Source organism: Papio anubis, chromosome 7, assembly GCF_008728515.1.
Source record: "Papio anubis isolate 15944 chromosome 7, Panubis1.0, whole genome shotgun sequence".
Taxonomy (NCBI): domain Eukaryota; kingdom Metazoa; phylum Chordata; class Mammalia; order Primates; family Cercopithecidae; genus Papio; species Papio anubis.
This window is the reverse complement of record NC_044982.1, coordinates 80092069-80164157: the sequence shown is the minus strand read 5'-3', so window position 1 is coordinate 80164157 and position 72089 is coordinate 80092069. Positions and strand designations below refer to the sequence as shown.

General features: G+C 37.5%; 1 long non-coding RNA gene across 1 annotated transcript; it reads right to left on the bottom strand.

The window, feature by feature from the left end:
• Window positions 1-28928: 28928 nt before the first annotated feature.
• LOC103886156 lies at window positions 28929-63533 on the bottom strand. The gene is made up of 5 exons (XR_002523277.2): window positions 63357-63533; window positions 54661-59625; window positions 34661-34918; window positions 31436-31521; window positions 28929-28962 (listed from the first exon to the last, which is right to left on the bottom strand). It is a non-coding gene; the product is annotated as an uncharacterized LOC103886156 (long non-coding RNA).
• Between the last annotated feature and the right edge of the window lie 8556 nt (window positions 63534-72089).

The window sequence follows — 72089 nt, the reverse complement described above, 5'->3', positions numbered from 1 at the left end:
GTTTCTCAACACAACACCTGTGATGTGTTCTTAAAACAAGGTGCAGTAGGTCCTGTAATAACGTTGTTTCATTATAACGTTGTTGAAAAAATATATATATACACAAAATATATATATAAAACATATATTAATATATATTTTATATATATATATATATGAGTGAGTATGGGGAGTGTTAGAGTGCACCCAATGGCAGAGTAGTGTCCGGTGCCAGGTGGGTTCCCGCCTTGAGCCCTGAGCTGCTGGGATATAACAGGTAACTCAGAACTTCTTATTGCTCTGTTTCCAACACCCCAGTAGATTTCCACATCTTCTAGAGTACTAGCATCAGTCCTTCACAGTGATTCACAAGGCTCTTCATCATCATGGAACTCTCCCCTCCCCAGCACAAACTGCTTAACTTCATATCCAGCTGATCTCACTCTTGCACACTCTGCTGCAGCCACTCTGGCCTTCTCACTGCTCCTTGAAAACATCAGGCATGTGCCTAACTCAGAGTGTGTATCCTGGCTGTTCCCTCTGCCAGGTTCCCTAAAATACGCTCCCCCAAAACCTGTACATGGTTAACTCTCATACGATCTTCAGGCCATTGCTTAAGTGGAATTTTTTCCATAAGATCTACACCAATCACTCTGTTTAAATTTCAGTCTCCCACCCCCAGGCCTGCCAATACCCCTTTATTATCTTTTTTTATTTTTTCCTCATTATTTGGCAACTACCAAATTACTTTCTTATTTATTATATTGTTTCATCTCTTCCTTCTACTGTCAAGGGCTCCACAATGACAGAGATTACTGTCTTTTTTTGCTTATATGTTTATAGCAAGACTTCTGGAATCTTGATCGGGATTACGCTGAATGTATGAATTAATTCTGGAGGAATCTTAACAGTATCATGTCTTCCAGTTTGTGATTATGGGCTGTCTCTCCATTTATTTATAACTCCTTTACTTTCTCTCAGGAACGTTGTGGATATTATGAACTATTGGCTATGTTCATCAGTACTTCCATATTGCTGTAGTTAATAGACCCACTACTAGATCTTATTATTTAATGCATTAATAAACATATGTATTACTACATCATATATTTATTCTTTATATTTTAACAACTTAAATATAGTTGGCTTATTTAAGTAAAAGCAGAGTAGATGTACAATCCCATACAAAGAAAGCTGTATTTACATTACTTATGTTCATGGTTCTAAAGTTGAAAAGAAAATTGAGATTATTTTGTGGTATCTACTGCAGGTGCTAATCATCAGATTTGCTTTCTTCTTGTGGGAAAACTTTCTACTAGGGGATCCCTGGTGATTAACTATACATACATAGCATATATCTACACATATGTACCTGTCACCAGCATTTCTTACCATAAATGAGTTTCCTATCATTCTGAAATATCCAAAGATGCCTGAAACGTTCTTCAAAAATTTTCGTAAATTGAGTAAGAGTAGGAGCTATTTTCTGTGTGAATTTTTTTTTTCTTAAACCTTTCATAGTCCTGGTTTGTTTATCCACAGAACTTTACTTTACTCTTCTCCACACTCCTCTTTAAGTTCTAATTGTAGACTTTTGCAGCTTTTTTGCTTATGAATTGCTCAAGTCGGCTGTCAGGTAAAACTTCTCAATTTAAATTCTACTTTTAAACATACATTTTCCACGTCTGATTTTTTTTTCGCTACATTTCTTAAGCAGCATTTAGCAGGATGTGTATTGATGTGTGTGCAGTGTAAATATGTGCTTTAAATGACTAATGTTCCTGGATGATCCAGAACGTATAGAGAGATTAGATACCACAGCTTAGAAGATCATTTCTCATAATTTCTTGGAACTATAGTGTGTGGGCAGGAAGACTGGAGCTTTTTATCTTCCACCATGTCATACAGCCATTTAAAACCTTCAGTGTTTTTCAGTTGCTTTGATTTTACACTGGGTCCAAGCCACACATAGATGTGCCATATATTAAATGGGACAAATTACATGGAAAATGTAAATCGAGGATATGGCCACACCTATGGCGAAGATGATCAAAGTTTTTATTCTAACATTTTACGTTCAGAGAATGTCAAAATCTGTAAAAAGCTCTCATTTGAAGAAAGATGTTCCTTGTCCTTCCTCAGCTAAAGATGATGACATTTTGAGAAATTTGATTAAAAAAATTAATTCAGTAAGTATTATCACTACAGAGAAGGAAAAGCCATCTTCTGATGGTAAACTTGAGAGCCAGTCAAATGTCAACCGATCCAAATGGCTGAAAATAAAATGTGAGGATGAAAAAACCTTGTTGAACACATTTTACTTTAAATAGCTGCCAAGAACAGGATTTTTTTAGGGGTGACTATACCCACTCTATGGACAGGAACTGCACTCCAGACATAAGAGACCTATATATGCATTTCTCCTTCTGCTAAGGGAGGCTTAAAGGCTAAATACCTCTGGGCCCCGTGACTTGCTCTTCAAGACAGATCACTTCCAGGGTCCATCAATACTGCAACCTTTCTGTCATCAAGGGTGTGTGCTGCAGGATCAGAACATCTGGGCATGGCTACTCCAGCACAAAACACACACACATACACACAACCAGCACCACACACACACACACACACACAGTGTTCTTATTACTAGCTAGATGCAACCAGTTAACTTGTCCCTTCACTAGTCATGCACTACATAATGACACTTAGGTCAATGACTGACCACACATATAACAATGGTTCCATAAAATTATAATACTTTATATTTACTGTACTTTTTCTATGTTTTGATGCACAAATACTTGCCATTGAGTTACAATTTCCAATAGTATTCGGTACAGTAATGTGCTGTACAGGTTTGTAACCTAGGAGCAATAGCCTATACCAGATAGCTTAGGTGTGTAGTAGGCTACGCCATTTGGGTTTGTGTAAGTACACTCTGATGTTTGCACAACAATGAAATTGCCTAAAGATGTGATTTAAACAATGCATGGCTCTATTGCATTTATTTTTCTTCTGGAGAGCTAGTATCTTTTGCTCTTGTTCAAATTCAGTCTTTCCTCACTGGCCCCCAAACTTATCTGTTAATTCCAAGTTGAACAGCTCTGTCTCTCTCTCTGCAGGACCCAACCTTGACTGGGTGCTTCCACTTCTCAATCCTTGATTCCCCTCAAACCAATTTTAATCAAGTTTCCCTACTCTAATTTTTTAAAATGATACTTCAAATATCAACACTCTGCTGCAAATCTCACAGAATAATCTAGTTTCTCCTATGATGATTGTTTGCTCGTCATATTTTTACCTTTAAAGAAAAAAAAAAAACCTCACACTAAAAATCAATTGGTTCTGAAAATGATAATAATCTCTTTCTTCTAGAGCCTGTCACATTTTAACTTTCTCTATTTCTCTATTTCTTATTCTACGTTATAAATTTCTCGTTAAAAAATGCCAAATATAGACTTCTCACCTTCATTGTCTTTAAAACCCAATTAAATTACTATTATTTTTCTCATATCTAAACAGTGTTATATTAAATCTACCTAGGAGTAGGCCAAGGTGTTCGCCAGGTCATGCTACCTGTCTTCAGAAGTTGAAAATGTATTTCTGGTTTTGAAAACTAGTCATTCTTTAAAATACTGTTAAAGTGCAGTGTACTTAAAAGAATCTCAGAAAAACCTTTTTGTAATTTGAATTTTACCATCTAATTATCTTCCTTGTGAATTCTAATCTTAATAAATTGAGTCGTTGTAAAGCAGGTACCACCTATACTTAATCTTCATGTCCTCAGGAAAATATTTTGGAGCACTGGAGACAAAGGCTTTATGTTCTTTAGCTGCTGTGTTCTGCTCGCCCTGTAGACCAGAGATCTCAAATGTTTTGGTCTCATGATTCCTTAACATTCTTGAAAAGTATGGAGGATTCCAAAGAGCCTTTTTATGTTGGTTATATCTATTAATATTTACCATATTACAAATTTAAAACTCAGAAATTATAAGGATATTTATTAATAGCTTAAAATAACAATAAACCCATGTTATGTTAACACAAATATGTATTAATAAACAACCATATTTTCCAAATGACAAAAAATTAGTTAGATGGATTTGGTTCCACATTTTTGCAAATTTCACTAAAGTCTGGCTAACAGCTGGATGTTCACACGTGCATCTGCATTCAGTCTGTTGTGATATCACACTTCATGTTTCATCTGCAAAACTCAACTGCACACTTCTTAGAGACTAGGAGTGGAAAGACAAGTAATATTACAAAAAAATAGTTTTGACTTTAAGAACCCCCTGAAGGTGTCTTAAGAACCCCTCAAGAGTCCTTAGATGACACTTTGAGAACTGCTGCTACAGAGTCATAGTATTTGTTCTAATTAAGAAGTAAAAGTTAAGTAGAGTGCGGAACAATGGTGAAGATGGTAAATGCAGAAGAGCGTAATGTGTCTAACTGAGAAAGGACTAGGTTATGTCAGGATGGAGCAAACCTGCTGACCATTAACTGGCAGAATCATAATGAGATTTTTATCTTAGGATAAGTTACAAACAGGGTTGGAGGATTTATTTGGCATAAGGGCAAGATGTGTGGTAGGTGATGGTAATCTAGAAAATTTAAGTGTGTCCTTTCTTCTTTCTCTGCAATTCTGTGGGGAATGAGCATCACCTTTTCCAGCAAAACCTATCTAGTCTTAAATACCACCGTTTTACTACATTATTATACATAGTCTTAAGGACACGTCTCTCAGCTCCAAGCATCATTCTGCTCCCTTAGTCCCAATCATATAAGGAAGAGACACTTGTGTTGCATAGTAAACACAAAAATCAAGAACAGCAACAAGAAGTAAGCAAACAAACAAGCAAAATATTGACACAAAGGTCATGTTTATAACCTTGTTTGTGGAGAAGAAAACTCAGGGGTATCATTTTTATTAAATTTCTGTTCAACAAATTTCTTCTTAACATCATAGTTTTTTATCACCTTACTTATTCAATTGCTGTTTCAGTCATTACTGTGAAAACAGAAAACACCTAAACAGATTTATCTCCAATGGAAATCAGATGTTTTCATGGGAAGGTGTGCCTTTTCTTCACCCTTTGATCACCCTCTTTGAGGGCCTCTGATTTCAGGCCCATACTGTTGAGGAAGAGAGTACTTCCAGGTTTGGAGATGGAGGCAGGGGCTCCAGTAATGAAGCAGGTCCTGCTTTCAGTAAGTGGGTGCCACTTTCTTCCCATAGCTACTTAAAAGCTGTAGGGAATATAGCGTGTTTCCTACTAAGTCCACTTGCCAGTCCTGCTTTTTTAATTATATCTTTAGAAATGAGTTTCTCCACTGAAACAATGGTCACTTGGAGCATTTTTTTTCTATTGTCTTCATAGAATGATTACTTAAAAAAAAAATAATTATTATTAGAGTTCTTTGTGTGCACGAGAAATAAAGACTGAGACAGAGTGAGAGAGGAAAGGAAGGGCAATTTTGTTGTCAGGATTAAGAATCTGTATAATGGCTCAAGCCTGTAATCCCAGCACTTTGGGAGGCCGAGACGGGCGGATCATGAGGTCAGGAGATCGAGACCATCCTGGCTAACACGGTGAAACCCCGTCTCTACTAAAAAATAGAAAAAACTAGCCGGGCGAGGTGGCGGGCGCCTGTTGTCCCAGCTACTCAGGAGGCTGAGGCAGGAGAATGGCATAAACCCGGGAGGCGGAGCTTGAAGTGAGCTGAGATCTGGCCACTGCACCCCAGCCTGGGTTACAGAGCGAGACTCCGTCTCAAAAAAAAAAAAAAAAAAAGAATCTGTATAAAAAAGGTCTACTAAACCAACTTACCAAGGCCATATTCTGGTTTGAGCTAAGAGAGGCCAATCTTTTGTTGAACAGCCTAATGTAATAAATTGCATTTGAAGGGCTTCAGATTTCTGTACAAAGTTTTCAACCAGATCTAATCAGAAGTGCTACTCACATAGCCAGGAGCATTCTAGAAAACAGAGCAGTGAATTAACACTATTTTTTAAAGTCAAGAAGTCTCTTCTCCTTTCAAAGGAGAGTTTTTCATAAATTAGCTTCAACTGCCAAACATTATACAGAAAGTCCTTTTATAGAGACTTTCTCCCTTGACTTTCTAGTCTTTCCCCCTCTTTCCACACTATCTCCACTCCCCTTTCCTTCTCTCTCCATTCTCTGCCAGTTCTTCACTGCACTCCCAACCATCAGCTGTGCAGGAAGCAAGAATTGTATCATAAGTGACCTATTAATCAGCAGTTTCCTGGATATTTTTGCGGAAGAAAGCAGAGTTTTGAAAGATCTAGGCTGGTTTCCCATCAAATATGAAAATGTTCAAGATGTATCTGAAGCTTGTGTTAAATTAGATTGAGGTAATGATTATGTTATATCTGACTGCAAAAAAAAAAAATCTTTCAAATGTCTTTTTTCCTAAGCTATGGAGTTTTTTACTTAATAACACTGGATTTACCAATGTATCTGCTTAATCTTAGCAACTGGCAGTGTAGATATACCCATATTCCAAATGACCCTCTTAGGCAGAGTCATTTAAATGGGGGATAGTAAACTAATCTTTCTTTTTATCCTCCCTCATTCCCACCCTGCACTACATCCTCCTCGAATACTGGAGCAGTTCCAACAGGTGTCTTATGAATATAAGAGCCAGGGGTAAGACGTCAGCAGTTTAAGTTAGCAAAATAATGTTTGAAAATGGGAAGTAATACATAAAAATGAGAGATTGTCTCACAGAATTTTGTATTTTCCCTTCACAATATTTGCATTGTGTGCACAGGGTTTGCAAAATAGAAACCAGAATATTTTGATTAATCACACAAAATATAAGAGATGGCAGACTTTGCCAGAGGAAAACTGAATATATGAAACATTCAAAATGTGTGACAAAACCCCCAAATATTGATGTATCCTCAATATTCTCAGCACGTCTAGATTTTGAATGAACATTTTATTTTCTTGTCAGTGATTCAGAATTTCCATCGCTCCTGTTGAGCAACGAGGGAAAATCATGCCAACTGGGAGAAAGCTTTATTTTAAGGTTGAAGGCATGAAATAAGCACTAAGAAGACAATTGTACACCTGTTTTCAAGAGTAAAAAGGCATCTCGAATCTGCTTTGCTTTTGAAAATTTGGCCAAGGAGTGTATTTCAAAGGCCCAATAGCCCATAACATTATTCCCAGGGCTCTGTGCTCTCTGCCTAATTGGGCTTCCACACATTTGCATAAGCATGATACTTCATGATTAATGCATAAGACCCAGCATGGAGCCCTATATCAATTCGTCTGTGGAGGCTTTCCCCCCACTGAAAACAATCATTGTGCCTAAAATATAATCCATCATATTTGTAGGTATGACTGCGTTGCAGAATATCAGACTACATAAATGCCATCACAACACCTTTACAGAATTGTAAACCTCTTCTGTGTAAGAAAGTTTCATTTTAAGATGCCCACAGCACTGCTGCCTTGGGATCATTATTGATGCCAGAAAAGGTTTATTTACAACATGAAGTGTCAAGGCAGTAGATTCTTCCTGTTTGGCACAGGCACTGAATAAAAAGGGTAGATTATGAAAATAACCACCTTATGATTATTTGTGAATTACAAAATAAACTATAGCTCTCCCCCTTGGCACCTTCAAACACCAAACATTGGCAAGGATGACTTCCAGAATAAGGGCTGCACAAAGGTGAGGGAATGCTTAGTAAAAAATGCTGCGAAGTGTTGAACTTCAAAAATGAAATCAGTTCTAGCTGAGATGGGTTGTCACATAATTAAGGAGTGCAACTCTCGGTGAGAGTCCAGGTGTTCCAAATAGTGTCGCTTGTACCTTCCCTGCTGGCTGAGATGCTTAATTAGGCAGGAGTCCATTCCCCACAGGGGGAGATGAGAACTTGGAGTTCACCAACAGATCTCAATGTGGACATAGATACAGGAGACCCTTTAAGAGATCTCTTTCTGAAAGGATCTAAAATGATTTTTAAATGATTAAATAAGTCATACATAACTATGGGAAAAAATTAAACCGTCCGTAATTTTTTGAAGTCAGGATGAACAATCATCCTCCTCTCCCATACCACTTCCCAGACGTGACCTCTTGAGTGAGGTATATATTCTTCCAGATATTTTGTTATTTTGTAGGTGTATGAGTATGTGTGCGTAATCTTTATAAGTTTGAAAAAAGCCTATGTAAATTTCTCTGACTTGTTTTTCTATGTCACGTAGTTCATAAACGTTTCCCACAATAGTACATTTATGCTTCTCTTATTCTCTTTAATAATTGCATGATATAATGTTGTATGTATTACTAACACACAAAGATTCTCCTACCACTCGAGGTTTTCTGTTTGTTTGATTTTTAATCATTATGAGCAACACTACATTTTAGATTGTACTGTAAGGGCAGAGACTTTGTCTTGGTCACTGCTATATCCCTGTTATTTAACATAGAAAAGGTCACGTAATAAGTGTTCATTAATATTTGTTAAATACATAAATGAGGCCGGGTGTGGTGGCTCATGTCTGTAATCCCAGCACTTTGGGATGTTGAGGCAGGTGGATCATGAGGTCAGGAGTTCAAGACTAGTCTTGCCAAGATGGTGAAACCTCGACTCTACTAAAAATACAAAAAACTTAGCTGGGCATGGTGGCATGCGCCTGTAATCCCAGCTACTCAGGAGGCTGAAGCAGAGAATTTCTTAAGCCCGGGAAGCGGAGGTTGCAGTGAGCTGAGATTGCGCCACTGCACTCCAGCCTGGGTGACGGAGCGAGACTCTGTCTCAAAAATAAATAAATACATACATACATGCATACATACATATATACATGAATGAACTCTGCAGGGAAAATCCCAGCTGTGGTATTTCTTTATGTGATATCTGTATAGAACTTGCCTCTTTACCTCCAAAAAGTTTGTGCTGTTTCATACTCTCGTAAAGTGTAACAGGATTCTAGATTTATTTAATTTTTCCCATTGTGATGCATGGGAAAGTATGTTCCATTATTTTAAATTGAATGTCATTAATTTTGAAGAATGTTGGGAATATTCCTAGACTATTAGACATTTGTATTTCTTTCCTTTTGACTATTGTTCATATATTTTGCACATTTTCCTGTTGAATGGTTAGTCTTTATCACATTAATTTCAATGTACTTTTCTGAATATTTAAGGACTCAATCCTTTTCCTTGGCATGTGCTTTACAAGTATTTTTTGCTTGGTGTAATATTTATATTTTGACTTTATTTATTTAACGATCTGTCTATCCATCCATCCATGCATCCATCCATCTTGCCTAACAGAAAATTTTAAATATGTTATTACATCAGTTATTTTCTTTTAACGTTTCTGGGTTTTATGTTTATTCTTAGAAAAGCTTTCTTCACTCAAAGAATACCAACTAGTTCACCCACGTGCACTTCTAATATTTATAATTTTTATTTGTCTTTTTATTTTTTTACAAACTTGGAGTTTGTTTTGATATGAGAGAGAAGTGTCTGGCATATTTAAACTTACATCATATGAGTAGCTAATTATCCTATTACTGTATATTAAGAAGTGCATATTTTCAAATATTTGAAATATCAGCTGTATCCTATATTAAATTCTCATGGGCACTTGAGTCTATTTTGAAATTTCTGCTCTGTTTCATTGTCAGCAAGTCTATTCTTGCATCATTGCCATACTGTTTTAATTACTATAACATTTATGGTACATTTTATATTTGGATACAGCTAGTCCACCCACATTACTTTTCTTTTTTCTCTTAGTACTTCTCAAATTTATATTCTAGAATTGTTTTGTCAGAGTCTAAAAACAAAAAATAAAATAAAAACACGCTGGTATTTTGATGGGAAATTATGTTTTTTGTAGATTAAGTGACAAAGAATTCATATCTATGCAATGTTGAACCTTCTAACCAACAAAACAAGATATGTCTTTTCATATCTTCAGTTATTTTTCATGCCCATTGCCAGGGTTCTCAAGTTTCCTTTATGTAAATTCTGTACATTTTCAAAAGTTTATTTCCAACTTTACTTTTCTCTTTGCTTTTGTTATTGAGATGTTTCCCTTCATACTAATTATTGTTTTTAAACTAAAAGCTAATTATTTTATTAATTAATTTTGAAACCACTCACCTTACTAAATATTCATATTGTTTTAAACAGCTCTTCAGCTGATTCTTTGGTGCTATAAAAGCACATTATCATAAAAAATAAACTTGTCTCCCCCTTTGAAAAATTTACACCTGCTATTTCATTCTCTTGTAGTCCTTTGACATATTCATATGATAAATGATTTTGGGATGAGCCCTAGTTACCCATGATTTATTACTTTGAAAATTATCCATTAAATTCTGTTTTTATTTTAATACTTTATATTGCATTTCACTTTAGGTTTGGCATTGACATTCATTAATAAAACCGGCTTTCGGTTTTATTTTTACACTGCCTTTGTCAGATTATATGATCAATTTTAGTGGGCTTTATAAAAATAACTCAAAAGATTACCTTCTGTATCTGTCAGACTCCAATAAGAAGAACAAAAACCACTCAGGGTATTACAAGCAAAGAAAGACTTAAAATAGAAAATTGGGTTTCAAAATATTTGGAAGGGATAGCAGGACAAAAGAGAGAAGTTAGTTTCATCGTGAGTTTAAGATCGACGGGAAGCAGCTGCAGTACGTGAAGGGGAGACCTCTGTGCACTTGTGGCCGTCAGGGCCTCTGCAGCCCACATCCCTGCCACTCATGAGCCCTCTCACACCAGATTTGGAGCAGCCACCACTGCCAGAGGCAAAACGTGGCTTCTTCACTCCTTTTCCTTCCTAATCTTGCCCTAGCACCTCCAATAGGCAAAAATCACCAGGACCCGGCTAACAAAAGCCCTCTTCCCAGACCCTCAATATATAGAGAATGCAAGTGATCAGATAAGGAGCTGGATACCAATAAACAACAGCTGGCACACCCTTTCTTACTTTTCTGGGATCATGTAGATAATATTGAAAGTATCTATTGCTTCAAGATTTGAAAAAAATAACTGGGAAAACATTTGGACTGGTGCTTTTGTGGGAAATTTCATATTCTTTATTCTTTTCCATGGATAGATTTTTTTCTGGCTTTTTGCATCTAATATTTAGCGAATTATATTTTTTAGAAAATCATCCACTTCAGTAGGTTTTCACATTTATTTGCACAAAGTTGTACTTTATCATTTATTTTCTATTTTTCTGCATTAGTGGATATTTCTCTTTTCTAATTCTTTTATGATAGGTAAAATAATACCTTCCTCACCCCCAAACACACACTCCCAAGATACCCAGGTCCTAATCTACAGAATGTGTGAATATGTTATGTTACACGACAAAGGGACTTGGCAGATGTGATTAAGGCCATAGACCTTGAGAAGGAGAGATTTTCCTGGATCATCTTGGTAGACCCAATCATAATACATGAGCTCTTAAAAGCAGATAATTTTCTCCAGCTGGAATCATAAGGATGTAGCAGGAGGAATGTGGCAGAAGTGAAAGTGAGAGAGACTGAAAGAAGGCAAATGATGTGACACATTGCTGCTGGTTTGAAGAGGGAGGTGGAAGGTTGACAAAGAATGCAGGAAACCTTAAAGAGCTGAAGAAGCTGGACTGACAGCCAGCAGGGAAACAGTGACCTTAGCCCTACAACCAAAAGGAACTCAATTCTGCCAACAGAGCTTGAAAGCAGATTCCTCAGAGCTTCCAGATGAGAGCAGGTTGGCAGTCACCTTGATTTCATCCTCACGAGACCTGGAGCAGACCAACCAGCTGACCACCTGAACCCCCATACTTCCGACCTGCAGAATTGTGAGATAATACATTTGTGTTGTTTTAAACCATTTTGTGGTAATTTGTTATAGCAGCAATAAAAAACTAATACATTTTAATTGTATACACGCTTGTGTTCTTTCTACTCTCTTTCTTGATTACTTTCGATAGTTTTATCTAGTTTATGGTTTGGTTTTGATTTTTCAAATCTCCAACTCATATTTGTTCATTGATTCTGTCACAATTTTTTCTACTTTAATAATTATTGAGAAACCATCTTTATACAAATATTATAATATCCTACATATCCTGCTATGATTTGCTTACCCCCCCTCCTGTATTACTTTTCCTAAGATTTATCCAGTTCTTGCAGTAGATGTAGTTAATTCCTTTACACACGTTTCTAGGATTCAGTAGACTATCTACAACACAAGGCATCCATCCATTCTGTTCCTGAATGATACTTGGGTTATTTCCAATGTGTTTGTCTGTTTGTTTTGCTTTTGCAAAATGTACTGCTACAAACATGATTATATGAGTCCCGATACTCATGTGCATCATTTTCTCTAGAGTGTATTAGAGAAATGGGGTAGCTTTGCATTTATGAGGTAATGCAAGCTGTTTTCCAATATGACTATACTGATTTACATTCCCACCAGAAATGTCTAAGAGTTCTGATTGCTTCAAACCTTTGCCAACACTTTCTTTAAGATGTCTTTTGATAAACAGAAGTCCCTGGTTTTATTTGAGCCAAATATGTCTATGGTCTGCCTTTTGGTTCTGCCCTTTTTGTGTCATAGGATCTTTTTCTTCACCTAAGATATTAAAATTATTTGTGTTTTCTTTTCAAATTTTATAATTTTGTCACTTTATATTTATGTTTTTAATCCACTTGAGATTTGTTTCTGCATAAGTAAAAGGCTGGAGTCCAATTTCTTTTTTGTATGTTTAACCAATTATTCAAATACTATGCACTGAAAAGTTCATTCATCATGACTGCATGTGCAGTCCACCCTGTCATAAGTAGAGTTTAGTTATAATAGATTGATATGTTCAGGGATTATCATATGCCAATATTACATGGTCAATATCATATGGTCATAATCACTATAGCTCTGGTAAGGCAAATAATTATTCATCCTTTGTTCCTCTGTGTAATTAAAAAAAAAAAAATAAGGCTGGAGTGCAGTGACACAATCATGGCTTACTGTAACCTCAAACTCCTGGGCTCAAGTGATCCTCTCACCTCAGCCTCCAAAGTAGCTGAGACTATAGGTACACACTACCACACTCAGCTAATTTATTTATTCATTTATTTTTAGTTTTTATAGAGACAGAGTCTTGCTATGTTGCCCAGGCTGGTCTCAAACTCCTGACCTCAAGCCATCCTCCCACCTAGGCCTCCCAAAGTGTTGTGATTACAGGCGTGAGCCACCGCTCCAGGATGTTGATGTAAATTTTTAAACTATCTTGTACATTTTCACATATACAGGAGTATGCACATATCTGAACACATACACATTCACAAAAACTTGAGGTTTGTTGTGGAATAACATTAAATATTGAATCTACAATTCAGATCGCTTTTTATCCTTTAAAAAGATTTTCTAAATTTAAAATCAATGTGTTTGTTTGTTTGTTTGTTTGTTTTTTGGTGATGAGGGTTGGGGGAGGGGGCTATTCTTAACATTTAGTAATCTCCCAAGAATGATTTATGCTCTCTGTCAATAGCTTTCCTTGGTATAGAGGAAGACTTTTTGATCCACAGGAGTGAATTTTCTTTCACTTTATGGGAGTTTTCTATTACATCTTTGGAAGGATTCTATTTTAATTATGTTAGTCTACACTTTAGAGAATACCATGTATTGATGGATTTAATCTCCAGTTTCTGGCCTCCATACATATTATAGCCTCTTTATACTTCTTTTTTTTTTTTTTTTTTTTTTTTTTGCTCTATTTGCTATTTTCCTGGGAACTTCCTCCCTGTTACTGATTTGATTTCTACCCTCCTTGTTTTTGTACTGCCCTATTTCTAATTTTTAAATAAATTCAGTAATGGTGCTATTTTTGCTCCATTGTTTTTAAATTTACTTACAGACATCTATGTTTAATTTGTACTATCTTCCAAGTTGCTTATCTTTTTAACTTTTTCTTCCAGTTATTCAATACTCATGTTAAATTTGATAGTTCCTAGCGTTTGCTTTGGAATTTTTTTTTCTGTTTCCTGTAGCACACTGTATTAGTCTGTTCTCATGCTGCTAATAAAGACATACCTGAGACTGGGTAATTTATAAAGAAAAGAGGTTTAATGGACTCACAGTTCCTCATGGCTAGGGAATCCTCACAATCATGGCAGAAGGTGAAGGAGGAGCAAAGTCACATCTTACATGGCAACAGGCAAGACAGCTGTGTAGGGGAACTCCCCTTTTAAAAAAAAAGTATCAGATCTGATGAGACTTATTTATTATCATGAGAACAGCATGGGAAAAACCCGCCCTCATAATTCAATCACCTCCCACTGGGTACCTCCCACAACATGTGGGAATTATGAGAGCTACAATTCAAGATGAGATTTGGGTGGGGACACAGCCAAACCATGTCACACAGGTTCTTCTAGGATAGTCACTTGACCTGCAGTCTTTGCCATCTCTTTCCTTTATAGCTGTAGGTTTTCTCTTTCATCACATTTTGCATATGTTTTATTCAGAACTTCTATAGTGCCTATTGATTATCCTTCTCTAACACCTTTTTCTTTGCTTTTGAAATACATAGTGTTCTGCTCCAGGAGTGGGTTGTTATTCTTTTTAACCAATCAGAGCATTTCCATTTCATTTTTCAGTTACTGATCAAAGGGTTTGTTCCATTTAACTCAATTTATAACAATTAATTTTGGAAAAATGTTTCCTGGAGATTCCAAATGTAGAATATTTCTTGGAATTCTGAGAAGTCTACAACAGCCCTCTCTTTTATTGTGGAGAGAGTTGTGCACATGTGAATTCTGGAATTCTTATAGCCACTTTGCTACCATCACGGAAGACTTACAGATGACACTGTACAGAGCAGAATTGAGTTTTTGATGACAAAGTTGAACCCCAGAACAAATCCATCCAAAAACCCAGCACATCCCTAGAATTTTCAGTTAATGAAGCAATGAATTCTCCATTGTTTTAGTCTGTTAGAGTAGGATTTCTGTTATTTACAACACAGAGAGTCCGACTGATTTAACTGTTTTTAGGAACTGTAGGTAAATGATTCTTACAATTCTCCCCACCTTTTTCTTGGTCCTATCTATACCCTCCCATTATCGGTTAAACTGAAGGACTCTGGATGATAATAGTTCATGTCTCTCTCTTTCCTTTTATTTATTTATTTATTTATTTATTTTTTTTTTTTGAGACAGAGTCTCTCTCTGTTGCCCAGGCTGGAGTACAATGGCGCAAACTCAGCTCACTGCAACCTCCACCTCCCAGGTTCAAGCGATTCTCCTGCCTCAGACTCCTGAGTAGCTGGGATACAGGTGCGCACTGCCACACCTGGCTAATTTTTTAGTAGAGATGAGGTTTCACCATGTTGGCCAGGCTGGTCTCAAACGCCTGACTTCGTGTTCCACCCACCTGGGCCTCCCAAAGTGCTGGGATTACAGTCATGAGACACTGCACCCAGTCATGGTTTGTGCCTTAACATTGCTTTCTACTGCCTATTGTTAAAAAATTTCAGACTCTGTGTGTGTGTGTATGTGCACATGCATCTTTTTAAATATTATACATCATGTTTGAAAATTTGGATAGTCTCCAGACAATATTTTTTGTTATCTGTCCCATTCAGCTAGAGTAAAAACAGAATGTCTCCGTCTAATCCAGGACCGAGATTACTTGAGGCTGGATTTCAGACTTGGTAAACCTCAGTATGCCTCTGTTTCACCTGCCGCACACCATCACCAAGGGAATGGCACTAAGACACCATGATCCTACACCTCACACTAGGCCCGACTTCCAACATTGGGGAGCACATTTCAACATGAGGTTTGGAGAGCACACACATCCAAAGATGTGGACAAATGTCCACAGACAACTATTTCTCTAGGGATCCTAAATAAAAGTCTGAGATATTTACTAGGTTCCTCCTCTTTGACATATCCTGAACTTTATTTTTTCTCTTCATCAGATCATGAGACTGCCAATAATCCCACCTTGTTTCCCAGCATGTTTTTGTCTAAGCTCTAACCCTAAGCAGTTTAAAAATTTATCATGTGGAAAAGCAGAGGGTCAAGCTTACTTTCTAGTGCTTCTCTTCACTATAGTAATTAGACTCTCAAATCCTGGTTGGTTTGACAGTCCTGAAATCCAAGTTTTGTTTTTTCAGCACCAGATTGTTGCCAAAGTTCTACAGGGTCCTTTGCCTTTTAGAAGGATCTCCCCCTCAGTTGTCAACTGCACACCTAGCACCAAGAGTCACCTAAATTTCAGAACGCACAAGCAAAGCATAGGATGTTTGTTAACTTCTGATATGGTTTGGATATTTGTCCCCTCAGAATCTCATGTTGAAATTGTGATCCCAACTATTGGAGGTGAGGTCTAGTGTGAGCTATTGGATCATGGTAGTGGTTCCCTCATGAATGGCATAGTGCCATCCCCTTGGTGACAAGCGAGTTCTTGCTCTATTAGTTCACAAAAAGTAGGTTGTTTAAAAGGAGCCTAGCACCTCCTGTCTTGCTCCCTCTTTCGCCATGCAATGCACCTGCTCCCCTCTTGCCTTCTGCCAAGATTGAAAGCTTCCTGAAGCCTCACCAGAAGCAGATGTCAGTGCCATGCTTCCTGTATAACCTGTAGAACCATATGCCATAACCTATTTTCTTTGTAAATTTAGCCAGTCTCAGATATTCCTTTATAGCAATGCAAATGAACTAACACATCTTCTTGGTGTGATTATGGCTTTTCAAGTACTAGCTGCCTCCCTCAAATGCCTTCAAACAGTTGTTTATACTATTTTTTTCTGATGTTCTAATTGCTCTCAGTGCAAATTTTTGTTTGATTCCAGATACTTTTTCACAGTTACATATGCAAGTCCCAAGTCTGAATTTCTCAGAACTTCCACCTTCTTACATCATTTATTTTTCCAGTTTTATCTCCCACTACTTCTAATATCATATGTGAAAAATTTAGAACACATTCGTCATGCAATTTTAGTACTAAAAGAGCATATCCTCTGACACAAGTGTCTTTTTCTCCAGATGAAGAAACAGATACTCGAAAAGACTTTTCTCAGACCACGTAGCAGAGTTGATACCAGAGCCCAAGTTCACTTCCTCCTGCATAGAAGTGAGCAGAACAAGGCAAAGAGCAAAGCGGAAGAACCCGGAATAGCAAACTTATCTTCATGTTTCATATAAAGAAAGATTCCAACTCCTTTTCCCAGTGAATAAGACTTATTGCTTTCTAACATACACGTCTTCCTGACACCACACTTCTCTCCGAGCATAAACTATGACATTTTCCCCAAATTATTCATTATAACTGTCATTTCTGAGCCCAGAGCCAGAGATGATCATCCTGCTGAAAACCAAGCTGGTTCTTATACTAAACATGAAGAAATGTGGGAAAACATCTATAAACCACCCTCCAACCTATTTTAGTCAAAAAGAAACCTGTGTATCTCAAATTTGAAAGCCAAGCTTATAGGATTACAAGCAGAAACATCATCTCATTTATTGTCTAAGGACATCTTTTGAGAGCGATAGAAAATGCTATTTATAATTACTCTACAACAAGAACCATAAACCATTACTAGTCTGGGCACCCTAGCTATCAGATAATTTATTTCTGAATCACAAAAACAGTCCTTCTCTAATATTTTCTTTAAAATCCAATCACTTTCATATGTGAAAAAATTCATTGCTAGAGAATGCATTTTTAAAGAATTAACAGACTTTAACTTTTAGAATAATTTTAGGTTTATAGAAAAAAATAGCACAAAGTACCGGCTTCCTATATGCCCCCTGATTCACCCCTCCCCATTTTTCCTTATTATTCACACCTTGCACTGGTGTAGTACATCTGTTATTATTGGTGAGCCAGTATTGATACATTATTATTAACTAAAATCCATAGTTTACATTAGGATTCATTGTGTGTTGTACATTCTATAGGTTTTAACAAATGTATAATGACATGTATCCATTGTTACAGTATCATACAGAAGAATGTCACTGCCCTAAATATTCTCTGTGCTCTGGCTATTGGTCCCTCCCTCCTGCCAAACCACTGGCAGTCACTGATATCTTTACTGTCTCTGTAGTTTTGCAAAGAATGATATATGGTTGAAATCATACAGTATGTATGTAGCCTTTTCATACTGGCTTTTTTCCAGGCATTTGTTTTTTAAATTTCAAATCCTTGGTGTTAAATAAGAACACATTATTATGAACTGAGAAGTGATTATTTTAAATCATACCATACCATTTAAAGATTCCTGCACAAGACCCGGGCGCAGAGGCTCATGCCTGTAATCCCAGCACTTTGGGAGGCTGAGGCAGGTGGATCACGAGTTCAGGAGTTCGAGACCAGCCTGGTCAACATGGTGAAACCTTATCTCTACTAAAAGTACAAAAATTAGCCAGGTGTGGTGGTGGGTGCCTGTAATCCCAGCTACTTAGGAGGCAGAGGCAGGAGAATCATTTGAAACCTGAAGGCGGAGGTTGCAGTGAGCCAAAAAGATCACGCCACTGCACTCCAGCCTGGTCAACAAGAGCGAAACACTGTCAAAAAAAAAAAAAAAAAAAAGATCCTGTTCAAGAATTTAGGGAGAAAGGAGAGGTTTCTTAGAAAGTATACAAACCAAGGCTCCTAGAGGGAAAAATTGATAAATATTTTTACTTTTAAATTAGAAACATTTATAAGACAAAGTAAAAAGACCAGCCACAAAGTAGAAAATATTTTTAAAACTTATATGTAAAAGAAGACTGTAATCCAGAATATGAAAATGCTTTTATATTTTTTAAAAGACAACCCATTAAAAAAAATATGGCAAAAGTATAAAGAAACAGAAAAAACACCTGACTTGTCAATAAAGCATTAAAAGTGCTCAACCTCACAATAATCAAGCAAATAAAAATTAAACAGTGAAATATCACTCCATATCCATTAGTTTTGCAGAAATAAAAAGACTGTTAATATTGTGAAAATAAGGGCATTGGAATATGAATGAGAATGTAAATTGATACCACCATTTGGTGAGCTTTTGAAATTCTCTTATAGGGAAAAAGAGTAAATACCGAAGTTACCCTCAATTAGGCAATGCAGTGTAGCTTACTCATACAATGGAATACTACATAGAACCATAAATAAATTAAATCTTTCCACCATGATATTGAGTTGAAAATTGCCAATTAAAATATATTATATAATATAATGCTACACACACACACATTTTTTAAATACCTAAATAATAGTATTTGTTATACAAGGTTAATAAGCAAGGTGTAAAAACATGGGAACAATATATTACAAGTTCAGGATAATTATGGGGTGAAAGGAGAGTAAAGGAATGAGACAGAGAGACTTAAGTAAAAATATCAGACAGTATTAATTTATATATTTAAAGATAAAGATGTGAAATTCATTTTGTGAAATATCAATAGCTGTTTAAAGTAATGGTTGACAATAACTGTCCATCATAATATTTTTTGTGGTTTTTTGTTAGTGTGGTATTTCCCATATCTAAACACTTAAAAGGTTTTGAAACATATAACCTCTTTTTCTCTTAAATTCCCTGCAAGATCTACTAATTATAGGAAAAGCTCATTGCACAATATGATATGCAAAGAGAACAGAGGGTATTATTTGGGAAAAAAAAATAAGTCATAAGATCTCAATTCCTAGCTCTTGCACTTACTGAACATGAAGCCTTTAAGCAAATCACTTCACCTTGATAAGTCTTAATTTTCTCATGTATAAAATGAGGCCACACTATTCATAATAATGCTAATATCTACCACAGAATTTTGGAAGCATCAAATAAAAAAATACATCTGAAAACATTAGGTAAACTGAAAGTCAAAAATAAACACTAATTTCCATTATTGCTATTGTAGCATTTGACAAAAATACAATTACATTGGTAAGTTGTATCTTTTTATTTATTCTACCTGGGTTCTGGCTGAGATGTTTATGATGAAAGAAATGAAAAAAATAAACAACAAGAATAATAAAAATTAAATATAAAAGGCATATAATTTACAAATTGTAAATATAACATTAAAATAAATTATACATATGTATAATGTAGTGTATGTAACAATATACGCATATGTAAGATAAGATAAATAAAAATTATCTGGAGCTTATTGTAATTTTAAAATCAGAATGTTTTAAAAATAATTTCAACTTTTATTTTAGATTCAAGGGGTACATTCACAAGTTTGTTACATGGGTATATTGCATGATGCTGAGGTTTGGGATAGAAATCACCCAGACAGTGGGTATTAACCAGCAGTTAGTTTTTAACCTTTTTCCCTCTCCCACCATCCCACCTCTAGTAGTCCCCGGTGTCTATTGTTGCCATCTTTATGTACATTAGTACTCATATTTAGCTCCCATTTGTAATTGAGAACATGCAGTATTTTGTTTTCGGTTCCTGTATTAATTTACTTAGGACAATGGCCTCCAGCTGCATCCATGTTGCTGTAAAGGACATGAATTCTTTTTTATGGCTATACAGTATTCCATGGTATATATGTGCCACATTTACTTTATGCAATCCACCATTGATGGGCATCTAGATTGATTCCATGTCTTTGCTATTGTGAATAGTGTTGTGATGAACATATGAATACATGTGTTTTTTAATAGAATGATTTGTTTTCTTTAGGATACACAAAGTAGAAGAATTTCTGGGTCAAATGGTATTTCCGTTTTAAGTTCTTTGAGAAATTTCCACACTGCTTCCCATAGTGACTGAAATACACTTGCAACAACAGTGCATAAGCATTCCCTTTTCTCTGTATCCTCACCAGTATCTGTTGTTTTTTACTTTTTAGCAATCATTCTGACTGGTGTGAGATGGTATCCCATTGTAGTGTTGATTTGCATTTCTCTGATAATTAATGATGTTGAGCATTTTTTGATGTTTGCTGGCCACTTGTACATCTCCTTTTGAGAAGTGTCTGTTCATGATTTTTGCCCATTTCTTAATGGGGTTATTTGCTTTTTGCTTGTTGAATTGCTTAAGTTACTTATAGATTCTGGATTTTGGACTTTTGTAAGATGCAGAGTTTGTGGATATTTTCTCCCATTCTGTAGGTTGTCTGTTTATTCTGTTGACAGTTTATTTTTACTATGCAGAAGCTCTGCAGTTTAATTAGGTTCCATTTGTCAATTTTTGTTTTTGTTGCAATTGCTTTTGAGAACTTGGTCATAATTTTTTTCCCAAGGCCCATGTCTAGAATGGTGTTTCCGGGTTTTTCTCTAGGATTCTTATAATATGAGATTCTTATAGTATGAGATCTTCTATAGTATGAGATATTTAATCCATTTTGAGTTAATTTTTGTATATGGTGAATGGCAGGGATCTAGTTTCATTCTTTTTTTCTTTTTTTTGGAGACAGATAATTTAGACTCTTCTAATTAGTTGCAAAGCAAACTCAAAAGTTTTAAACATATATTTCCTGTGTTTAATTAGATTCTTTATATTTTAATGTAAAATAGTGCTACAAAAGTTAGTTTCTGACTTTCTGTCAGATATAAATGGATTTTCATTGTTTATGTATCATAATGCATGTCATGTATAATGTTTTGGATATGTAAGTAAACACAAATAAGAATATTAAGATAACCTGAAATGACAGTTATACTCTGCAGTACTTCAGATTTAATGTGTGGATCAAAATGAAAGTTATAATAAGATAAATTTTTAAGAAGAAAAATTAATTGATTCAACAGGAATCATTAAAAGAATATATTTTTTGGCATGACATCCAGTTGATTCTACCTTTTACATTTTTCTTCACCACTCCCATTCTACTGCTTGGTTCTGGTATCCTCTGGGGCAATGACCTCAAAACTAGGTGTGTGAACTCCAGGAGTTTCTATGATGAATCCCCGGGGTGTGGGAAGAAAGCACTGCATTGTCGATTTATAGTTATTTTTACCTTAAAGTTAGAAAACAATTGAGCTATACATTTATGTAATATACAAATTTATCTTCTACCCTTTCTTAGTCTGCACATCAGATGTTCAAATATCATGTCAGGTTGTCTAAGGAATCTTTCAGAAAGAGTGCGAGTTCTACAATATGGAGGACTGCTGTTATACCACATCTTTATTTACTTTGAATTTTTCCTAAGCATCACAGTACTTAGCGAGTAGATTTCCACATTAAATTATTTCATTTTAACAAAATCAGCTCTCACTGGGTGACTCAGGTCTTGAAAGGATTACTGCAAAAAAAAAAAAAAAAAAGGCAAAAAACATAAACTCATAAACTAAGGGTAATCCTGAAAATGCAAGCACAAGCAAACCTAAGCAAATGGAAGCACAAATCATCCCCCTATGTATAGAGCAAGTTTGTTGTTAGCTGCATTATGAAGTATAAACAATGAAAATCTAATCATATCTGACAAAGCTTCAGAAAGTTTTGAAATCATAAAGACCCTTTGAAATAAAGATTTATACCCATATCTTCCCAAAGTGTGTATTATGCCTTGAAATTCTAGCTAATTATAGTAAAAAGTAGCATAATAGAAAAATATTTTTTTTCAAATTCATGGCATTCTTTTCTAATTTTTATTTTTATGAGTTTTATGGTATATATAGTATATTAGTACAATACATGTTCATAATTCATAACAAGCAAACATGTTTTGGGCTATGTTGCATCAAGAGTTTTATTCTGATGTTGTATGATCAAAAGTTTTTCAAGGTGATTATACTTAATTGCTTCTCCTGCCTTACACTGTTTCAACCAATCTCCTACAGTGCAAGGAGGGTGCTTTCTCAAATCAAAATTTAACCATGTTAACTTGTTCCAAAACCTCTCAATGCTACTTTGCCATCTTCTAGGCAACACATGGATCTTAGGCTTAAAGAGCCCTTCATAATCCGACTGCTTTCATTCTTCCTGCTCCTCTCACCAAGCATTCTTGGCCTTCCCCTATTCAATTCCTGGCCTCTTCTAAATCACTCCACATTCCCTCACACTACTAAGGCATTAGACATGAATGTTCTCTCTCTTTAAATGCCTAAGAATATATCCTGTAAAACACCAGTTCAAATATCTCCCTGTAAAGCCTCCCTAAGGCAGAATGAGACCTCTCTCCCCTAAGCTTCCCCTGTACCCATGCGTGCCTCTATTGGAGCATCATCACAACATCCACGTTCACCATCATTTGTGGGGCACCGTCTAAGGACAAGCAAACATTGTGCTAGATTATAAAATCTGTTCTCTTATCAAAAATAAAACAAAGAATTAACAAACTCAAGGTTACCCAGGTAATAAATGATAGAAAAGTATTTAAACTCTGATTTCTATGACCCCGAAATTCCATGCACTCCACTGTTTCTTAGCAACATGATTCCTAATATACTCTTTTATGTTCTCACATGTGATACTCTGAAGGTATTCATATTTGCATCATCAGTGTTTAGCACAGTATCTGGTATATGATGGGCACTAGACAGTTATTCCATTGATAAATAATTGAATGGAGGAATGAATGACTAGGGCAGTGAGAGAGTATGAGAAGTGAAAAGGGAAAAGACTTTTGAAGACTTAACAATTTGCCTATCATTTGTAACTTCTAATGAGTGGAAGTGAGTCTCAATTACGTGGGCATAGGGAAAAATAAATAAATGTTTATTTTTAATTCATATTTTTTATTTTATTTTTAATTGATAAGAATTCTATAAATTTGTGGGTACAATGTAGTGTTTTGATATATGTATACATTGTGGAATGATTACATCAAGCTAACAACACATCCACACCTCACATACTTATTATTTTTGTAGTGAGAACACTTAAAGTCTACTCTTAACAATTTTTAAATACACATTTTTAATTAAAACTTTTTTATTGTGGTTTGATTCACATAGTATATTGAACAAGTATTCAGTGTACCACTGAATGAATTTTTTACATATATACACTCACACATATTCACACTCACTCAGACACCCACATTTGAGATGAATATAATAGAACATTTCTGATAGCTCAAAAGGCTTATTCCTGCTCCCAGCCAATATCCCCAAAGGTCACATCTGCTCAATTTTGTTGCCACTGAATTGTTTCACCTGTTCTTGAGCTTAGTACAAATGGAATCATACAGTATGTACCATTTTGTGTCTGGCTTCTTTCATTCAACATTATGTCTGTTAAATTCATCTACACTCTTGCATGTATCAATTGTTTGCTCTTTTTCAGCTCCCAATCACCCCATTTCCCCAGCTCTAGGAAACCACTAATCTACTTAGTCCCTATAGATTTGTCTATTCTTAGCATTTGATGTAAATGAAATCACACAATACGTCATGCTTATGATTGGCTTCTTTTACTTAGTGTGTTTGCAAGATTCATTCATGCTTTTACTTAGTGTGTTTGCAAGATTCATTCATGCTTTTACTTAGTGTGTTTGCAAGATTCATTCATGCTGTAGCATTTATCAGTGTATTTCTTTTTACTGTTGAAAAATAATTCATTGTTTAAATATACCACATTATATTTATCCATTCATCAGGTAATGGGCATTTGGGTTGTTTTCACCTTTTGGCCATTGCAAATAATGTTGCAATAGAGATTCATGTAAAACCTTCTATTTGGAGAGTAGACATATGTTTTCGTTTCTTGTGGGTGTATACCTAGGAATAAAATTGCTGGATCATACGGTAAACTTTATGTTTAACTGTTGGAGAAATTGCCAAACTGTCTTCCAAAGTACCTGTACTATTTTATATTCCCACCAGTGGAGTGAGAATTCCAGATTTTCTACATTTTCACCAATGCTTGCTTTCTGTCTTTTTTATTCTAGCCATCTCAGTATGTGTGACATGATATCTCACTGTGTTTTTATTTACATTTTTAAGAAGGCTAATGATATTGAACATCTTTTCATGTGCTGGATGGTCATTTTGTATCTTCTTTGGAGAAATATCTATTTAGATTACTTGCCTACTTTAAAAAAATGGGTCATCTATAGTCACTATAGCCTAGCTATGGAAGCAATCTAAGCGTCCATCAACAATAGATAAATGGATTGAGAAAATGTGGTATAAATGCCCACCATGGAATACTATTCAGACTTTTAAAAAGAAGGAAATTCTGTCATTTGCAACAACATGGATAAATCTAAAGAACAATATGCTAAGTAAAATAAGTTAGGCACAGAAAGACAAACACTGCGTTATCTCACTTATATGTGGAATCTACAAAAGTCAAATTCATAGATGTATAGAGTAGAATGGTGGTTGCCAGAGGGTGCTGGGGTAGGAGAAAGTGGGAGACAGGAGAGATGTTGGTGTCAAAGTGTACAGTTTGAGTTAGACAGAGGATATAGGTTTTAGTGATCTATTGCAGGACACGGTGACTATATTTTAATATATTTTAAATTAAGGCATCATATATATTAAAATTGTTGATTTGAGATGGGAATAGAAATCAATTAAGCAGACAATAAGCCTTTCTTGGATGCCTGTTGTACAGAAGTAGATCCAAAGCATGAGAGAAGTAATGGTTTAAAATATAGGTTTAAAATAATTTCCTGTACTTTTCTCCCCATGTCCTTCTATTCTTTTTGTATGTGTATATTCTCTAAACAAAATGTTTGGTCAGAATTTTATAACATTAACGTAGTACTTTCCACTTACCTAGTAATTCACTATTGTTTCTCCTGTTTGTGCCTGCCAGTTCCTTTCTTATTTATTCAATTGTGGTTTAATAAAAAGGAAAACAATATCTCTGCTGTTACTGAGCTTAAAATCTAGTGGTTTAGTTGGTAGTAATTAAAGACAATAAAATTAAAGCCTAGTATTCTAACTGTCTTGGTCACAAAAAGAAATCCTCTTTGAGTATTCAGAACTATGTCAATGGAACCTTTTGCAACTGTACATTTCTTCCTTTAATCTGATGTTCACTTAACCATTCATTCAACAAATGTTGACTAAGTACTTATTGTGTATATAAACTACTCAGACACTAAAGAGACAACAGTGACAAAGCCAAGCTTTGCCTTCATAGACTGTATGTTTTGGTGGAAGATAGACAAAGTTTTGTCAGAGAGTCAAAATTGGGAAGTGAGCACTTTTGCCATTATTGTAAGTTTATTTTCTCCTTTTTTAAAAGTTGATTTATTTCTAACCACATTCTATTTTATGTTATTCCCATTTTCTGCTAATTACCTATTAGAAGTTTAGGTGGTAACAGTTCTATCTTTAGTATACATTTGATTTTTAATAAAGGCTCTTATGAAATGAAAGCTACAAAAATTAGAAATGTATGCACTAATCTCTGGTCCTAGTGGATACTTCAATGTATGTGGCTTGTGATTCTGTAGCTCAGATCTAAATGAGGGCTCTGCTGATAATTGTTGCAATGTGAAAGTTGGGAAGTCCCAAAGCAGAGAGGAAAATGGAGCAGAGAGGAAAATACGAAGACTAAGGGGAAGCATTTAATTTCTCTTCTCCCCAATCCTCCCAGAATAACAATAATAAAATAAATGTTTTGGGATACTTGGAAGTAGGGAACTCAGGAGAACAGGCCATAACTCCCCACATTTTGGGCTATGTATGTTCTTGCCAAGAGTCCAAAATAAGAATTGACAGTGACCTAAGCCAGAGTGGAGTCAGTACATGGAGTGAGAAGGTGAGTGGAAAGGATTCCAGGTTCCCTCAAGGGAGAGAGGGTGTCAAGAAAAGACTCAGGCCTGGCTCGGTGGCTCATTCCTGTATTCCCAGCACTTTGGGAGACCGAGGTGGGTGGATTGCTTGAATCCAGGAGTTCAAGACCAGTCTGGGCAACATGGTGAAACCCCGTTTCTACAAAACAATACTAAAATTAGCCAAGAGTGGTGGCATGCGCCTGTAGTCCCAGCTGCTTGGGAGGTGGAGGTGGGAGGATTGTTTGAGCCTGGGAAGTGGAGGTTGCAGTGAGCGAAGATCACACCACTGCATGTCAGCCTGGGCAACAGCGAAACCCTGTCTCAAAAAAATAAAATAAAGGCTCAATGGCAAGAGTGGCCCTGGGAAATCACAGCTATAGACATCAGCATGTTTGTGCTGCCCCACCTTTACTTTGAATACCAGGATCCTCCACCTACCAGCAGCTGTGCTAGCCAGCACCTAAGGTTCTTTAATGAACTCAAGACCCTCCTGTGTGCTACTGCTCTGCCCAATGAAAATCTACCTGCTCTGCATCTTATGATACCAGAATTTTCCTTAGCTTTCTTCCACATTCAGAGGATCTGGCAAACTGTCCAGAAAAAAGTAAACGTGAATGATAACAAGTTATCTCATTCAGGAACATTTTCATTTGTGACATTAAAAAAAATCAGTCTCTGTTGAGTCAGCTCACATTAGTGAATAAAGACTGCTGGTGGAAGTAAAGCACAGACAAGGGTCTTCCTCAGTTCTCAAAATGCACTGCATTGGTAAAAATTCAGGCTTCTTACGTCAGACCAGCCTTCCTCCGGAATATGATCAGTAGAAAGGGAGGAAAATAAGAGAGCAGTCAGAATACAACCTGGAAACCAGTTCAGATGATGCCTACTGAATAACAGCGAGTACAATACACATATTTACAGTGTACCCATCAGAAATATTGTGCACCATCTGAGATGGTTTATCTTTCCATGAAATAAAGGGCAAACTGTACCCATTTGTCAATTTTCTGGACAAAGTTCATATGGAATCTGGTGATTATGACTTAGCTCTGTCAATTGCGTTTGTATTCATGAAGGAAATTGCAGCTAAATTGGTTTCTGCAACTCCTAATCCTAAGAGCAAATATTGTTGCTAAGATGTGCACATTACCTCATTCCCACAGTCCAGAATAGATTTGGCACATTTACTTAGAAACAAGAACACTGCCTAGGGCAAAATTCTAGCTCAAAGACAATCAGGTCCAGTAGATGAGGGGATCACTACAACCATAAAGTAGAAACATCAGATTAAGTAGAACATTTCTAACCCTCACAGGAATCTTATGAAATATTATTATCCCCATTTTTCAGAGGAAGACATGGTGGCTCAAAAAGTCAACTTACTACTAATTGAACATACAACTTATTACTTGAGTGTGTGAACTCACACAGCTCCACAAGGTAGCATGACAATATCTCATCCACCTAACTCAGGGGATAAAGCAAGATAACACAGGTAAAAACACTTGGAAAATTAAACTGCCTATACTGATGATAAGCATTATTATTATGTACAAACTTTCTTGGATGAGAACAGACATTAAAATCTTGGTCATGTGCAAAATTGTTCTTAATTTGAGAAGTTGTTCAACCCTGTTTTTAGCCCCAGGATTCTCTGCTTCTATGTATGAAGTGGGAAATGAAATATAGTCATGCAAGAGGCTATTTCTTTAATTTTCTGGATTGTCACATTCATTCAGCATGAAATTTTGTATGGAAAGTCAATTTTGGAAAGTTCCAAACTTAATTAGATCTTGCAGTTTTGTGATCTTCATTATAATTATCAAATACTGAAGAGCTAATAAAGGATCAACCTCTGGGCTGCAGAATAACCTAATATATTCATACCTCAATGACATCCTGAATTAGAACTGTGGGCTGATGAACTCCAGTGAACCAACCAGCCAACCATAGTTGGCAAATTCAAACTGCAACACACAACTGAGCCTTGATCAGACCAAGATGAATATATGATATGTAAAATAACCCAATAAAGTTTATCAATAACACATGGGCAATCCAGATGAGACATACACTGGCTTAGCAAGTCTAATTAAGAGCATTTCTGTGATAAACTGAAGCTCTACCTTCCGCTATCATGCTATGATTCATTTGAGTTTATTGTAACAAGAAGAACGAGCAGTGGGCATCTTCTTTATTAGTGATTCTTCTTCCTGATACTTGCAATTGAACCAAATAATACATATCACACTTTTTATATTTCAAAGGATGTTTCAATACGCAGACATTTTTCTCAATGTAGATTCTGTGGAGGACAGGGTGGTGAATTCTGGATTATTTCTTTTGTTTTTTTGTTTTTGTTTGTTTTATTTTGTCTTTCTAAAAAATTGCTGCAGATGCTTTTCAGAAGCCTTTCCATAACTGTTTTGGACTAGTAGTATCTTAAAAATAAATGCTACCACAACAGAGCCATGATTTTAGCAATATTAGAAACCCCATTAACTCCTTCAGGTCCTTAGCACCTTGATTTAGTATCGCCTCTACAATTATCTCCTAGACTCTTGCCAAAATTTAACATTTGAAAGCCAAAGAAGTAACACAGATATTGCATAGGAGAAAAATTCCAATTTAACTAAATATATTGGTGTATATTGGTAGCAACTTTGATCCTAATTTTGTGGGGAACTTTAAAGATAGAAGCTGGGGGAAAACCCACAATTATTTAAAAATGTACCTCTTTTATTTTAGAAGTATAGACTTTACATTTTAAAAAACTGTTGCATTCAAATCCCTTGCATGAGTTTCTGAGTTATGCATGCACTAAATGCTTTTCTAACTGTAAAATAAGCAAACTGAATTGTTTGTAATATAGGTGAACAAAGGCCAATCCAGAGCCAACTCCATATTATTTTAAGCCTTTCAGGGGTAACTGAAAGGAAGAGGTTAGAAATTCTTGAGGGCAAGGGTCATCTCATGTTCTTTGCCTGTACATGGATAGAGAAAGTACTGTGCCTGAACTGTTGTTTGATTCTGTGAGACAAACATGGTTTATTTTGTGTTGCTTGCATTTGTCCGTCTGTCTATTTGTTGGAAGCATTCAATTTTGTTTGAGAGAATCATTTGAGAGTTGCTTGCAGAAGCTAAAGAAAGGAGGAAATATTGAAAGGGCTGCTATGAGAAACTTTGAGAAACTCCAGGCTTTGAGAAAGTCAGATGCTGAGCACAAGCAATATTGTTTTGCTTCCAAGAAATAACGTATGCCTCAGATTCAGGTGGAGGAATGTTATCCCATCTACACAAAAAATCCAGCTGTGTATAACACCTTGATGAGTGGCAATTTAGAAAGAAAATAATGAAGCATTCTTGGCATAGACACTGGTGATCTCATGAAAGCAATATCAGAAATGGCAAAAAATAGAACTTTTGCTCTTTTGAGAGAAGATGACTTTGGCCAAGGGCAGATTTGGTAGGAGCATAAGAACATGGCATACCTCCAAGGTGAAAGTCATAGGTTTATTGGCCTGTGAGCAAACATGAAGGACCAATGTGGGCACTCCTCTAAATATATGGGGTAAATTTGTTGATAGGAGGTTATGAAATTATGCAATAAATGTACTTGGGTTTTGAATGATTGTAAATTTATGCTAAAAGCAAGTTGTAATATTATTATGTAATCATAGACTGGTTTATTTATTGATTTCAAACTGGGTTTTTGACCAGTCTTCTATTCATTTTTACTTAAATGAAGGAAAATTCTAAAAGAAAGATAACCTGTTAGGTCAAAGTAATTGTTTATCTATTTCTTCCAAAATATGACTTTCCAGATGTAGTTAAAATGCTTTCCAGAGAATGCATCTTCCATTTATAGTCACGTGTTGCTTAACTATAGGGATACATTCTGAGAAACATGTTGTTAGGCTATTTCATCATTGTGTACTTACACAAACCTAGATGATATAGCTTACTACACATATAGACTATATGGTATAGCCTATTGCTATATCTAAGCTACAAACCTGCACAGCAGGTTACTGTACACAATACCGGAGGCAATGATAACACAGTGGTAAGTATTTATGTCTCTAAACATATCTAAACATAGAAAAGGTACAGTAAAAATATGGAACTATAGTCTTATGGGACCCTTGTCATATATGTAGTCTGTTGTGAACCAAAACATTGTTATTGAGGCACATGACTGTAGTTAAAGGTGTTTCACTTTTTTATGAATAGGCCATAAAAACAGTTGTTTTGTTGTATTCAGCCAAACTGATTTGCTTGCAATTTCTTGAGCTGAACTTATATTTTGCACTTTTGCTGGAAACAATGTTCTTCTTTACATCTGTCTATCCAAGCCAATTCTTACTTAAGATTTCAATTTAAAATTCTAACTCATTAAAAAAAAAAACTCCCAGGGCCAACTGAGGACAAAGCCCTTCTCTTTCCTCTTAACTCATTCATTTATTTGTTCTGTATATATTTACTGTGGATGACAATGTGCAACTCATCTATTAAACACTCACTTATGCTTTTGGATTGTCAGTTATCTTGGTACGTGTCTTGACTTTGTCCCCTGTGACTAGGATAAACAATCAGGAAATGGACAGTATTTTACATATCTTTTCTCTCTGGTTTAGTGCCTAGTTTCTTCAACGTAGCAGGCTTTCAATGCATGTATGATGGATTTGATTCAGATTCGAATCTTGAAATAAAAGAAAATGTCAACTGAATTATATTCCTTTAACAAGGGCTGAAAGACAATATCATTGATTGAATACCTGTTGTGTGTCAAGGCGTTTTCATAAATGATCTCTAATCTTTATGATGGTCCACTAAGACAGAATTTCAGTAGTCCTCAATGTGTCTATAAGGAAAGAGATACTGTGAGATACTGTTAAAACATTTCTCTGGGATACTCTGCTGGTAAGTTGTAGAACTGGCTCTGAAACTCAGGCTTATCCCCTTGAAAACCGGGAGGGTATTCAAGTGGGAAAAGATTCTGCCTCTGCAGTTGTCACCCTAATAATTTCCTTTACAGATGATCCAACAGACATATATCTTAATATTATTCAGAAAATGTCATATTTGTCCAACTCTTTTTTGTTCTTTCACCTTTGTGTGTTTCCTTAGCTAAGATTCTAATGAGATTAATCTTTTTTAGAAAATTGAAATCGACCAAACAATAAACAGCACTTTCAGGCTGTAATATAAAAGCTACTGAGTTAATTATTTTTATTTCAAAAAGAGAAAAGCTTTATTTAATTGCAATTACATGCCCAATAATGGAGTGTTTTCTGTGTTGCTTTGGTGTAAATGTTCACCAAATGTATCAAAATATTATATCTAGGTATTTAATTTTTAGATTTGTTAGAATTGCTTTGAAACTGCAGAAACATAGGAAAATATATAATTAAGAAGTATACATTGAAAAGAAGCAAGACACTAAACTGATTTTCAGAGTGGCTGCTGTTCCTTATATATGATAATACAGTAATAAGAGGGAGATCAAGGATAGCAAGAATCTCATCAATTCAAAATAATTGTTTATTACTTAATGATAATTTTACTGCAGCATTTGTAATTATAGATTATCATTTTAGTGTGTTTCTTTATAAATGACGACTTTTTAAACGATTTCTCTAACTGTTGCCAACAACTACAAAAGCTCCCTTACAGACTTGTGAGGCCTTGAAAGCACCTAGAGGAGATGGGCTATAACAGGAATAAACTTGGTAAGTGGGAGAAGGAAGTGATCTACAGTCGTAATAATGGCATCTAACGAGGCACAGAGAACTATGGCTCTATTCAAGTGGGTTTTGTTACTGAAGGACTATGACTTAGTGGGTAAAACTAAAAAATACGTTTCTCAAGGTCAGTGATTCTTAAACGAGGGAAGAAGGTGGCATGTTGGAATTGTCTGGGGATATAGGGGACATTTTCCTAGCTATTCTTAGTCCTCCAGAGATTTTGGTAAGCCCACCTCCCTGCCAGTAGCTATTCATCAGTAGCTATTTATTGTCATAGTGATTCGCTGTTTTTAGCCCTCTGGTATGTTAGAGATATAAAAAATATATAGCTAATAATTGCTAGTCTAGTCACTGGGGAAATGTGTAGCAATATGGGCAGTATAGGTAGTAGCATCCACATAGCAGGAGATAATTCTGGTTTGAAGTGGGTCTATATCCTTAGTTCATCCCCTAAAGTGGAAGAATTCGCAAAGATTAATAGGACACTGGGCCAGAATGAGAGGACTCAGGCAAGGATTAGCTTTCAGCAGTCTGTTTCTCAAATAACAGAGGGTTTTTTTTTTTTTTTAATTTATATACAAGGTATTTATTAAAGTATTAATTTAACAATAAAACCCTGCAGCAACCTAAATGTCTAACAATAGAAAAATCTTTAAATAAGTTATGTCATATTTATATGATGGCATGTCATTTGTTTAAAACATTTTGTTTTTAAGATTATTCATTGAGAGGAGGCAGAGCAAGATGGTCAAATAGAAGCCTCCAGTGATTGTCCTCTCTGCAGCAACACAAAACTGAACAACTCACCATAGGAAAAAGCACCTTTATAAGAACCAAAAATCAAGTGGGCAATCACAATATCTGGCTTTAAAATCATACTAAGGGAAGAGGCAGTGAAGAGGATTGGAAAGACAGTCTTAAATCGCCTATAGCACCCCTCCCACATCGCCCAGAGGGTTTTAAAGGAAAAGACTGAGGATCAGGGGCTTTTACCACAGGCTTGGGACAATTTAATTTCCAGCTCACCAAGTTCTGGGAATGGCATTATAAAATATATCTGGACTTGGTTGTAAAGAAATAGATATAACTGAATTCTATAAGTTGGCAATAGCCAAGGACTGGAGAAGGCAGAAACAGAGATAAACAACATATAGACTTGATTATGAATCATTACTATGACAATACAAAATCTATGGGCGTAAAATATTATTGTAAAAATGTGTGTTAGGGAATAAAATAATGTACACTGTCATTGCCTCTGTGCAAAACTTCCCTGGAGGTCCCAACCAATGCAAAAAGATTAGAAAAAAAGTAGAATGATATATCGGGATTCAAAAAGAAAAGTGATCAATTATTCTTTACAGACAAAATGACTTTCAATATAGAAAATCAGAGATACTCTAGAAATAAATAATTAGAAATTATCAGAAAATTCAACAATGATACTAGATACAAGATAATTATACAAAGAGCAACTGTGTTTCTGAATGCCAGCAACAATCAGATAGGAAAAAAAACAATAACAAGTATTCGTTCATGAGAGAGAAAAAATAACCAGCTATATAGAGAAAAATATTAACAAATAAGGTGAAAAACATGTATGGAGAAAATTAGAAACTTATATTTAAGGTTGAAAAGATAAATAAGTAAAGTTCTTCACACACAATGTCATGAAGAGGTCAATGTTTTCCAAGTTAACCTCAACATTAAAAAAAAATCCAACCAAAAATTCCAAAAAGGAATTCTATATTTCCTGAAGGGCACAGTAAAGCCAAGAAAACTTTAAAGAAAAATAAGATACGAGGCAGTTGAGAACTCTTCTGCCATATGTAAAGACTTATCATAAAGCCTTAGTAATGAAGATAAGTTTGTATTGGCACAGATGTGAACAAATAAGCCAATGATACAAAGACAAACTGCCCACAAACAAACTCTACTGGAATGAACAGTGCCTCATACCCCCAGCCAAATTCATGCCCACTCAAAACCACAGAATGCAACCTTGTTCAAAATAGTGAGCAGTTGTAAATATTAATAGTTAAGTCATACTATATTAGGGTGGGCCCTAATTCAAAGACTGGTATTCTTATCAGAAGGCCATATGAAGACATGGAGACACACAGGAAAATGGCACGTGATGATGGAGGCAGACACTACAGTGATGCATCTGCAAGCCAAGAATGTCAAGATGACCAGGATGACCAGAAGTTAGGATAAACAGAGGCTCTGCCAACACCTGAATTTAGAACTTCTCACCTCCAGAACTGTAAGACTCCAGAACTGCAAGACAATTTCTGTTGTTGTAACTCATATAGTTTGTGGTAATTTTTTGACAGCCTTGGAAAACAAATATACAAATGTGTACATTAAAAATTTATACAGGGCTGCCACATTGCATAGCTCCAAGAGATGCCATTTACATTATATTCTATGTGCTCCAGAATTTTGCCATTCATCTTGAATATGATGTGAATGATGCCGCTTGGAATTGTGCAGAGCAGCAGTCTTCTTTACCTAGGAGAAAAGAGGTAGTACAAATTACTGGATAAAGGACTAATTTTTTAATGAATCATGCTGGAACTAAGGGCTAATCAAGTGCAAAAAGGATAAAGTTACAACCTTATCTCATGTCATACAAGAAAATTAATTCTAGATGGATTGATGGCCTATATAAGGAAATAAAAACTGAGAATTACTTATTAAGCAAAACCAACACACACAAACGTTTTGGTAAGATTGATTACTTTGAAATGTAAATTTTCTGTGTAACAAAGGACACCATAAACAATTTAAAAGTACAAGGAACAGAACAGGACATATTTCCATTATGTATTCTTTATGAAAAATTGATATCCAAAATATTTAACTCCTACAAATCACAAGAAAAATAAAAATAGTACAAAAGAAAAGGAACCCACAAAGTATATGAACAGGTGTATGAGGAAAGCCAGCATATTTATGAAAATATTTTAACTCTGTTTATACTCAAAGAAACACAGATTTAAATACATGAGATTCTATTTTATGCCGTGAAGATTAGGAGTAAAGAAGAAGTCTGAAAATACTAACGGTTTTTGCAAAAATATGGGTACATGAGAATTCTCATACATTGCTAGTAGAGGTGTGTAAACTGCTACCCCTTTGTAAGGCCATTTGGCAATATCTGGTAAAGTTAAAGATATCCATTCCCTATAATCCAGTAAGTCCATTTTCAATTATGAACCCTAGAGGAACTTGGACATGGGCACAAGGAATCATGCAAAATGTGTTGATCGTGTACCATTTTTAATAGGAAAATGTTGTGCATAATATAAGTGTCTATCAATAGGAGAATGTATAAATAAATTGCTTTATAATTATATAATTAAATATTTATGTATTCTATATGTAATCATTGTACATCTATAAATAAACTAGAACTACATTTACATTAAAAAATCTCTAAATAATAGCATAAATTTTTTAAGATGTGAAAAATACCTGCTGTATAACATCACCATGTAAAATTTTAAATCTCACAGAATAATAATAAATATTGTAAAAACATATGTTGTTTTGAATAAATACATATGTCGTGATGATTTAAATAGGGACTATAAGAATACAGTGGCCGGGCGCAGTGGCTCACACCTGTAATCCCAGCACTTTGGGAGGCTGAGACGGGCAGATCACGAAGTCAGGAGATCGAGATCATCCTGGCCAACATGGTGAAACCCGGTCTCTACTAAAAATAAAAAAAAAAAATTAGCAGGGCATGGCAGCGCATGCTTGTAATTCCAGCTACTCGGGAGGCTGAGGCAGGAAAATTACTTGAACCAAGGAGTCAGAGGTTGCAGTGAGCTGAGATTGCACCATTGCACTCCAGCCTGGGCAACAAGAGGGAAATTCTGTCTTAAAAAAAAAAAAAAGCAGTATATACTAAATTCAGGATAAAATTCACTTGTTGGAAGATGAGAGAGGAATGAGATGAGGCACCTTTAGTCAAATATATAATGTTTTGATTATATTTTTAAATATAAAGGAAACATGACAAAATGTTAACATTTATAAACTCTGGTGTTGGGCAGTACATGGATATCTTACATATTATTTCCTATTATTTTAATAGAGTTGAAATATGTGGTAAACAAAATAGAGACAAAGAAAGCAGAAAAAAAGGTCAAAGAGAGAGGAGAAAAGAGTTGGAGATGGGAGAGGATAAGGAAAAGAAAATAAACATGGTCTTGGAGACAAACGACCTGCATGCTAATTGTGGCAGGCAGTGTGGTTTAGTAGAATCAGCTTGGCAGTGTGCTCAGGTAAATTTATTTAATTCTAGCTTCTTTCAACTTGGACAAGTTAACTATTTTAGGACTCTATTTACCCATCAATAAAATGGATGGATTAAAATGTAACTGAAAGTGTTCCGTGAAGAATAAGCAGAAGGAAATATGTAAAATGCTCAGTGTTGTGCCTGCTGGGTATTTACTGAGCCTGTCATGGATAGTAAAGTCCTCTCTCTCTTTCTTAAAGCAGTGAGAAACAATAAAGCCTGTACAGAAAATGTACTACCTTAACTCACTGGGTGGAATTGAATTCTTCCTTCTCATGAATTTTTTTTTTTTTTCTTCATCTCAGTAAAAGTAATTTTGAAAGGAGATTAAATGCCTTTGGCATAGAGAAAGATGCAGACTATGGAGAAAATTGCAGGGCTTCAGTTTCCACCAAACTATCCATTAAAAAAGTAGGTGAGGAAGTTCCCATGGTTCTGCATTTAAGCTCAAGTTGCTTATTTAGGGGATCATGGTTCAGGCCCTTCACCCTTAGTTGTTAATGACCTTACATTGAAGTACTGAATGGAATACGCAGTAGGGTCAATTGCAGACTCAATGACAAGAATTAACGTGCAAAACTCCCTAATGAGATTTGTGCTTATTCCTTGTGGTTCAAGGAACACTGTGGTTAATAGTTTACGGCCTGCAGGGTCAATCCGCTTGCAGAAGCAGAGTTAACTTAGGCATTCCCTGGGCTGTATAAACAACCCTGTATGTAGTTGGAAGCTTAACCCTCCTTTCATCATGCCAGAAAATCCTTGGACTGCTGCCATGGTCTGATATTTATGGTTCTATAAGCATTTGACTCTGAAAAGTCTCTTATTCTGGAAAATGGCCACTGGTCAGTTGCTAATGCACAAGTGGTAGAAGAAAAAGTCACCCTTTAAGGAAGAGAACGAAGGGAAAAACTTATGAGAATAACAGTGTCATGTCTACCAATAGGATAAATGTATATGCGTGTTTAATACATACAGATGAAAATCCTATATGTGTATTTCTACACAAAAATGCTAAAATGGTAAAAGAAATGCTTTTAAAAATTTAAAGTTACCAAAAAAAAACCATTTCCCTTTTCTTTCTAGAAAAGGAGAAAAACTGTGGCATATGGTATTTATCAAAGTAGTGGAATAAAAGAGCCAAAACTTGTATAGGCTTCTGTCCCAGTATAAACTCACTTTCTCTAGCTCTATGGGCAGAAAGCAACCTTGAGGAGTTCTTTGATCTATTTACCTCTTCTCTGAACTAAAATGGCTTCTCAGAGCAACCAAACAATTGTTTATCCTATTTGTTAAATGGGAAATTATTTAATAAACATTTTTAGACATAATGTCTCCATGTCTAAAAACAAAATTTCTCTGTTTTTAAATCCATTACGACCCTTTCTAAGGATTTTTAAACGAAGCATAGAGAATCACATATCTAATAACTGAATCAGGAGTAGTGGTTACATACATTTTCTAAATGTCCTGTCTCCAAGGTAACCTGTTTTTTCCTGACAGGCTGGAGGGGCTAGAGAGAAGTGAGATGAGGGAGACAAGATGAAGTCACATCCGAAGATGAGGTGGCCACTGGCTGATGGATCGATTCCGACAAGAATAAAACAATTCATAGAAATCAATGTCACCGACCCACAGATGCATCTCAGAATTGATGCCAAACACAAGGGTTGAGTTGCAACCACTGCAGTGTTTCAGTAACACTAGCACCTCATAGCCAGATTAGAAACTACCTATTAAAACTGAATCGTATCATTAAAAAATCACCCAGGGACCTTCAGAATGTTAGCCTGATCTACAAAATCCAGGCAGGGGATAGAGAAATCAGAGGCATCTTGCTGGAATTTAGTGTATCTTGCCAGGAGTTTCTGATGTTATTCAAGGAAGAGATGGTATCTCATTTCTAGAAGCGCTTGAAAATACCCAACTTGCCTGCACAGGAATGTTCTCACCTGGGAAGTGGCCCAGGCTCAAACAGAGAAACAGAGCTGACTGATAATTGCAGGCCCATTCAAGGTGGAAACCACTCCAAACCTGGGTCAGCCTTGCACATTCTGTGTTGTAGAGGTTACAAAATACCAGGCAGAGGCGTCTGAATACCAGAGCTCACAACAGAAAGAAACTCAGTTCTTCGCCCAATAGAGCCCAGCAAATAATGAACTTATACTTGTTCGTCCTTTTCTGCCTCTATCTCCTTCATAATGTAACACCTCATTCCTACCTTTATTACCACCAGTAGCATGAAAACACACAGCTCCCAAACTGAAGGAGCTGTAGCATCTTGAAGACATCTGGCCTGCAGAGACAGAATGCTCAATAACACCTGTTCATGGTTACCGAGAAGTCACTACATGTTGAGCACTAGGCTACATGTTAACATTTAAGAAGTATAACATCCTAATGAGTGAATGTTAGTATAATTATTCCTATTTTAAGGTTAAGGAAACTGAGGTTAAAGAAGCTAACTAATTCAAAGATATGCGACGAGTAAATCGTAGATCTGGGAATCCAACCTTGGGAGTCTTATCTTGAAGTTACATGCTCTTAACACCACATCCTGCTCTTAATACCATATCCTACTGCCTAAGATTAACTAAGATTTTGCCACTTGCTAGATGGAGAAACTTGAGCCAATCATAGTCTCTCTGAATGTCAGTTTTCCATAAAATAGGATAACTATCCATTCTTTTCTCCATAACAATTTTATGAAGTCTCTTTGATGCACTAGTCTAATTACTGGGATACATAATTGAACAAAAGAGAGAGGGGGAAAGGTAGAAAGATTTTTTTTTAAGTTAGAGAAAGATACAAAATAATTTTTTAGAGTGTAAAAAAACAAACCGTGAATAAAATAACTGAGGGAATAGTATAACATGGTTGTGCATGATGAGTATCAATTTAAACGAAGTGGCCAGAGAAGCCCTCTCATGAAGGTGACATTTGACTCACTGAGACCTTAAAAATACAAATGTCCCCTACATGTGAAGCCCATTTCTAGCAGTGGGGACACCATGTGCAAAAGCCCAAGGAAAAGGAAGAAGCAAATGTGACAGAGTCTTCAAGCAGGGAAGTGAGGAGAATGAGGTTTGAGGGCTCTGGAGGTAAAGCTGGGGAGTTTGGACTCAAGTCTATCCTATTCTATTGATTAAAAAATTATTTGTCAGTCGGGTGCAGTGGCTCTGGCCTGTAATCCAAGCACTTTGGGAGGCTGAGACAGGAGGATCACTTGAGATCAGGAGTTTAAGACCAGCCTGGGCAAAACAGGGAGACTCCATCTCCACACACAAAATAAATTTTTTTTAAGGCCAGGAAAGGTGGTGCACCCCTGTAGCCCAAGCTACTTGGGAAGCTGAGGTGGGAGGATTATTGACCCAAGGAGTTTGAGGCTGCAGTGAGCTGTAATCATGCCAGTGCACTGAAGCCTAGGCAGCAAGCAAGACCCTTTCTCTCTCTCTCTCTCTCTCTCTCTCTCTTTCTCTCCATATATAAAAATATATACATATATATTTATATATATGTATGTATTTATAGCCTAAATTTATTGGTTTATCAGTGCAAGCAAGGAAGACTAGATTCCTGTAAACAGTTATGAAAAGTCTCCAATGTAGAAATCTAGCAATGTAGACATTGAGTGATGATGAGATGGGAAAATAATTCGGGAAAGCTGACGTTTTAAAACAGTTATTCTGATAGGGGTGGAGGAGGTATATGTTGTTTCTTCTAGTCCCTCTCTCTTTCATTGCAGGGCATATGCAAACTGAGGTGGTTAGTAGTGAGTGTGCATCTTGTTCCGAGGGGGAGCCTGGAAGATGTTGTGGCGCTCTAATGTCAAGCTCTTAAAACCTTTGTTAATTCATTTAACAAACTTTAATTAAGTGTGTTGCAGTCACTGACACCAATTGTCCTGGTATTTCTTGCTAATGGTACCCCAGCTTTTTTTGTGACACCAAATGTTGACCCCCAAACAGCGTGCTCAGTTCCACAATTTCCCAGGCTCCTTTCCAAGTAAGGAAGATCATATGCCCAGGTTCTGGACAACAAGGTGCCTGGATATGTGACCACCCAAATCTCATGTTGAATTGTAATCTCCAGTATTGGAGGTGGAGCCTGGTGGGAGGCAACGGGATTACGGGGGTGGTTTCTCACAGTGGTCTAGCTGCTCTCACCAGAGTGAGTGAGTTCACGTGAGATTTGGTTGTTTAAAACTGTGTGGCACGCTCTCCCTCTCTTGCTCCTGTTGCCGTGTGATGTATGTGCTCCTCGTTTGCCTTCCGCCATGATTGGAAGTTTCCTGAGCCTCCCCAGAAGAAGATGCCTCTATGCTTCCTGTATAGCCTGGAAAACGGTGAGCCAATTAAACTTATTTTCTTATAAATTACCTAGTCTCACATAATTCCTTATAGCAATGAAAGGATGGCCTAACACAGTGTCAATGGAAAAATCTCCGGAAAAAAATAGGCTTTCTGATATAAAAATGCCTTGCAGACCTTTAACTACAGGGGATGCAACTGTCAGAGGCCCACAGCTGCTGTATTCTGAAATCCATTTGGGACTTTCCTAGGAGTCTATGCTTCCTTAGGGTGCTCCCAGCCGACCAATGTGGCAGGAACACTGAGGCACGCCCATTCCTGACAGATGAGGGATTTCTCTGACAGGTGGCTCTGCTGAGGACTCCATGACAGTCTTGTGAAACTGGATTACAGTCTAAGATACATCCACGTGGTATCGTTTGAAAGTTTGTTCCCTCTAAAACTCATCTTATAGTTTAAGCCCCAATGTGCTAATGTTGATAAGTGGGGCCTGGTAAGAAGTGTCTAGGTCATTAGGGTTCTACCCTCATGCATGGTTTAATGCCTTAACCAAAGGGCTTTCAGGAGTGCGCTCTCTCTTGGCTCTTCCCCTCCTCTCCATGTGATGAACAATGTGTCTTCCATGCAGAAAATGCAGTGTTCACCAGGCCCTCAACAGACACCAAACTGGTGAATGACTTGATATTGGACTTTCCAGCTTCCAGAACTGAGCCAAGGCATTTCTGTTTATTATACATCACACAGTCTCGAGTATTCCGTGAAAGCAGCACAAAACTAAGCACCACTCAGCCTTCCTCCCTTGTCTTTCTCTCAGAGTCAGATTTGCACTGTGGTCTGACAAGTCTTCCAGCCTCTCCTGGTCACTCAGTATTTTCCCTGACAGACATTTCATACTGTAATTTTTACATGTTCATTACTATCTTGGCCTCTGCTTCTCAGAGAAGCTGAACTAACACAAGAAGCGTATCATTTATATAATGTTATTTTTAAATTCCCAAGGTATATTAAGTGAAAAAAACAAGATTTACAAGAGTATGTAAAATGTGCTACCTGTTGTGTTAAAATGAAAGAAAAATAAGAATATGAATGTATGTTTGTTTTATATGCAAATGTGATTTGGATTCATATGTATAGGGGTGAGTCACAACAGAAACTGGAAGGCAGGTGGAAGACAGGGAGATATATTTTAACTCTATATCTTTGTGTACATTTTTAATTTTAATGAAATGATATTACAGATATAATTTTTTAATAAAAGATTCAAGGTTGTAAGAAACAAATACAGACTTTCTGGGTTCTGGTTGCTTTGGAACTTGTGACACATATTCTCAATAAGGCAATTTAAGAGTTAGAAAAGATTTTCTGTAAGTCACAATAAGACATCAATTATTCAACTTGGTTACTTGCTACAACCCTAAAGCAGCGACACTCCTTATGAAGCTGTGAAAACTACTTAACACCCTTCTAACAGGATTCTACCACCACTCACGGCACACACAGCCACATCCATAGAGACTCCATTCAGAATTCGAAACTAACATCTGAATTGATTCCTGCCTAAATTTAAATTTAAATATATGGCTATACATCCCAATTCTAATCTAGAAATTCTAAAGATGACAGGTTTATATAGCACCACAATGACTATTGCAACTTCTACTCTAGAAGGTGGTTGTTTAATAAGGCAAAATGCTGTTTCCCATGCTAAGCACATCATTTGGAGCTGTAAGATCAGCTTTCATTTACCCTAAACCAGCTTGCAAGGTTATGATACTTATAAGAATGGAAGCCAAATTATTAATAACACTTTTTTAATAGGTTCGATAAAGGCTTTATTAAAAAATAGAATGTATTTCAGAGGTAGACAGTTTGGAGAAAAAACGACATATGATTTTCTGTGCCATTTCACACTAGGATTGACAAAAAATTATTTGACCATGATTTGGGGAAAATGTAACTTGCAGTATTGTCAAGCAGAAATACTTCAAAATTTCAGAAATTTCAGAAATCCATCCATTATATTTCGGAGAACACTGAGATAGTTTTAAGAGCAATGGTGTGGGAAATTGAGTTCATACAATTTCCCTGTATTTCAAGCTTCCAAAAGTTATCTGTCATGTCTGTAAACATGAATTCTTATATTAGAGAGTATATGTGTTCTGTAAGGAAAATGTTATCCTCCAGAGTCCATTCCCCTACTAACTCTCATGAGAACTTGAGCGATATCTCAGGGATAGCATTGGGAGTAAGGGCTATTTTTTATTGAGCTCCACCATGTTCTAGATCTGTGTTAGGGAATTTAAATGTATCATCTCTAAATTTCATGACAACCCTATGAGCTAGGTATTATTTTTCCTTTTTTACAGTTGAAGTCCTGAGATCCATTAACACAGATGAGGTAGAGCGAGGGCTCAGACCCAAGGTGATCTGCTGTGAAGCTGATGCCTTTTGCCCTCTGTGAATTGTCTCACAGCACAGACAAGGGGAAAGAATCTTTCGCTGTGGCCTTCGCAGAGCATATGACCTGCTAATCTCGATTTGTTACTTGCGTTTTATTCTCTAGATACAGAATTCACTCATCTATCCTAAAGTTGTCCAAATAATTGTATTTCCATACTCTCCAAGTATGGATGTGTGGCAGGCCTAGGAAGCCACACAGGAGAGCATTCCTCTTTCCATGCCATTCAGGTCATATTTTACAGCCAGACTGGGACCAGTGAAGGTGAGTCTCGCTCGTTGAGGGGAGACTCCACTTTGTGGGGGAGACAGCTGGCCCTGTGTTACTGTTCAATGCTGGACCTGTGGTACTTTAAGAGTAGAAGTTACTCTGCAGTGAGTTTTTCTCTGCCAATACCAGGAGACATGCCATAGCAAGGCTGTTCAGCACAGGTGAGCATCACCATGGTCCAGCTCTGGTTAATGTCCACCAGGCCTTCCAAAGAAAACGGAGTTCATATGAGCTTAATAGGAGCTCCAGAGAATTAAAAACTTAGGAATCAAATACCTTAGAATTCTGTGGTCAAGTCAGGACACTGGGTACCACTTTATATTATTTATTTTAATGTTTTATTAAACTATACAACACATTGCTATGTAGCAGTGAAAAACACAATACCATAATACAGAAGATTTGTTCAATATGAAAAGTAAAAAACATTACTAACAATTTTTTGTATATCCATCTTGAAATGTGTAATCGTATATAAAGGTATATCCTCTTTTGCCCCATGTGTGATTATACTATTCTCATTATTCTGCATCTTGCTTTTCATGAACTGTGTCTTTGAGATTTTGCTCTATGTATACATAAAGATTGCATCAGGCAAAGTTGCCAATTGTAAGCAACAGAAATCTAGCTGACTGAGGCATAATGGCATTTATGTAAAGTATCTGGGGAGCTTTCTGAATGAGATGGCCTGCGAACAACAGCTGGGGACCTCACAACAGGAACTACTCCCAAACTTCTTTCTTGAGCTGCTCTGCTAAAGGCACCACTTCTGAGTATGGCCACTGCTGCTACTTCCTCAACTGACATGACAGTCACTGACCCCAGATGCTGCTGCCAGAAACATTGCCCCTGCTACTCCTGAAGGAAGAGCAAGCTGCCACCTCTGTCACCACCCTGATGGGAATGGATTTTTGCAGCCCTTGATACTTCACATCACAAGCTTCCAATTTAAAGTTTGTGGCAGTTCATTCTGAATGGAAAAGTCTAAGACCTATGCCCATGTCACAGTAAAGGGAAGCTTTAAAAGTGAGTTTCCAGAATTTTCTCCTTCTGTAGTAAATGTGGTCCTAACAACTAGGGCCAGAAATCTTCAGATATAGTCATAGGTCCAATGTTGTTCTTCCAAATAAAAAAGGACAACCATCAAGTAAAGAGATACCATATTTTTTAAATTGGTACCTGTCATGTAGCTTTAATATGAAGCTAATCAATCCCTAATTATAAGTCTAAATAGCACTTCAGTAGGCATCCTTGTAGATAATTTTGCAATTATCTCTGCAAAATAAATTCATGGAAGTTACCATTCAATGACCATCAAAGAGCATGTGCATTCTAAGTTTGATAATTATTAATAATTGTTACTCCTATGACTTCTCAAATATTGTTCCAGGCTGGGCATGGTGGCTCACAGCTATAATCCCAGTACTTTAAGACACCAAGGCGGGCAAATCACCTGAAGTCAGGGGTTTGAGGCCAGCCTGGCCAACATGGCAAAACCCTATCTCTACTGAAAATACAAAAATTAGCAGGTGTGATGGCGCATGCACCTGTAATCCCAGCTACTCAGGAGGCTGAGGCAGTAGAATTGCTTGAACCTGGGAGGCAGAGGTTGCAGAACCTAGATCACACCACTGCACTCCAGCCTGGGTGACAGAGTGAGACTCCATCTCAAAAAGAATAAATAAAAAATAAAATATTGTTCCAACGCACACTCCCATGTAGTAGTGTGGAAGCGAACCTCACACAGCATAACCTGGTCAATAGTGAATTAAATGGGTTAATTTTTGCCAATCTGATCAAGAGAAAGTGGAAACTTGCTGATCAAAATTCAATTTCTTGAATTATAGAGTAGGATTGGCATCTATTTTTCATATCTCCATTATTTTCTATTAACCACTTTGCTATACTTTAATATGAGACTCCATTGCCTATTCCTAAAGTAAATAGCTGACTTATTATGATGCGGGACAGGAAAGCCTCAAAATTGGGGCCTACCCCAGGAGGGTTCTTGGATTTACCCAGGAAAAAATTCAAGAGCAAGCTGGTGGTGTTAGGCAGCAAGATTTTATTCAACAGTACTGCTCCTTACAGAGCAGGGCTAACTCACAGGCAGTGCACCCAGAGTCAGCAACATATGGGTTCTTGGCAATCGCACTTATACTCTAGTAAACCTACTTTCAATTACATGCAAATTAAGGAACAGGTCAATGCAAATTGAGGGATTGGTTATTTAGCACTTTCTTGGAAAGGGATGGTAACTTCTAGGTCATTTTAATGGAAAGGGGTGGTAACTTCTGGGTCATTGCCATGGAAAGGAGTGGTAACTTCTGAGTAGTCGCTATGGTATTTATAAACTGTCATGGCACTGGTGGGAGTGTCTTATGCTAATGAGCAGTGACAGCAGGTAGAGATCAACTTCATCACCATCTGTTGGTTCCTGTTGGTTTCTTCACTTTATCCTGTCTGGACCAGATCCTGTTTTGGTCAGCAGAGTCGTGACCAGAAAATATGTCCTAGTCTCCTACCTCAGTTAGAGTTAATTTCTATCCTGAAACTGCATTCCATCATTGAGAAGTTGCTAAGTTGCTACCTTCAAGTCCCACAAAAGGACACACACCTTTACTGGTGAAGGTCTTTTCCCCAGATAATTGTTTTAAGTCAGTGTCACCAAGGACATATTGATTTAACATCAGGGACTACTTGTATATGTTAAAGGCCAGGTTAGTGGAGAACAGTTGGGGAAAGAAGGAACATAATCCTTCTTTTGCTGAGTCCAATATTTAATACTACAATGACAGTAGTCCTGCCCAAAAGGAAGGGCCTCTTTCATAAAATCCCTTTCATCAACCATTACAATTTTATTTCCTTCCAACCTTCTCTTGAAGTGGGGAGATTTGGAAACCCAAGTCATTCAATAGCAGTATCTACAATTTAGCATTTTTCATCATGTGCGTTGGCATCAACAAAACATGTAACATGGGGCAAATGGAAAGAGATTACTTGGCTTGCTTAAAGTGGAATAGTGTTTGCAACACACATAAAAGCATCTAGACTGGATGAGCACAGATCATAGATGGGTGTGCTTCAAGTGTGCCCCGCCCCGCTCTGGCCAGCAACATGAACATCACCTGACAACTAGAGCCCACTCTAGACCTACGGAATTCAAACCAACTCAATAGTCCCATTAACAGTTTTTGTTTTTGTTTTTTGGATAAACATTGAAATTGATCCTTCTGGTCTTAAAGCTTGAAACTTACATTTGTTTATCTAAGTTCCTTCCTCAAGAAAGGTCTCTCAAGCTTCACAAAAAAAAGGATCAAAGAACTGAATTTCACCAATCATGGCATCCAGACAATAAGATGCCAGACCCCTCATTCATCATGATTGTTTCATTGTTCCTCTCTAGTTCCTGTTTTCTTACACATTGCTACATTCTTTCCCTCCTATATAAATCCGAGTTTTAGTTGGTTAGGGAGATGGATTTGAGACTGAGCTCCCATACAGCACCCAATTAAAGCCTTCTTTCTTGGCAATATTGGTCATCTCAGTCATTGGCTTTCTGTGCAGTGAGCAGCTAGACCTAGAGGACCTAGACTTATCCCCTGGTGTTTCTGCAACAGAATCAGAAACAGGGCGGGATATGGGTCCTGACAATCTACTTCAAGGAGCCTTCCAGATAATTCTAATGCAGGTTACAGTTTGAGAACTGGGCAGTGTGAAGAAAGCTGTGGCGGTTCAGCTTTTATCCTTTATCTGGCAGTCCCTGTCAAATTTCTTCTCTCAGGAGAAGACATTAGAGGAGAATTTGCTGCCCCACAAAACAGTCACAGGTAATCCTAGATCCCTTAGATAACCTGTCCTATTCAGGAGTCAAGGAAAACTGCTAAAGCAAATATCTAGAGCAAATTTTACTTTCAGCCAAGCTTTTGAAATTTTTGCTGTGATTTTAACTCTGTCATATCTAATGTAACAAAGGAGCATTGAGGGCTTCTATGCTTACACATAACAGACACAACTGTGTCCATCAGTAAAATCACCACCTACAGAGCATAGCTGGCCAAGGGAAGTGAAGGATCTGCCTTCATTAAGTTTGCTCACTGTGTTGCCACTATATTTCTGGACTCCCCCTTATCACAGTGTGACATCCATTTGCACACCACATTTTTCCAGTGACTGAAAAGTGATCACTGCAGCTTGGCATCCTGCACTGCAATACAATCATTTATTTCTCATAGCACTTTATCCTGGACATTCCCATTGAGCATAAAGCCTTTGAAGTCTATGGTGCATATAATTCATCCGACAGTGGATTAGATTGGAGTCCATCTAAATAAAGCCCAAGCCTGAGGAGACATCAAAATTTCTCTTCCATAATTGGCAAGTGCTATTATGCTACTGGGCTATCTAAAAAAAAAAAAAAAAAAAAAAAAAAAAAAAAAAAAGGCATTTACTTGGCCACATATTTTATTGACTTTTGCTATAATAAATATTTCTTTACTTTTGAAGAATTTTTTTAATGTCTCAAAATTTCCATCTGCCCTAACAAGCTCTCAAACTTTGCCTCAGTTTGTATTTAGCAATATGCCCACTAAGAAAACAAGGAAATGTTTGTAAGAATTTCCTCAGGCTTTTTGACCTATGAGGATTGCTTTGGTTTCCCCTGAGCTTTTCTGCCTAATTTGTGTAAATCCTTTTTAAATTGGGGTTCATTTACTTAATGTTAGATGTTTGCAATGACTTCCTAAAGCTAATTTCAAAAGACAGGCGGTTCCAGGAGACAGCTGCTTCTCCAAAGGGACTTATGAGAAAGAGAGGGGACAGGAGAGAAATTATGGAAACACAGAGACCAAGGACTTGAATTTATTACAGCCCTAACGTGGCAAGCACTGAAATAGTTACAATAACAACCCTTAGCTTTCAACTTCTTCCCCTTTATAGACCCTAAGATAAGATTTGAAACGTTCTGCCTATGTCACCATTTTTAACTCCGTGTTACAATATAAGTAAATCTGGCCTAAGAAACACCTGGGGTAATTCAATAATAAAGCAGGACACAGAAGATGCTAACAGTTGGCACCAGGACATAAAAAACACAGAGAATATAAAATGTAATAGCAATTGCAAAATGTAATACAATTGCATGAAAATGCAATTAAATCAGGTTGGATAAATAGCTTCCAGGATATAATAGCAAGAAGAGAGAGTTCATTTCAATGAAGTGAAAATGGCAAAAAACTGAATAAATAATTTAAAGCTGGAAATGAAAAAAGTTCCGCGTGGAGTTTAGAAGACAATTGAGCTCATCTGACCTTGTGCAAGTCAGTTAACCTTCTGGGGCCTCACTTTCCTTGTTAGGAGAAGGAGGAAACAGGAAGGAGCATTAGACTACTAATCTCAAAAGTCTATTCAAGTCCTCTCCCTCTCCCCTCTGTTCCTCCCATCCCCCTTCCCAGCCACCTACCCCAGATTCTCAAGTGAGTGGTAATATAGGGCATCAATGCAACATTAGTGGCTCTGGAACAGAAAATGCATATATGCAAACTGTAAATTTGGGTTTCATGCAAAGCAATTATTTTGATATGCTCAGATTATTTGTCATTCTTTATAAAAACAAAAGATAAGAATAAATGCCTGCAATGGTTGAATTTCCCTATTTTTATCTTTCTCTGGCTACAATTTTCCCTTATCTGGGGTTACAAAAAGGCATACTGATAAAACAGCCCATGTGGATAATGCCATGCTGAGGTTCCAGGCTCAATCATTCTCTCCACTTTTCTTCCCATCTGGTGTTTTTCTTTCACCTGATCCTCCAGGGTAGAGAAGTTAGCTGGGTGCTAATCAGTAGGTAGGGAAAGGAGAAGCATGTGTTATTGTGAACTGGATGGATCATGGATCATGGGTCAATCAAGCAAGGACTCTAGTGAGAGCTGTTAAAGAGTTAAGTCATTTAACCATGAAGACATATAGAAAGAAAGCAATGCCTTCATGCAACATGTAGACATCAGTCAATTGCAGAGACCAAAGGGGAATGTTTTGTTTATCATGCTTATTTATAAATCCCTGGGATTTTGAGAAAATCAAAGAGATATTTCTAATTTCCATGTTTGACTTTGGGTTTCTTGGCCTGCAGTGTAATATAAACAGTTAGTAAACTCTGTGTTCTTCATTGTCAGCTGAGGATACATATCCCACCCTTCTCCACTCCAAGTCATTTATCAGCAAACGTGAATGTTAAAAAAGATCATTGGGACGGGTGTAGTGGCTCATGCCTGTAATTCCAGCACTTCAGGAGGCCGAGGCAGGCAGATCACTTGAGCTCAGGAGTTCAAGACCAGCCTGGCCAACATGGCAAAACTCTGTCTCTACCAAAAAGACAAAAATTAGCATTGTGGTGGCGCATGTCTGTAATCCCACCTACTCAGGTGGCTGAAGCATGAGAACCATTTCAGCCCAGGAAGTAGAAGTGGCAGTGAGCTATCACACCACTGCACTCCAGTGTGACTCTGTCCAAAAAAAAAAAAAAAAAGTGTCTTTGTAAATGAAATGTTATTGACCATGACCAGTAGTTTAATGATTAAATTTATGATTGGAAATGAATCTATTTGTTAGTTATATGATGATTATAATGGTGGACTGTTTAACAGCATTAATAATTTCTCTTAGTAGGAGAAAAATAGTTGATGTACTGGTAATTTAAGTTACTATAACACTACGGCAAAGAGATTAGATGTTGCACTCTGTAGTCAGACTACCCGGGAACCACTGCTTCCCAGATATATGACCTTAGGCAAGGTATCTCTCTGGGTATTAGTGTCCTCAAATGTAAACACTGAGATAGAAATGTCAATAGCAACAACTATCTCATAGGTTTACCCTGGATTAAATGAGCTACCATAGGTCAAGTATTGGAAACAGTCCTTGAACACAGTAAGTACTGTATATGAGCTATTACTGTGAGAAAGAGGCTTTAGGAGGAACCACTAACAGCAATAACAATGGTCTTTATCTTACTTTCAAGGCACAAATAGCCTTGAATTATGTGCAAAAGTCAGAATTGCAGAGTATCTATGTCTAGTATTCTGTTTCCCTAGACAAATACTCCCCACCCCAGTTAGACTATTTGAAAAGGAATTGGAAAAGGATCCCTATGAGTGTATGCTATGTGCTGTAGTTGGTGTTCTGTTTGTGGGAGCAAGATAGGGAAGTTATTGCATACTTCCAACAGAGGAAACTTGAGCTTGTCTAATTATTTCAGGATAACTTTTTTTTAAAGTCAGATTATCAAAAACAATGAGTTAATCTTACAGAAATACATGGCAAAATGTAGCTCAGGAAGTAGTCTAGCTTTAGACTGCAAACCAGAGTGAATAAACAGTAGAATTCTTATTCAGAACGGAACAGCAGTCTGTAAGTCTTTTTGTTTCTCATGACTCAGCTCCTCTGACTCCAACGTCTCTCTGTTTCTACTTTTTCCAACTGCCATTTGGTAACCTTAAGTATTTCTTGTACTCATACTCTTCCAAAACGATCTAACTGGTTCAGTCAGGTTTTGTTTTTATTTGTTGCTTTGTTTTTGTAGGAATTAATGGAGCCACTGAGCAAAATTCCCCAAGCCAATGTCTTCATAAATTCCCATCTAATCCATTCATAGTCTTCAACTGAAGAAGCAACCCTGGTCTATTCACTTGTGCTCAGTGTGTAAGTGTCTTGCAGAATAAAGCATGGTAAGCCATATCCAATAAATGGCTTCTTGGTTGCATTGTTTAGAAACAAAGAATTTAAACCAAGTCGTCCCATCAAATAACCATTTGGACTCACAGCAATTCAGTTAACCTTTGGGGACTTTAATTTCCTCACATATGATGGCAGGAAAATGACCTGAATAACGTCTAATATTTTTTATAACTCTAAAATGTTATGATCCATTTGTTCCCTTAAATTACCTTTTACTAAATGGTTAACGACTTTGAAAATAAACATTCTTTAGCTTGTGTACTTTTAACATTTTTTCTATCTTCAAAGATTTATATTTCCTTTATATTTAGCATATATAAAAGCAAATATTATAGCATGAGTTTGCTCAGTATACCCAATAAACCAAAAACCAGGGTCAATCTCAAATCTTACCAGGTAAATATCCAATTGGGTTGCTACTGTCATTGTCCCAATCATACTAATATTTCCTTTTCTGTTATTATCAGGAGGAAAGGGTAGATAGTCCAGAAATGGAATCCCCTCCATTTTTCCATTAAGGATTTCCCTAAGAATCTCTTTCATGTCAAGTATTCTCAGGGTTCTGTGAAAACAAAAGTGTTTCCTCTGCTCAAATAGAAGGATTTGACTGAAGTTGACAGGAAAGAGTGCAAGGATCAATCAGAAATGTTTACCATAATAACACTATAAAGGAGTTGTGACATTTCAACTGTATAACTGCCAATATGACTTTGGGTCATTGAAAATACGTTAGTGAGAACAGGATAGGTCATGCTACGTTAACAAGCAACACTATGATCAACAGCAAAGGTTGATTTCTTGCTCAAGCTACATACCTATCATAGATCAACAAGGAGGCTTTGCATATGATTATCGTTTAGACACCCAGGCTAACAGTAGCTCCCACTGCAAACATCACTGTGTATATGCCAAAGAACACAGCAAGACTTGGAGGTCTTGAACAATCAATTAAATGCTCAGTCCTAAGTTGACACACATCATTTTCCTTTACAATGCATTGTCCAGAACTAGTCCCATGGCCCCTACATCCACAAGAGAGCCAGGAGGTGAAATAAACTCGGTATTTAGGAGGTAGAGAGCTGGAAATAATCAGAAAGCAGTACTGATGAGTACTCTAGAATATTACCTTAACGATAATATTTAGATACTACTTTCCTGGAGGTATCTAAAATTTAGAGTCACTGGAAGTCCTATCCTTATGCCTAGGAGATTTTCCTTGTATTAAATAAACCAGTGCTGAAGAGACCAAGGTCTTGGGCTCTATCCCTTTAAAAATCATTTGCATTTATCTTCATACTATCATGGCCATGGCTAGAAGCCCTCTTTAACTCTAAACAATCCAGACAACCTGTATAAGACAGACTGAAGCCAGATGGTGATAGATTGGCTTCAACAAGTATCACAAATGGAAACATAGCACCAACACTTGATCCACAACTACAAAAGTATTATCCAGTTTGCATTCTTCATATAATGCACAGCACATTTGAATAATCTCACTTTTGGAATAAATCCATGCAAAAATGCATTAGGAATAACTACCTTAATAGGCATCATTACTTTGGTATTCCACACATATTATAAACAAACTTTTATATTTTTCAAATTGGAAAAGAAATAAGATATGCAACCACATTTTCTGAGCTATCATCAATTATAAGAAAATATTGAAATATTGTTCACCTTCTGTGCTTAACCCACAACTCACAAGCACCCAAATATTTGCTGTTTCATTCAGGGTTGAAAGAGTAGAAAGTGAAGGACGTTCATTTGACTGGAGTGAGCAAGTATAGGCAACCCTACCTCTTAAGCCTGAGGAAGCTGAGGGGCCAAAGAAAGACGCTGACAAATCCGGTTTTCTGAGAAAGAAAATATTTACTAGGAACCTATGAACTGAAGCAATGTCTCAAGTGGCTGAGGGAGGGTGGATCCCTGCACCGACTCTCCAGAAAATATTCTTTATATAGCAAGCTTTTAGGGTAATGACATGCGCAGCTGATTATGTCTCAAACTATTTTGCAGAAATATGATCACTGGGGAGGATAAAGATAAACATCTTTATGAGGGGGTATCTGTGTTAAAGGTATTGTTTCTTTATGAGGGGTTATCTGTGCTATAGGCATTATTTAAAGACCCTGCTGCAGAACACCTATCCAGGAGTCAAACATTAGTCCTCATGGTGATTTTGTTTCAAGAAGGCATTACTCTTGCCAGGCAACATGCTGTTTCCCTATGCCCAAGAAAGATATTCAATTAACATGATCAATATAGACATTCATATCAGGTATTGCAAATTTTTTAAATCTACATTGTGATCTCAATTATCTGGATTAATTTTCCTAATTAATTGCACCTATAGATTAATTGCTCATCTTTTTTTTTTTTTTTTTTCATTTTGTATGGTCTTTATGAAATGTGAGTCTAGTTAAAGTGCAAATTTTTTTTCTTTGTAAGGAAATGGTCCAGGCTAGACGGGAAGCACATTTGTAGCTGACTTCAATGCCCTGTCTTTAGAATTCCCTGTACCTTATCCGGAAACTCCTCCTTTCCTTGAATTCTAGTGGGACACTTGGCATTCCAACTGGCTGCAGGGAGAGGTGGTTTCTGAGAGGGAGTATTGAGCTCTTACATTCTCTTGTCATCTTCAACTCCAACTTCAACTTCAACTCCTGTCAGCTTCAACTCTTGTCAACTCCAATAGGCAGTTGGAGATAGAAACTAAAGGTCTCTTCCAAGGTAGAAAGCAACCTTGCTCTTTGCTCCAAAAAAGGATACTACTTCTATTTTCCAGTGACGTTCACTATACAAACATCCTTGAAAATATAGTTCAGAAAAAGGCAGTCTGTAACTCTGCTCACAAGTCATACAGACAAGTGAGAGATTTATGGATAATTACCTCTCAATACTATTTCTTAGAAGAATTTAGATCTAAATATCCTTGGAGAAAGACCACATCAACTTATCTGCATCAAGTTACTGTTGTCCAATTTTAAAAGGACACTTACATTTTATTCTTTTTCTAAATCATCTCTGTCTTAGGAAAATCTAGATTATGCTGCAATAACAAACAACCTCTAAAATCTCAGAAGTTTAATGAAAAACATTTTAGTTTTACTGACACCATTCTATACAAGGCTCTTTTATACTGTTGCTCAAAAAATAGATATAATTTTACCTTGTTATAGATGCACCATATACAGCACTGTCTCCTCAATGGCCCTGGCATCAGAAGAAAGACTCATACATGGACTTTTCACTGCCTTATCCTGAAAATGACATAGGTCATATTTTATTAGCTAGTGCCGGTTACATGGCCAGATCTAATGTAAAGGGCCTGGGAATGTAGGAAGACTAATGGAATACCGAGTGAGCATTCCTCTCTCAGCCACACTTCATTTGGACTTCCAACCATTCTTTCACTTTGTGTTTTTAGGAACAATGCTAATCCACTTCTTGACTTAGATTACTAGATCTGTTTTGTCTAGATTCACAGGAATCTTTCTGATGGTATATTCACTCAGTCCTCTAGAACATGAAATCAGAAACCTATCCCCTAGCCTTTATAACATTAAGTGGCCTTGTCATTCTTTGCACAGGCAAAACATACTTTCTACCAAGGTGAAAGAAAGGTTGCCCACTCAGAATCTAAGTTTCTTATTGGTTTAATTGATTGTGGCTGTTATTGGGCTTCCAAAATAGATTACAAAAGAAAAATACCAGGACTCTGGGAGTCCTTAGAGTGATGGAGGGAGAGGACACAGGTAAGCCAAAAACTGTAAAACAATAGTGTATGGTATTTGCTGTGATTTAGGTATGCATGGGATATTTGGAAAGCTCAGAGGAGGAGGCATTTAATCTGATAAGGAGCTTCCAAGAAAACTTTCTGATTTTTTAGGGAATACCTAAATTGATATTTGAAGTACACGTAATAGCTAAACTTATTTTTTTAAGTGAAAGTGGCTGGAAAAACATTCTAGAAATAAATAACAATTTACCCAAGGACAGAAACATGAAACAGCATGGCTCTGTTTTTAAAACAATGTGGACTATTAAAGGATTTTAAGTACAATGAGAGTTTTGTACTATAAAAATCATTCTGACAGCAAATTAAGGGATTGGAAGGAGGTGAGACTGAGCCTGTAGCAGTGTCAGGAGGCTTTCACAATATCCCAGACAATAGTGCAAGTATAGATAGAAAGGAGGAAATTGATGTATACGATGGTAAGTAGATAGACTATCAGAATGTGATAATTAAGTGGACATTGGGGATGAGAAAGAGAGAAGGCTCAAGTGTAACTCCAAAACTTCAGAGTTATATGGAAAAATATAAATTTTAGGATGAAAATAAAGATTATCCTTTGATTGGCAGCTGTGGACCATAATGGTATACATTCTGATCTGGAGCTCAGCGGAAGTCATGGATCCAGACAGTGGAAATTACCCGGGAAAGGGAAATGAAAGGAGGAGAGAGGGGTGAGGTCAGCAACATGACAACATCCTGAGAACAGCCACAACATAGGTGTGCCTCTGTTAATAGGATATGCAAGCTTTGTGCCCACCTATATGTTGAACAATGTGAGCTTTAAAGAAAAAACAAAATCACCAGAACAATTTCAAAATGCTTTGCCTCACCAACTTTCACCTTCTAAGCACATTCAACATGAATTCAGTGATGAAGAAAATCACATATTTAAAGTAAGTGGCAAATTGAAAGCATATGTTAGTCACCAGCAAACACTAAATATGTTTTATACTTCCAAATCTCTTGTCTTTACTGGTGCACTGCTGGAATAATCATGATAAACCTCACAAAACTCCCAGGAGGTAGGAAATGAACGTGGCAGTACTCGGTGGCATCCTTGTAAATAAGAACAGATGCTCATCCATCCACAAAACCATTTTGTGCCAGACTGCCTTAGGTCACGGGGTGGTTGAACAAAGGAAATCCGAGTCTTCTACCTGTCCCAGCTCAATGAGATTGGCATTAGATGTAACTGCTGTTGAACCAACTGGAGTCAGGAAATCTTTCACATAGAACAACACTTTGGGATATTAGAATCTTGCCAAGGAGCTCAAAGCACATCTGAGTCATTGATTCACTAACTCCCAGGCAATCCTTGCGGAATAGGAAATGGCTTTGCATACAATTTTAGAAGAGCTGAATCCTTAAAGTCAGCAAATTAGTGGCCAAGCCCAAATCCCAGTAAAGTCCTTTTTTTACTAAACGCAAACACTTGGCACTATCACCTAAGTGCATAAGGAGGTCTTGGAGGATGCATCCCTTGGAAACTCCCTCAGTGAGCTCAGTTATATCTGCAGTTTGCTTGGTACAGAGCCATTTTGACTCACCACCTAAAAGCTGTAGGGAGGAGAGGTGGCCCAGTCTCCACTCTATTCCTCTTTCTTGTCATCCTCTCAAGAACTGCTGCTACTCCTTTCAGCCTGGTTCCAAGCCAGAGACCCTGCTGTTTTTATTGGAGGCAGAAAATGAGTAAGGAAGAGTGATAATTCCCTTCAACAAGTACCCTGGGACATTCACTTGTTGCTTTGGCATGGTACCTCATGATATTTTGAGCTTCTACTTCATTAAAACGAGAATTTTGATTACACTGCTCTGCCTCCTAGGCATATTATGTGCTTCTTTAAAGACTAATCTAAAGGCGTTTGAGCTCAATGACTTCATATAGTTTACAAGTTTTGATAGAACAGAACGTTCTCAAAAATATGTCTTTCAAAAAAATCACTTCTTTAAAAACGGGGGGGGGGGGGGTGGAAATCACAGCAGTCATTATCTGTTTCTACTCAGGGCTGAATTGTTCTTCTGAGAGTCTCTTCCATTGTGCTTTTAAATATTGTATTATGCGACATCAAATCCTGTTTTAATGCAACATATTGATTCTCTTATAGGCTAGGGTATTAGCGTCTTAAACAGATTCAAAGTAAATGATTAAACATAGCTTATGCCATTGCAGTCGCCAGCAATTTAACATTCTCTTCTGATTGGCATGTTTAGTGGCTGGCTGCTCAAGTGGTGAAGGATAGAACATTTTACACTGGTGGCTGTGAAATGAAAGTCAAAGACAACGTAAAGCCTCTCATTGCCCCCTTTCCATAAAATAACAAACACATATTAATTGTAAAAATGCAGTAGGCTTAGTTCGTTTAGGGTAGGAGACTTATTTCTCCACCATTGGTATAGCTAGAAAAGAAAAGAGGAGAAGGTAAAAACACTCTGCTTTATTCACTGAATTTTTGAACAATGGCTAGGGCTAAGCTGGTGTCCGGCAACCTGCAACATGTCTGTGCTCAGTCAAAGCATACCTTTTCTGTTGTTTTAGAAAGCACAGCTCTGTGGGAAAGCATTTTGGTAAGAATTGAATTTCCTTACCGGTATCATCAACATGTAAAATGGAGCCAGTGTTTGTATCATAGAAAACTGCTAAATAGAGAAGATCTGGGAGGGAAGAAGAGATCAAAGTTCTGTTCACTTGCTTATACGGAAAGTATGACCTAAACCGGCCCTTATGTGAATGACACTGTCACCTGTCCTACGGAGGATACAAAATCCAAAATGAGCTCCCTAAGGTACTAGGGGGATTGGAGACTACTTATCCATGATAGATCCTTGGGAGCCAGCTGTGCAATGGGGCTGGGTTTCAGCCCTCTTTATGCTGGTCACTCCTGGGACATGAATGTCTCTCAGATTTCCAAGGAGGTGCAATAGTGGAGGAAGGAGTAGGATCAAGGGCATACAGGTTTTAAAACGTGAAAGCCGGAAGACATCACTACATAGAAGGCAAAAAGCATGTTGAAAAGAGACTTTTTACTCAAGGTGGAATGATGCATCTTTTTGACCCTTTCAGAATTATCCTAAAGTGGGTATCCTAGGAGGGGCTGCTCCTGAAGGATGCACTGTGTTAATGCAGTACACTTCTTCTATTAATGACTCTTGATATATCCTCTTATTTGTTTTCTCAGTTTACATTTGGAAACATAAAGTTTTGATTAGTTGTGACTTGGCCACAGTCACTCAGTATGTCCTTGGTAGTGCGAAGGTCAGACTCCAAGCTGACCTTCCAGTGAGCTTCCCATTTCACTGGCATTTCCATTTCAGCCCTTTACTCTTTGGCTGAAAGCCATCTCCTTTTATCAAAATATACAGCCCACTTTAGCTATTTCAAAACAAACATGATCACAAAGTCAACCTCAGTGGTGAAGTGAAAGAGATAATAAATGGTTTCAAAAGGGTCATTTCCAAATTAGTAGGAGATTTAAGAATTGGGGGAATGGAAGGAAGCAGCCAACCATTTCTAAGAAAAGAGATATGCCCTTCCGTGGACAGAGTGAGGTGGGATGGAGTAGTTGTCCATCCCTGAGAGTGGAATATCCCCCTAGGTGGTCAGAGGTGGGGTTTGTGACAGAGCGAGGCGAACAGTCGGGAAGAAGCTGACAAGTGTCAGCCCGGCACAATTGATTTTCTGATGAAATGAGGCTTTCCTACTGTAAGATGTGTGTATTTTTGTTCAGTGGGCTTTTGAGATGAGAGCTCTAAGGAAGCAAGAGGAAGTGATATCCTGGAATAAGCATTCTGGAGAAGCATGGTTAGGTTTAGACAAAGGCTATCTGCTTTTAAAAAAAATAGATTGTATTATTATTCAGGGACAGTGAGGCCGACAGGTCAGAAGACTACTGCCATTGAAAAGATTATTACTCCAAGTTCCTGTGGGGGGTGGGGCAAATCATGCCACCCAGGGTCACACTGGGAAGCACCAGGGTCAGTCAGGAGGCAAAGGAAATGAGGGCCAAGTATGGGCACAAGCCTCGACTGTGGTTTCCCTAGGAAGGAATGGGCCGAGCAGGGTAAGCTGGTGTAGGATTGCGTAGCCTGAATAATTTTTGTAGGCTCTGGAGTATAGGGACTTCTCCAGTGTTCTTGTTGGCCCTGGAATGATTAGAGGAGAGGAATAGTGACCAAGAGTATAAAAGCCTGATAGAGTAGGCGATGGGTTGCTGGATCCTAGATTGGTTAGTTTGCGTATGAAAGGCCGCAAAGGAGTGAGTTTTTTTGCTATCTCTAGAAATTGACTTGCCTTAGGAGGGTCAGTCTTTCCAGGGTTGGCAAGGTTCCAGGAGTCAAAGCCTCAGAAATACAGAAAATAAAAATGTGATTAATATACCATCTAAGGGTGATGTCCCCAAATTAGAGAAGGAAAGAGACTCCTTCCTTGATATGATATTGGTATCATACCAATAAGTGGTATCCTAAGTAATCTAATTGGATATGTTTTGAGAGGTGATAGTATCCAGGAGAGTGAGGGCAATCCTGGGAGTGAAGAGGTTGCCCTGGGTAGGGTAGGAGTAGCCATCTGCAGGAGAATGTCCCACAAAGAAGTGGCATGGATACTTTGCTGAGGGCTCCAAGTGCAGAGGGAAATTGACCCAAAATAGGAAATGATAAATGGCATGACGGATGAAATCATAGCTCTTTCAAATGGAAAGTAACCACCTCCCACAAATAATAATCTTGAATCTGTAGCCTAAAACAACTGGAGCATCACATTCCTTTTTTTTTGTCTGGTGTTACAACCAGAAAAGCAGTGGTTTCAATTGGTTGGGAAATGCAGCATCTACACAGAGCAACACAGCAGGCCTACTTATCTTTCAACTTGTACTGTTGGGTTTACAGCAATATTTCCTGCATCTTAGTCAAAGAATTTTACTTGTCCAGCGTTGAGCTGTTAGAGGAAAATTGACTTGTCTGTTTATTTTTAGCAAAATTAGAAAAACAAGCTGGGGAGAGGGGCTGTTCATTCTCTCAACCCCACCTCTCCGATACATTTCTCAAATTGCACACTCCCTGGGAGGGTTTATGACAACAGAATCCCCCCAGATTTAAATCTAGACCTGAACACTTGAAACCAGGCTTGTGGTATTGGAGAAGTGGCTTTCAACCACCTTGTGAATGAGAAGTGGCAGCCAGCAAAACGCAACCATGAATCTACTCGCAAATCATGAAAGCTGTTAAATTCCTCATTTATTATGTTAGAGGCTTAGGGGAAAATAAAAACTGCAAGGTGAATTGCAGTCAAATTTTTACTGCACCACTGGAAGTTACAATGGTGGAAGGTGGGGGTAATTTTTAGCTCTGATGTTCTGGTAGAGCTGAGTGAAGGGAGAGGCAGGCTGAAGGACTTTGAGTGCTGGGCCATTCAACCCAGTTTTCATAACTGAACAACCCACTCCCCCACTAGAAAAGTCCTCTCCTTAACTGGGCTATAGCTATATTCTACAGATAATGCAGCCACTGGATACTAAAAGCCACTAGGTGGCATTTGTGATTTATTACTTTGGAGGCTGAGATTTTTCTCCACTGATCCTTTGCTTAGACTGAACAAGACATTTAACATTCCTAAGCATTTCATTCAAGAAATGCATAGTTGGTTCTCTTTATCAAGCTCAAAAGGGACGGGGGAGGCGCAGTGACTGGCTTGAGAAGTCGAATTTCAGATCATCTACATTCTTCTGCAGGTCCTCTGTGACCCCACACCATCAGCTTACGTAAGTAATTACTTGTCTACAATTAAGCTGTAAATAATGCAATCACTCCATTCTTGTCCCATCACTCCAGTCCCAACCACAACAAATAGTGCTAATCACATACTTATTCAAGTGTGTAATTATTCACAGTTAAACTTCTGTCACTTTCACCCTGTTTGGAAACAGCAGAACACAACCTGTAATTAGCAAATGTGGCTCCAGGCACTTTTGCTTGGGAGTACGCCAGGGATTCAGCACCTAGGCACTCCTTTGATCTGGAAGCTGGCAAGGCGCCTCACCCTGAGGCCAGAGTGCTATCAGCACTCTGCAAGTCACTGAGATCAATGAATATGTCAAAGGCATCTATCCCAAATCACACATTACTTCCCTTTCTCACTGTGGTTTCTGCCTTTAGTATATATTTCATAGACTTTCCTTTTCTTTTTGAACCCTTTGACTTCAGTTTAAAGGGTTACCAAAAAGGTCTCCAAGCCCCTGTGTTTTCAACTCCGGTTAAAAATGAAAGTCCCAGAAGTCCTGATTCATGGTCCTTGTTCTTTCTTAACTCTGCAGTTTTCTTGAACACAGCACAATGGAGGAGGAATGGCCTTTGCTACCTCACCTGGACCACAAGTTAGAAGGAAACCAAAGACTTTAGTCCAACCCTGTGTGAACCACTTCCCCTCAATCCCCAGCTAAACCACCCTGCATGAGTACTCTAGTTGCAAAGGCGACCAGGTAAACTTCTGATGTTTTGTAGTACATCCATTATATTTCATCAGAGCAACAACTCAGCAGCACAGCGCCTTCCCGGGGAGAGGTAATAGTGTCTTCTTAGGTGGAAAGCAGGATTCAGTAGCCAGCTTCTTTCCACACAGGGAGGCCATAGGCCTTGAGCTATGAGGTAGTTCTTTTCATGAAAATATATTGGGCCCACAGAAAAGAATAGTGAGGCATAAAGGCCCAGTATGTACAACCATGAATTAGATTTTTATTTGCATGTCTTATTAAGAATTATAATTTCTTGTTTGAGGAAATGTTATTCTATCTTCTTTAAGACCTTCGATGACAATTACCTAATGAAAATAAGTTCGCATATCTAGCTAGTTTAATGTCTTCCTTTTCTGATATATCCAATTAAGACAGAGCTTTTTCACTTCAACCAAATGTGAATGCGCCTGACAGTAGAAGGGTAAACAGAACTGTAGTACAGTTCTTTGTATAGAAACATGAGTTAGCTTTTGGTTCGAACAATAACAAAACCAGTTTTTGAAAAAATATTTAAAGGTCTCGAAGAGAAGAACAGCTATGCAAGCTTCTCCATCAGAGAAGATCGTCCTCAGAATAGAAATCTTTCCAGGGTAGAAGGTGAAGTATGAGCAATGTAGGGATGTGCCTGGCCAACTAACTTAACCAAATGAGCCAAATTAGCCCTGGCAAACAGCGCAGTGACAGATGTGTGAGCCAGATTGCCAAGATGTTTTTATTTTATAATTTTTTAAAGATGAAATACTATGACTGCTTCTATGTGAGCAAAGTGGAACAGTGCTGAGTAGTATCTGGTGATTTTGATTAATACAGACTGACAAGCAATCTGGAGGATTAGTTAAAAAACACAAACCAAAACAGACTTCTATTTTCTCCAACAGCAATGATCTTCAACACAGCTTCACTGATAATAATACTGATGATTTTTAATTTTGTTAATTGACAGATAAAACTGTATGTATTTACCATGAACAATATTTAAATCTCCACTTAATTTAGCTCATTTGAACAAGCAGGACTCTTTTTTTTTTTTTTTTTTTGAGACGGAGTTCACTGTCCCTTGGCGGGTGCAGTGGCCGATCTCAGCTCACTGCAGCCTCTGCCCGCCATTCTCCTGCCTCAGCCTCCCGAGTAGCCAGGCTTCACACCTCGGCCTCGCTTTTTTTTTTGTATTTTTAGTAGAGACGGCTCTTCCTGCTAGGATGACTGGATTCCTGACCTCGTGATCCCACTGCCTGCCTCCCAGCTGGGATTGGCAGGCTTGGAAATCACACTGCAGGACTCTATTTTTTAAAACTAATTTTTGAAAGATCTTAATATGCAGTCCACTAACATAATAAGATGGCAAAAACCACCTGCACTCTTGGCCTGGAAGATGGGTGAAAAGATGCTTCACCTGCACTGCCCTGTCTGCCTTCCCAAGACAGCAAAAATTTTAAAAAACTCATTTCCTTCCTGATTTCAGGGCACAATATGACATTTAGTCAGAAACTGCATGTAGATCTGTATCTGTATATGCTCTATATTTCTATATTTATATCTATATCTGTCTACCTATTTACCTACCTGTATATCATTGGACAACTAGAGTGCAAAAGTCATATTCAGCCAAAATGTAACACGTGAATCAATCCACTTCCTGTCATGCCCACTCTCACCACCTTGGCCAGGGCTACTGTCATTCGTCATCTGGCATCTGGTCTTTCTAACTCTCCTCTCCTCATTGGACACTCGCATTCCTTTTTTTTTTTTTTTTTGGACAGAGTTTTGCTCTTTTGTCCAGGCTGGAGTACAATGGCACGAACCTCAGCTCACTGCAACCTTGAAACCTCTGCCTCCCAGGTTCAAGCGATTCTCCCTCCTTAGCCTCCCAAGTAGCTGGCATTACAGGCATGCACCACCACGCCTGGCTAATTTTTTGTATTTTTAGAAGAGACAGGATTTCACCACGTTGGCCAGGCTGGTCTCGAATTCCTGACCTCAGGTGATCCACCTGCCTCGGCCTCCCAAAGTGCTGGGATTACAGGCATGAGCCACTGCATCCAACTTCACATTCCTTTCACGGCATTCTCCTCACAGCAGGGACACTGATTTTAAAATATAAATCTGATCATGTCACACTTTGGTTTAAACGTCTCCAGTGCTTTCCTTTGCACTTAGAATACACCTTGCCATGACTTTCAAGGTCCACCTGATCCTGTACCTGCCAGTTCGTTTCCCCATCTACATTTTGTAATCCACTCCCAGGCCAGCCTCACTAGTCTTTCAGTTGTTGAGGTATGCCCAGAATTGTACACACTTTGTGTCTTCACTTTGGGTTGCTCTTCTCCAAGCTCTACCAACAGCCTCAGCTTACATGTCTGGCCCTTTATGACTGTCCTGCGTAGAGTAGGTGGTCCGTTCTACACCTTCAGTCTCAGCCCTGTGACTGATTCTTTTATGACACAAATCACCATTGGTAACCAGTCTATTTGCTCATTATATATTGGTACCTACTAGAATGTAAGTTCTTTCAGGCAAAGTAATGATCTTATTCACTAATGGATCTCCAGTGCCCATTCCAATACCCACTCTATAGCAGATGCCCCTAAAATTATTTGTTAAACAAATGAATAAATAGAATATAATCAATCAAAAGGCTAAAGAATGCAATGTGGAAACTGCCTTGTGAGAGTTCTTTGAGTAATTGCAAGTAAATAAAGGCAATGAGTAATACTTTTCCCCTACATTTTATTTTGAAAAACTTCAAACATACTCATGAAATAATTTTATATGAACACCCTTCAGATTCAGCCATTAGCATTTTATTATGCTTACTTTATCCCATAACTGTCTATCCATCCCTCCTTCTACATTTTAATCTGCCGGATTAGGGGTGTCTTTCAAAGCAAATTGCAGACAGTGTGCATATTATTAACTAGAATTTAGTATTTGTTAAATTTTTTCTTTTGGTTTATAGTTTACATATAATGAAATGCATAAATTTGTGCATAAAGAAAATTTTCACTTATTTTTACTGAATGCACACAACTTTGTAACCCAAATTTCTATCCAGATCAGAACAGTATCTATGCCCTTTAATAGTTGATCTTCAATTGCAACTGTTAGAAATTTTTCCACCAGAAATTAGTTTCACTTACTCTAGAATTTCATATGAATGGAATCATGCAGTATATATTCTCTTGTTTATGGCTTCTTTCACATAAATAGAATGTTTCTGAGATTCATTTGTGTTGCTGCATATATTAGCTATTAATTTCTTTTTACTGCTGAGTAGTATTTCATGTGTAAATGTACTATAGTTTGTTTACTCATTCTTCTTTTGATAGATGTCTAGTTTATTTCCACTTTTGAGCTATTATGAATAAAGCTTCCATGATCACTCATAAACAAGAAATTTTGTGAAGATAGTTTTCATTTCTTTTGCAAGAATACCGAAGAATGGAATCATGAGTTATAGGTAATATTCAATTATAAGGCATATGCTTAGTTTTATAAGAAACTTCCAAAGATTTTTCCAAAGTGATTGCATAATTTTATTTTCCCATCAACAACGTATGAGTTCCTTTACAATCTTGGTAACACTTAATGTTATCGATCTTTTTAATTTTAGCCATATTCATGGATGTTAAAGTGGTCTCTCATTGTGGCTTTAATTTGCATTTCCCTGATGACTAATGATATTAAGTACTTTTTCATGTGCTTATTGGCCACTTGGTATGTTTTATTTTGCAAAATGTTTGTTCAAATATTTTTTGCATTTTCTATTGAGTTGTTGGTGTTTTTCTTATTGAGTTGTGTGATTTCTTATTGAGTTGTGTGACTCCAGCCTGTTGCCCAGGCTGGAGTGCAGTGGCAAACATAGCTCGTGGTAACCTCAAACTCCTGGGCTCCAGCCATCCTTCTCCAGCTTCAGCCTCCCAAGTGGCTGGGACTACAGATGCACCACCACACTCAGCAAATTTTTAAATTTTTTGTAGAGACAGGGTCTCACTGTGTTGCCCAGGCTGATCTCAAACTCCTGGCCTCAAGCAATCCTCACACCTTGGCCTCCCAAAGTGCTGGAATTATAGGAGTGAACCACCACACTCAGCCTGATTTCCTTATATACCCTACATATGTGGTATGGAGTCCTCTGTCAGATATGTTTTGCAAATATGTTTCCCCAGTCTGTTGTTTATCTTTCTTTTTCCTAAGTGAGCTTTTTGATGAACAGAAGTTTTTAATTTTGTTGTAGTCAAATTAATCAACTTTTTGTGGTTATTGCTTTCTATGACCTAAGAAACCTTCCCATATCCCTAATTCCTGAAGATAGTCTTCTATATTTTTCTCTAAAAGATCTTATCTTTAGAGACATTCCACCTTGAATTAATTTTTGTATATGGTGTAAGGTAGGAATGGAGGTTTTTGTTTATTTGTTTTGTTTTGTTTTATATGGATATCTAATTGTTCCAGCAACATTTGTTAAAAAGACTTTTCTTTCCGGCATCTTCATCAAAAATCAAATGACTATCTAAGTGTGGTTTGATTTCTAGGCTATCTATTGCATTCCTTTGATTTATATGTTGATCCTTATGTCAGTACTATTCTTGATTAATGTAGCTTTATAGTAAATCTTAAAATCAGACAATTTAAGCCCTTGACTTTGCTCTTTTTTTTCAAGACTGCTTTGATTATTACAGGTGGTTTGTATTTCCATATCAATTCTGGAGTCAGCTTGTCAATTTCTACAAAAATTCTGCAGGGATTTTGATTGGGATTACATTAAACTGGGGACAGCACTTCTTTGATGCAATTGTAAGTGTTCTGAAAGGCATCCTCTAACCAGCCCTCTCTTGCTCACTGAAGGGTCCCATCAGATTCCCCTTAAAGGTTATTTGAATTAAAATGTGTAATTGGGTTTCTCCTACTATAAACAATAACTACTATTTTAAAATGTACTTAAAGGGCTTTACATTCATAATATTATTTAATCCACATGCAAAACCAAACCCTATGAGTGGTAATTTATTTCTTTCAAATTACACATGAGATGCCCGAGGCCCAAGGAGTTTAAATACTTTGCCCAAGGTCAGACAGCTAGCAGGGAGAATTTGAATTCAGATGCCTCTTACCCTGAAGATTAAATGTCCAAGGAAACTGAATTTTATTATCCTTTATTGTCCATTATCATGTGAGTGCGGGGATTTGTATCATCTGGGATCCATATACTAAAGGACAGGTAAATGAAACAAGGTCCTTTTGTGATGTTGAAAGAAGTAATGACCTTCACAGAGACAGCCTGTGCAGATTTATCTTTGGATACCCAGGGTCAGAGGACACCACTGAGGACCAGAAACTGGAGTGATAGGGACACTGAAGGCAAAGAGACTCTCTCCCAATTTGGCCTGCGGAGGCCCTGACTGGAGGATGACCATCTAAAAACAGCTTGTTCTAATGCCTTTAGCTGCCTGAGAATATTTTTATCTTGAGAAACTTACAGGCGATACACTTGGCAATAGCTTCAGGGCACTGATTCCTCCTCCTTCCCTCAGATGAGCTCAGGGCAGCAAAGAGAACATAGAGATTCACAAATGAGCTTTCTTTGTAGGGCACTGTCTGCTTTGAAATTCTTCATTAAATCTTTTTCACAAATAAATTGCTCAATGTCCACGGGGAATATTTCCATCTTTTAATCACATGCAGTTTGAATTGACTCTAGAGTTGCAGTGTACGTGGCAGGGTTGGTGTGGAGGGCCTGGACGGGGCGGGGGAGGGGGCAGAGCTTCAGAAGCCCAGCCCTTGCAATCTCTTTTGAATGTAAGTACAAAAGGAGGCCCCAAAGGGAGCAATTGGAGTGAGCCCATATTTCGTAATGTGTTTAGCACCCGTTGTGGCTGGATTTTTAAAACCGTGAAAGTTAATTATGCACCTCACCTATTGGTTTAATATTGATTCCAGAAGTGAAATCTTGGGGTTCAACTTTCCTCACACAGGCTGGTGAGCCATGCTAGATTAATAGTTTAAATAAAATGTCAAGTATCGGATTGCCATGGAAACATTAATACAAAGTGGACCCAGTGGCACTTTGTGCTGTAGAATTACAATGATATGAATTACCTCAGTCTCCAGACACCTTCCGAAATGGCCAGGGCTGCATCCCTGAAATATGGGTCACTCAAGCACAAAGGAAGAAATGGTGTGGACTGCTCCTACTCAGTCATTTCCCCATGTGCACAGCTATGAGTTGGGCAAATGCCAGTTTCTTTTAAAAGACAGGCGCAGGTAATGCACGCAGATGTTACTGTTATGTGGTTCTCCCTTCTCGTGGAAAAACCAGTGAGAATGGGGTGCCAGCTTTAGTGGTCTTCAGTCTTGGGGGAGGGGAGAGTGTGTCCAGAGTGTGTCAGTCACCCAAGGGTGAGAGCTCAGGAAGGCGCAGCGTGCACTTTGGGGCGTGCTCCAGGACCTTGCTATGAAACACATGTTCCAACTGCCTCCCCCTGCCTGATTAGCAGAGCACTGCTGATTATGTTATGCAAATGATAGGAGATGGATTTCACATTTCCCCCAGCCAGGCTTTGCACAGCTTTGCATTTATTATCCCCCTTTAAAAATACGGAGTCCTCAGAGAAGGGGAATGGCTCGTTTTTATTTGATCGCCAGCAGAGTTGGCACAGACCTGTCAAGCAATCATCCTGGGCTGTGATCTGCAAAGCTGCCCTTTGTTGTTCAATTCCCCCCACCCCCTAGATTGTTTACAAGACACACAGAGACATCTGCATGCCTCAAAACAAGTTATTTCCTGATTCGGCACAACTTGTCAGCCTGGGTGATGAAAATGTTACAGCATTTGCTGACAAGCCATCAGATAAGCCTGCAGTTACGTCCCCAGCACCTTGTCCTCATTCACGACTCAGGATGGTAAACATTAGCAGGTCCTGGTTCTAGATGATTGTGCAATCAGCCATCTGCCCCTTAGCACTTCTGATAGTGCTTTCTACTCAATGGTGTTTGTCCATCACCAGAAAAACAGTAACTAGATTTCTCTCTGTTTGGAAATAGGAGGATTATGCTTGTGTTTGATGCACTCCCAGTAAGATCTAGAAATCAAGGTTGGGTCTTTTGATTTTAGATAAAAGTCTTGAGTATCCACAATTTAAAGATTTCTATGCCCCTTGTCATAGTAAGATGTTTCCTTCCATTCCTTCTGTATCTGTGAAAGTCAAGAAAACATAGTATAGCTTTCTATTAGCCTTTCTTCTCTCCACCTCTCTTCCTCCCCGTCGATTCTGCCCCCACCTCCCACCCCCGGGAGGAAATAATATAATTTGTATAAAATGATCCACTGGAAATTAATGTGGCAGAGATTAGCTGACATATCCAACTCCTCCTCCAGAAGAATTTATATGATGATTTCTCCTGATTTACAAGACACAGCCTAGCAACAGTATGAGCTCATCGAAGTGGGGAAAAATGGCTGCTTGTCACAATTTGGTAAGAGCTCCACAGATCTGGTCAAATGGAAATAAAACTCTGTAGCTCTAAAATGGTTTATTAAATCAGAGATTTATAACTGCTTTGCAAATAGCTACTCGCCACCTACCTCTGGTGAATCACAACTCTTTCCAGACATGTGGCATAGAATACGGATACACACACACACACACACACACACATCATATATAAAAATATATATGCACACATACACATCATATATATATATATACACACACACACACACATATATATATATACTCGTACATACATGAGAAGCGGATATTATCTCCTTTTTTTTTTTTTTTTATCTGAGATAGAGTCTTGCTCTGTTGCCCAGGCTGGAGTGCAGTGGCGCAATCTCAGCTCACTGCAAGCTCCACCTCCCGGGTTCACCCCATTCTCCTGCCTCAGCCTCCTGGGTAGCAGGGACTACAGGCACCCGCCACCATGCCCGGCTAAGTTTTTGTATTTTTAGTAGAGACAGAGTTTCTCCGTGTTAGCCAGGATGGTCTCGATCTCCTGACCTTGTGATCCACCTGCCTCAGCCTCCCAAAGTGCTGGGACTACAGGCGTGAACCTCCATGCCCAACTGTTAGCTCCATTTTTTAGATGGAAAAAACAAGACAGAGAAAGTTTGTATGACTGTTTGGGTTGTAATGTAATGTAGTCAGAATTCAAATACAGGTTTGTGTTGATTCAGTCTATGGTTTATACACCAGTGAGAAAACTTGTAGTTTCCAGTGGCAGCAAACCCAATGCAAGTTGATGTAAACAATAGAGGGAATTGATTGTCTCCCATAACTGAAAAAGCCAGAGGTTAGCTTCACTGGAAGGTTGCTCCAGCAGTTTAAATGACAGTGTAAAGGCATAATTTCTTAGTCTGTCTACACTTATGTTTCTTAAAGGAGGTTTATCCTCAGCTTCCACATTGTGGCAAAGCAGCTCTTCCTCTCCCAGAAGGATGCCACAGTGCTTCCCCGGTGGTTCTGGATGGCACATCTTCAACATGCCAATCAGAAAAGGAAGACTGATTTTTAACTCCCAGAAAAGAGGAAGCTCCTCTTTCCTAGAAATATCTTCTATTAAGTCATATAATCTGATACAATTACATTCCCATCCTTGAACCAATCCCTTGATTAGGGGAAATGGGCCAATCAAAGCTGACATCTAAAATTAGAGGTGAGAATGCCACAGAAACCAAATGGCTAAGAATGAAGGAGAGAGATACTGTCCCCCAACACTTGTGCAAAACAATAACAGCAAGACAAAAAAACAAGTGTTTTCCTCTTTACCCTTCTAATATGTGATAGAGACAATGACGCAAAAGACATCTATGCAATGGACTTAAGAGCACACATAAAGCACATTCAAACATGGAAAGTAAAAAAGAGCAGAGAAAGACAACTGAAGGAGTTCTTTAAGTTCGATAAGAAATAAAGGCAAAGTTCCAGAGCAGAAAGTTTAAGTAGTTTTATTATTGTCAGTAGCGGGTAGTTGCTTTGTTTTTCGCAGGAAATAGCCAAGAGTTGTAAGGAAAAGCTGAAGTGCAAAAGTGGAGAAATCAATCATCTCTCAGGGAAAGAATATACATACTCTTTACTGTTAGAGAAGTAAGAGAAATGATTTTGGTGGGCTAAGTGATATATACTGAAAAGCTGAAAAATCTCATTTTCTAATTATATGAAATATCAAACTGCTGCAGATTTTGAACTGAAAATTAACATGTTAAAATGTTCTGGTTGAGGAAGATTTTCTATTCTATTCTGCATTACATGGGCTAGAGTGCAGAAGTGATCAATGTAAGGAGGAGACAAGTGGAAGGAAGGCGAGTCAGTGCCTGGGAGGTGAGGTCATCCTCTGCAAAAACATATGTTAGGCACATTCCACACCACGAGTCAGGCTGTGTGCTAGGCTCAATATTAGGAGAGAGACACAAAGATTAATTAGAAATAGACACTGTCCTCACAGAGCTCACAGTATACAAGTGGAGGTAAATGTGTCGATATCAATCACAATCCAACATGGTAGATAGTATATGAAGAGAAGAAAAAAATATCATGGGGTTCACATGAACAACAGACTCAACTAGGGAAATTCAAGGAGTTTCCACTTGAGCTGGGTCATATGGAAGTGCAATAGCCTAAATTAGCATGATGGTCTTGGAATATAAATGGTGGGTCATAGCTCAGCTATTATGTTTCAGGGGATGCAAGTTGATGAAAGAAAGAAAGGGACAGAGAGAAAGGAAAGAAAGAAGGAAGCAAAAAAGGAAGGAAGGACAGAAAGGAGGAAGGAGAGTGAGGAGGAAGGGAGGAAGGATGGATGGAAAGAAAGGAAGGAAGAAAATACAATTGCCTTCTTACTTGGTTGTATTTATTTGTTCTGTGGTTAAATAATCTAGGCCTTCCACTTTTCCTTTTTCAAACTTTCTGTAGACCTGGCCTTAAAATGTCATCAATGATGGCAGAAAATGAGAATAGATGAACTAACATTTACATTTAAAGTCAGCAAGAGAATGTGGTTGGTTAGGGATAATGTAATGGAATTAGTTTGCACACATTTTTTATCTTTCTACCCTCAACCTATGTTATATGGTAATTTTTAATATAATTTATGACATCACCTAGAATAAAGGGATGTTTTTAAAAAACTGAAATATTGATTTGGCACTAGGAATGAAAAACACATACCAATTAATAATATTATTTTTATAATAATATTATTTTCCCACTAATTGATACTCTGCCAAGACATGAATGTATGCTTGTTAGAGAAAGGGAAGATGACAAGCTGTTGTTTTAACCTTGTAGAATAAAAGCA